This window comes from Ambystoma mexicanum, chromosome 1q (genome assembly GCF_040938575.1).
Source record: "Ambystoma mexicanum isolate Mex_15411 chromosome 1q, UKY_AmexF1_1, whole genome shotgun sequence".
Taxonomy (NCBI): domain Eukaryota; kingdom Metazoa; phylum Chordata; class Amphibia; order Caudata; family Ambystomatidae; genus Ambystoma; species Ambystoma mexicanum.
The window spans coordinates 5,159,101-5,231,189 of record NC_090922.1 but is presented as its reverse complement, the minus strand read 5'-3'; positions in this window follow the sequence as shown (position 1 = coordinate 5,231,189).

Here is a 72,089-nt window from a genome sequence, read left to right as displayed (position 1 = left end):
GGACGAATTCAGTAAAGGCCAACGTGAGTGCCCATCTCTGGAAGGCCTAAGGAGACAGGCCTGCTCCCAGCTTGAGGGTGAGCCTCCTGGGAAGCATAGGATTTATTGGGAAGGTGGACTCCTGTATAGTGAGCCCACAGAGTCTACAGAAGGAGACCATAGGAGGTTGGTGGTTCCCCTTGCTGTTAGGCCCTTCCTCCTGCAGTTGGCGCATGAAGTTCCCCTTGCTGGTCACCTTGGTATTAAGAGGACCAAGCAAAGGTTATCCATGCACTTCTACTGGCCCAAGATGGGGGTGCAAGTAGAAAGTCACTGCAGGAGTTGTGCCTCCTGCCAGTTGTCTGGTAAAGTTGGCGCGACAATCCAAGCTCCGTTGGTACCGCTCCCAGTTGTGGGGGTACCATTTGAAAGGGTAGGGATCGACATCGTTGGTCCCCTTGACCCGCAAACATCCTCGGGCAATAGGTTTATCCTGGTGCTGGTCGACCATGCAACCAGGTACCCTGAGGCCATCCCATTGAAAACTGTAACTGCCAAGTCAGTTGCAAAAGCTTTACTCGGCATATTTACTAGGGTTGGCTTCCCTAAAGAAGTTGTGTCAGATCGTGGCAGCAACTTTATGTCGAAGTATATGCAGGCTATGTGGAAAGAATGTGGGGTCACCTACAAGTTCTCTTCTGCATATCACCCCCAGACCAATGGTCTGGTGGAACGTTTCAACAGAACGTTAAAGAGCATGATTGGGGCTCTGGAGGAGCCTCAGAGAAGAAAATGGGATCTTCTTTTACCATGCCTACTGTTTGCCTACCGAGAGGTACCACAGGAAGGTGTTGGCTTCAGCCCCTTCGAACTTCTGTTCGGTCATCCCGTACGGGGACCCTTAGCCATCGTCAAAGAGGGATGGGAGATGCCCACTCCCCCTGTTACTACCAATGTAGTTGACTATGTGCTAGGGCTCAGAAAACGGATGGTACTTCTGATGGGCTTGGCTAGTGATAAATTGAAGGCAGGGCAAGCGCTGGTGAAACATTGGTACGACCAGAAAGCTTCCCTCATCAACTTTACACCTGGTCAGCAAGTCCTGATCATGAATCCAATAAGGCCTCGAGCTTTACAGGACAAATGGTCAGGCCCTTACATAGTGGTGGAGCCCCTGGGTGAGGTGAACTATTTAGTGGACCTTGGAAGGCCTGGACAGGCTCCAAAAGTGTTCCACGTGAATAGGCTGAAGGCTTTCGTCCCAAGAGTCGAAATCGCAGCACTGCTACTGGCTTCAGATGTTGACGAAGAGGAGTCAGAACCTCCCCCCGACCTGTTCCAGAGCGGTCCTTCAGATAGCTCCGTTGAGGGTGTCCGAGTGGCCCCTCACCTGACTTCTGATCAGCAGGCTGAGGTGAAAAGTTTGCTTAGGCAGTTTTCCCCCCTGTTTTCACAGTCCCCTGGTTTGACACCTTGGTGCAAACATAACATTGACACAGGAGACAGTGTACCTACCAAAAGTAGGGGATACAGGATGTCAGATAAAGTACGGTCTTATATTAAGACCGAGGTCAACAAGATGTTAGACCTTGGGGTGATTGAACCCTCTAGTAGTCCTTGGTCCAGTCCTGTGGTCTTGGTTCCAAAGGCAGGCACTTCTGAATTGAGGTTCTGTGTGGATTACAGGGCTCTGAATGCTGTCACCAAGACAGACGCACACCCCTTGCCTCGAACAGATGAGCTGGTGGATACTTTGGGTGCCTCCAAGTACCTCAGCACGTTTGACCTCACTGCTGGCTATTGGCAAATAGCTTTAGCAGAACATGCCAAGGAGAAGACAGCATTTTCTACTCCAGATGGCCTTTACCAATTCCGGGTAATGCCGTTTGGATTGAAGAATGCACCTGCCACTTTCCAGAGGCTTGTGAATCATGTGTTGAATGGGTTGGACGAATTCTGCCTTGCATATCTGGACGATATAGCAGTTTTCAGTGCCACCTGGGAAGACCATGTGAAACACCTCAGGATTGTGCTCCAGGCTCTTCAGAAAGCCCACTTGACCATAAAGGCTAGTAAATGCCAGATTGGACAAGGCTCAGTGGTTTACCTTGGACATGAAGTAGGTGGAGGGAGGATACAGCCTCTACCCAGTAAAGTACAAGCAGTACAAGACTGGCCTACCCCCACTACGCAAACCCAAGTGAGAGCCTTCTTAGGACTCACGGGTTATTATCGCAATTTTGTGGCAGACTATGGCACCATAGCTGCTCCTCTGACTGCCCTCACAACTCCGAAGAAACCCAAGAAGGTAACTTGGACCGACGAGTGTGAGAAGGCCTTCAATGGCTTAAAAGACTCCTGTGCCAGGCCCCTGTCCTCAGGGCCCCTGATTATCAAAGACCTTTTATCGTGCAGACGGACGCCTCTGACACTGGGATAGGAGCTGTACTATCACAAGTAGATGAGAAGGGTAAGGAACACCCTATCGGTTTTATTAGTCGCCAGCTTAAGGACAGAGAGCTCAGATGGTCCACGGTAGAGAAAGAATGTTTCTCTGTTGTGTGGGCCCTAAGGAAGCTGAGGCCCTACCTCTATGGGACCCACTTCACTGTGCAGACTGACCATAAGCCGTTAAAGTGGCTAATGAACATGAAGGGGGAGAATCCAAAGTTGCTTAGGTGGTCCATAAGTCTACAAGGCTTCGACTTCACTATTGAGCATAGGCCAGGTGTCCAACATAGCAATGCTGATGGGTTGTCCAGAATGTTTTACCGACCTGAACAAGAGACTCATCCAGGGGTGGATTAGTTCCCCCTGTCCATAGTCTGGGAGGGGCGAGTGTTAGGAAATATTTCGTAATTGTAGGGAATTTTCCTTCCATGTGGCAACCCCTAAACTTTTTGCTATTGTTTTTAACCTTGTTCTTGACTTTGCCAGAGAAGTACAGCCTTCTGCCGCACTTCTCTGGGCTTTCGCTCCTTTTCTTATGGGGAAACTGACATGCCCTTAAGACAGTCAGTGCCGGGGAACGCTGTTTCCCGTAGTTTCTTTTATCGTGTCGCAGCTTTAGTGCAACACGACACAAGAGGGCACTGTAAGCTAAGTTACAGCTCTCTTGGGTCTCTAGCCTTCTACAGGCCCTAGATACTCTTTTAGGATGGTATTTGATCGGTGCAAGTCATTCAGGGACTCGAATGGTGGCAGCGATCGTTTTGTTTATTTTGAGCTCCTTTTGGCGTTCTGAGCACGTTTTTCGCACTGAACCCAAAATGGTGGCCTGGCTCCCAAAATGGCCAGACCACGAGGCTCCTTTGTCTTGTCCACTGACCGTCTTGCTCCCTTCACCTTCCCCAGGTCGGGCGACCCGGGGCCTTCCTTATTTGGGCATGTACTTTCCCGCGAAACGTGGTTGCTTTCGCGGGCTTCTACATGTCGTTTGTGTGCCTCCAGGGTGTGGGCTGGGATGTCTGGTCCCAATACACATCCTGGGTGCCAGAGAGTCTGGGGTGGGGTGAATGCCTGGGACCACCGTGGTCCGTGATTGGTCCACGTATGGTATGTGTTTTGATGAGCGGATCTCCCATTGGCTCCCCTCCGTTTTGGCGCGAAGGGAACCGTGGATAAGAGGGGGCTAGAAACACCACTACCATGTCGATCTCCTGAGTTCTCACGAACGAAGGAATACAGGAGCCAAGTATCCTGCAACCAAGAGGCTGGACCGAGGAATCGCTGGTGACCCGCTGAAGGAATCCTCCTTTGCACTGCTGTCGTCCTGTGAAGCCCTTTCCTCCTTGGATCGAACCAGAAGGCCTGTGCTGGTGCTTCGACCTTTGGAATAGCAGGAACAGCTATTCCCGGCGACTTCATCATCTCCTGCCAAGTAAGCCTTCGGAAGTGTCTCTGGGCCATCCAGTTGACTGACCAGCTTACAAGGGAGTCCTGCTCTGTAACTGCCGCCAGGTTGTGTTGTATTTCGAGTCCTTGTCACTCTCCCACGCTTCGTACACTTGGCGTTCCCAAGTCTGAAGGGAGGAGTGTACATTTGGCTTGAATACACACGGCCGCTCCGTTGTCCTGCTGCGGCAACAAAACTGTGCTGGTTTCGTCGATTGGGACGTCTTTTTGCTCTACACGACTACGAGGCGTTCCCTGCTCTTCTGAACCTGCCAGCTGCTGAAACTAACGTGGAGAAGCCTGGGCCTGCTTGCTTCGGGGACCGGTGAGTAGCTTAGCTAGGATCTGGTCGCCCTCCTGCAGTATCCCATTGCTTTTCCCCTGCTGTGTAAAAACAGCACCCTTTTGGCCGTACTCGCGCTCTGCTTCTGCTCGCTGTGGAGGCTGCGCTTGAGTTTCGGAACCTGTTCTCCTTCTGCTGTGCACTAACCCGAACTGCCTGACTTCCTCCGAAGAGCTTCCCCTTTTGCCCGTTGGCACCGGCGTGGCAGGTACTTTGAGCACAAGGCTCCACTCTTCGCAGGGCTCGGACTTCCATCTAGTTAGGTGCCTCTAAAGGCGAACTGACTCTAAAGCGTTATCGCACTGCCTGTTTTCCTTCCCTGGCAGGTGGACTACATATGTCATGCTTTAAACGCTTGCGACTGTGTATTTGTATATATATTGTGTTGATTTGGTATGTGTTGGCTTAATACTGTGTTATTGTGATTTTCTCGCTACGGTCGTTGTTTTAAAGGCCTTAAAATAAATGTGTTTATATTTTTGATATAACAACTGTTTGGAGTAGTTTGTAAGCGCTCTTGCTTTGTGTGCTCATTGCGGGCTTTCAGTCACCCTCACCCCTCTTGAGACCTAGTCTTGACCGCCGCGATCGCTACCTTGATTGGTCTGGCTTGTCCAGAGGTTACCCTGTTCCAAGTAATTAGGTTGGCCTTCTGAACTTCTGCGCCACCAGGACAGAGTTCAGAAATCCGTCTTAACACTCAGGATTTTCTGATCTCAGACCTCCCCCTCTGTAACCCTCTCAACAATCCTCTCCCGTGGTGATCAAGTTCTCATCTCCAAAGAAGGCTAACTGCCAGCTATTCCTCCTCAGAGGAGTTCTCCCTTTCTGTCCCCGCTCCCTGCACAGTTTCGCGTTGCAAACCCTCGCTTTCCTGCTCTCTGGCTTAGACGCTTTTCCTTCTCAGAGGCCTTCTTCCTTTCTGCCCTTTTCGCGTTGCAAGTACTCGCTTCCCAGCTCTCTGGTTTATACGCGTGTTCCCTGCCTTCTCTCCTCTTCCCGCTGCCTTCAAATCAAAAAATGAGCTCCAAAAGATACACAGTGCTCAGAATGCTCTATAACACCCATTATTCAACATATAGCCGTAACCCGCTAGACGTATTGAAACGTGCTGTAAACTAGCAAAAACAGCTAGAAAATGTACTTTCCTCGCGTTTTTGTAAATGCTAATTCTGATGGGTTCCCATGTATGTACTGTCCGTGCGTTTGTTGTCGAATCCTGAAGTTTTTAACCACTGTTCTCCCATACAAGGGGGGGTCAACGTCTACTGCTGTTCACAGGCTGAATGTATACGGCTGAAATCTTCAAGGCATTATCAGCTTTCCTGACTGTTTTGGAACGTGTATTTGCCATCTGTTAATGCAGTCGCCCTGTGTTCATCGTCCCTTCTACTTCACAGGCTGCACTCCCCTGGTGATCACATTCTCCTCTCCAGAGCAGGCTGACTACCAGCTGCTCCTCCTCATAGGCGTTCATCCTTTCTGTCCCTGCTCCCTGCACCGTTCCGCGTTGCATGTACTCGCTTCCCAGCTCTCTGGTTTAGATGCGTGTTCCCTGCCTTCTCTCCTCTTCCTACAGCCTTCCAATGAGCTCCACAAGATAGTGTTCAGAATGCTTTATAACCCCATTATTCAACATATAGCTGTAACCCGCTAGACGTATTGAAACGTGCTAAAAACGAGCAGAAACAGCTCGAAAATGTACTTTTCTCGCGTTTTGGTAAATGCGAATTCTGGTGGATTCCCATTTTGTACTCTGTTCGTGCGTTTGTTCAGTCGAATCCTGGTCTTTTGAACCACTCTTCTCCCATACAAAGGAGGGTCAAAATGTGTTGTTCACAGGCTGAATTTATACTGCTGAAATGCTTGCTTCCCTGCTCTCTGGTTTAGATGCGTGTTCCCTGCCTTCTCTCCTCGTCCTACAGCCTTCCAATGAGCTCCACTAGATAGTGTTCAGAATGCTTTATAACCCCATTATTCAACATATAGCTGTAACCCGCTAGACGTATTGAAACGTGCTAAAAACTAGCAAAAATAGCTAGAAAATGTACTTCCCTCGCGTTTTTGTAAATGCGAATTCTGGTGGGTTCCCATGTTGTATGTACTGTGTCCGTGCGTTTGTGTCGAATCCTGACGTTTTTAACCACTGTTCTCCCATACTAGGGAGGGGGGGGGTCAACATCTGCTGTTCACAGGCTGAATGTATACGGCTGAAATCTTCAAGGCATTATCAGCTTTCCTGACTGTTTTGGAACGTGTATTTGCCATCTGTTAATGCAGTCGCCCTTTGTTCATCGTTCCTTCTAGTTTACAGGCTGCACTCCCCTAGTGATCACATTCTTCTCTCCTATGCAGGCTAATGAAGATTACCCCTGCTATCTGCGCAGGGAGTATTAATTCTATTAAAGACTAGGAGGCGAGCATTATGCTTCATCTTCCTTTATTCTACTCTTCAGCAGTTCAACAAACATATACAACCAAATCATGAAAAAGTGTCTTAAAACTAGCAACTTTTCTCTTGTCCCAAAACTACAAAATCCATGAGCCTCTGTAGTCCATGCTCACTCCACCAGTCACAATCCACTTCCTGTGCCTGGACTCCTCCTCTGCTTTTACTCGCTCTGAAAGTCTCTAACTGATCCTCGACAACTGTGCGAAGACTCTCTTGGACTTTTAACTTAATTGCTGAAACAACTCTGGACTCCTGATCCTCTCTGCTCTGTCCTCCCCTTCAGTTATTCTTCTGATCCTCTCCTATGAAAAGAGCAACAAAAGATTACGTTAGGGTGGTGCAAACGTCTCGTACTGATACATAATAAAGCATTGCCATCGTATACACAGTACCAGACCCGGGTGGGAATTTAATGCTCGCCTCCTAGTCTTTAATAGAATTAATACTCCCTGCGCAGATAGCAGGGGTAATCTTCATTCTATGACAAGACTGGAGGCGAGCATTATGCTTGTTCAAAGCTTACCCAACACCGTACTTGCTAAACTCTCCGCTGGCTTAAAGTAAAATTCTTTAAAAGTCCTATCACTTGACCAGTCTGCTGCCAGCATTATCTCATTCAAAGGCACTCCTGCTCTCACGGCGGAAGAAGCCATTGCTCCTCTCACCGAATGCGCTCCATATGTGCTCACATTCAGACCTGCTGCATGCATAACTTCCTTGACCCATCTTGCTATGGTAGCTGATGCAACTGCGTGATAGGGCTTCCTGCGCGCTATTAATAACTGAGTAGTACTTGCTGCTCTATACTCTGCAGTTCTATTCTCGTACTCCTTAATGCATCGTGCTACGCACCATTTCGAATTACTCGGGAAATACGGATAATGTACCGTAGACGTCCCTGTCTTGGTCCTTCTGACTATGGAGAATGTAACTCCCTCCGGACCGAAGGATCGTCTGTTAACATCTAGCGCTCTTACGTCCGATACTCTCTTGCAGGAGATCAAGCATAGCAACATAGCTAGCTTTCCAGATAATTGCTTAAGCGAGAGATATTTATTGGTCGGCCAACCCGCTAGAAGGCGCAGCACTGTAGTCACCTCCCATGTTGTGGTATACCTGGGCTCCGGCGGCGCTTTAAATCTAGCTCCTCTGATGAGCCTCACCACTGCCGGATGTTCCCCTGCCGGGACGCCCTCTATTGGCAGGTGACCCGCAGAAATCGCTGATCTGTACACTCCTATAGTACGAAAAGCTCTCCCGCTCTGTAATAAGTTCGCTAGAAAGTTCAGAATCTCCACTACAGGTGCAGAAACGGGATGAACACCTCTGTCCTTGCACCAGCTTGTCCATTTTGCCCAAGCTGCGTCATAGCTCCTCCTAGTGGATGGAGCCCAGGATTCCGCGATAAGCTGAGCAGCCTGCGCCGAAATTCCTGGCAAGGCCCACCGTTTCCGGATATCCTGCACGCGACTAGCGGGAGTGTCCCTCTCACTCTCAGAGGATGACACGACCCAGCTGGGTCCGTGAGTAGTCGCTCCTCGTCGGGGAGGACTCTGGGAATGTCCGACACTAGTTCCATTAGGGTGGGGAACCACACCTGAGACTTCCATAATGGTGCTACTAATACCAATTCTGCTTTCTCCCTCCGGCATTTCGCCAATACTCGGCTCAACATCACGAAGGGGGGAAAAGCGTAATGCGGACCTCCTATCCACTCTTGCAGAAACGCGTCTGTTCCTAGCGCTCCCGGATCCAGCCTCCAGCTGAAATAGCTGCTCCTCTGCGTATTGAGCCGGGAAGCAAATAGGTCTACTTGCAATGGTCCCCATCTCGTGTTCAGTCTCTGAAACACTGCTGGATCCAGCCTCCAATCGCTGGAATCCGTCAGGTACCGCGAGTTCCAATCTGCTACTACGTTCAGTGTCCCTGGCAGGTACTCTGCTGTCACCGACGTCCCTGATCGTAGGCAGAAATGCCACAGGTCCTTCGCTAACTCTGCCAGCATCTTGGATCTCGTACCACCCAAATGGTTGATGTAGCGCACTGCTGATATGTTGTCCATCTTCAGCAGGACACAAGATTTCACTCTCTCTTTCGTAAAGGCTTTGATCGCGAATGATCCTGCTAGGAGCTCTAGGCAGTTTATGTGTAGACGAAGCTCCTCTTCGCTCCACTTGCCTCCGGTCTGTAAAGACCCACATCTGGCTCCCCAGCCTTTCCGACTGGCATCCGACTCTATTATCAAATCCGGTTTGTCTCCGAATATGGCTCGCCCATTCCAGGCGTCCATATTCTTTAACCACCATTCTAGCTCTGTAATCGAGTCCTGATCCAGCGGCACTTGTTGATGGTATCTCAGACCTAGCTGCAGATGCTTTATTTTCAATCTCTGCAGTGCACGGTAGTGTAGTGGCCCCGGAAAAATGGCTTGGATAGATGCTGCTAGAAGCCCAACTATTCTCGCTAATGTCCTGAGAGATACTTGTCGCTTCTCTAAGCATACTCTGATCTCTCTCTTGATGTCTCTCATCTTCCGAGCTGGAAGTTCTAAGGTCGCCTTCTTGGTGTCTAGAATGAATCCCAGGAAGTCTAACCTTTGCGCTGGTACCGTATCTGATTTTTCTGTGTTCACTAGAAATCCTAGTGAGGTCAGAAGGTCCTGCACCCATCTCGTTTGGTATACTAACACCTCCCGATCTTCTGCAAGCAGCAGGAGATCGTCCAGGTAAATAATAAGCCTTACTCCTTTCTCCCTGATTGCTGCTGATACCGGCTTCATTAGCTTTGTGAATGCCCATGGTGCCGAAGCAAGACCGAATGGCATCGACTTGAATTGCCAGAATCGACTTCGCCAGCGAAAAGCTAGAAATGGTCTGTACTCCTCGCGAACAGGTACTGTGAGGTAAGCGTCCTTTAGATCTAGACGCGTCAACCAATCTCCTTCTCTTAGGGAGTCTCTGAGCTGATGGACGCCCTCCATCTTGAAGTGCCGATATATGATCCAGCCATTCAACTCTTTGAGATTTATCACCGGGCGTACCTTCTCCTTCCTGTGCACTAGGAACATATTGCTCACAAATTTCGGGGTTGTCTCGCATTTCTCTATCGCCTGCTTGGAGACTAGCTGCGCTATCTCGCTGTCTAGCCATGCTTGTTCCGCTTGCGCTAGCTTCTGACCCCGCGGTTCGTATCGCTGCACTGGGGTTTCTATGAAATCTAGTTGCAGACCGCTGACGGTCTGCAGTATCCAGGAATCGCTTGAAAGCTTGCGCCAATTCTCTAAATATCTGCGCGTCCTCCCCCCTACTGGGGGATACATAATCGCTCTCACCTGGCGTAAATCCTTGACCTCTTCCTGATCCTCTGGGCCTTCGGCCTCTTGGGAATCGCCCCCTGGACGGGAAAAAGGTGTCTTGGCTCTTGTTCTCCCAGTACTGTGCCCTGGTGTTCTGAGGTCTTCTCCCTCCTTGGTAACGACCGGCTGCGCGACCTCTGTAGTGGCCGGTCCCTCCAAAAACTCTGCTGGGGAATATCTTGCGAATAGATGCTTGGGCCTTCTCTAGCGATGCGAATGTTCCTACGAACCGGCCCATCTCCTTCCCAAAGGTCTCTCCGAACAGGAGGCCTTGTGCGCCTTCCCCTGCTTCATACGACGACAAATCGCTCAATTTCGAGTCTATCTTGAGCAATAGGCCCTTCCTTCTCTCTGACGCGATGGCACAATTCGCGTTTCCAAGCAGGCAGACGGCTCTCTGAGCCCACCCTGCGAGGGCTTCCGGATCGACCTCTTCTCCCGTGTCCTTCGCCCTCTCTGCGAGGTCCATAATTTTCGCGAGCGGACCTGCTAAATCTAGTAACTTCTCCTGACAGGATTTCCAGGATCTATCAATCCCCTTCCGGAAAGTACATGTTCTAGCTGTTTCTGCTCGTTTTTAGCACGTTTCAATACGTCTAGCGGGTTACAGCTATATGTTGAATAATGGGTGTTATAAAGCATTCTGAACACTGTATCTTGTGGAGCTCATTGGAAGGCTGTAGGAAGAGGAGAGAAGGCAGGGAACACGCATCTAAACCAGAGAGCTGGGAAGCGAGTACATGCAACGCGAAACGGTGCAGGGAGCAGGGACAGAAAGGATGAACGCCTATGAGGAGGAGCAGCTGGTAGTCAGCCTGCTCTGGAGAGGAGAATGTGATCACCAGGGGAGTGCAGCCTGTAAAGTAGAAGGGACTATGAACACAGGGCGACTGCATTAACAGATGGCAAATACACGTTCCAAAACAGTCAGGAAAGCTGATAATGCCTTGAAGATTTCAGCCGTATACATTCAGCCTATGAACAGCAGTAGACGTTGACCCCCCCCCCCCTTGTATGGGAGAACAGTGGTTAAAAACTTCAGCATTCGACAACAAACGCACGGACAGTATACATGGGAACCCATCAGAATTAGCATTTACAAAAACGCGAGGAAAGTACATTTTCTAGCTGTTTTTGCTAGTTTACAGCACGTATCAATACGTCTAGCGGGTTACGGCTATATGTTGAATAATGGGTGTTATAGAGCATTCTGAGCACTGTGTATCTTTTGGAGCTCATTTTTTGATTTGAAGGCAGCGGGAAGAGGAGAGAAGGCAGGGAACACGCGTCTAAACCAGAGAGCTGGGAAGCGAGTACTTGCAACGCGAAAAGGGCAGAAAGCAAGAAGGCCTCTGAGAAGGAAAAGCGTCTAAACAAGAGAGCAGGGAAGCGAGTGTTTGCAACGCGAAACGGTGCAGGGAGCAGGGACAGAAAGGGAGAACTCCTCTGAGGAGGAACAGCTGGCAGTTAGCCTTCTTTGAAGATGAGAACTTGATCACCACGGGAGAGGATTGTTGAGAGGGTTACAGAGGGGGAGGTCTGAGATCAGAAAATCCCGAGTATTCCCTGCAGTGTGTAGGGCCAGCGACATGAAGAGTTGCAGATCTCGTAAAAGTCCAGGTCAGGAAGCATACAGGTTCATGTTGAATTCTCCAAGTAGGCGGAGTTGAGTGGTAGGAGGCTAGGACGGAGAAGTCCATCCACTGAGAGAGGAAGGGGGTAGGCAAATAGCCACGGTGAGAGAATGGCCAGGAGAGAATGCATGCAGACAAGGCATTCGTGACAGGAGTCGGCCTGCAAAGGAAATCAATTTACTACAGGAATCAAGGATAAGCATTGAGATATCACATCTCATGCTATAGGAAGGGTCTCAGGATTGGAATGGGAAGGACTTAGATATCACATATCATGCTATAGGGAGGGTCTCAGTTTAGATATTAGAAGCATTGAGATATCACATCTCATGCTATCAGAAGTGTCTCAGGATTGGAATGGGAAGGAGCTGGATATCACATCTCATGCTAAAGGAAGGGTCTCAGGTTTGGAACGGGAAGGAGTTGGATATCACATCTCATGTTATAGGAAGGGTCTCAGGTTTGGTATAAACATTGAGATATCACATCTCAGGCTATAGGAAGGGTCTCAGGATTGGAATGGGAAGGAGTTGGATATCACATCTCATGCTATAGGAAGGGTCTCAGGATTGGAATGGGAAGGAGTTGGATATCACATTGGATATTCCCATCTCATGTTATAGGAAGGATCTCAGGTTTGGTATTAGAAGCATTGAGATATCACATCTCATGCTATAGGAAGGGTCTCAGGATTGGAATGGGAAGGACTTGGATATCACATCTCATGCTATAAGGAGGGTCTCAAGTTTGATATTAGAAGCATTGAGATATCACATTTCATGATATCGGAAGGGTCTCAAGATTGGAATGGGAAGGAGTTGGATATCACATCTCATGATAAAGGAAGGGTCTAAGGTTTGGAAGGGGAAGGATTTGGATATCACATCTCATGTTATAGGACGGGTCTCAGGTTTGGTATTAGAAGCATTGAGATATCAAGTCTCATGGTATAGGAAGGGTCTCAGAATTGGAATGGGAAGGAGTTGGATATCACATCTCAAGCTATAGGAAGGGTCTCAGGATTAGAATGGGAAGGAGTTTGATATCACATCTCATGCCATAGTATGGGTCTCAGGTTTGGTAGAAGCATTGGGATATCACATCTCATGCTATCGGAAGGTTATCAGGATTGGATTTGGAAGGAGTTGGATATCCCATCTCATGCTATAGGAAGGGTCTCAGGTTGGAATGGGAAGGAGTTGGATATCACATCTCATGTTATAGGACGGGTCTCAGGATTGGAATGGGAAGGACTTGGATATCACATCTCATGCTATAGGAAGGCTCTCAGGTTTGCAAGGGGAAAGAGTTGGATATCACATTTCATGTTAGAGGTAGGATCTCCGGTTTGGTATTAGAAGTATTGAGATATCACATCTCATGCTATCAGAAGGATCTCAGGTTTGGTAAAGAAGCATTGAGATATCATATCTTATGCTATCAGAAGAGTCTCAGGATTGGAATGGGAAGGAGTTGGATATCACATCTCATGGTAAAGGAAGGGTCTCAGGTTTGGAAGATAAGGATTTGGATATCACATCTCATGTTATAGGAAGGATCTCAGGTTTGGTATTAGAAGTATTGAGATATCACATCTCATGCTATCGGAAGAATCTCAGGTTTGGTATAGAAGCATTGAGATATATCATGCTATCAGAAGGGTCTCAGGATTGGAATGGGAAGGAGTTGGATATCACATCTCATGCTAAAGGGAGGGTCTCAGGTTTGGAAGGGGAAGGATTTGGATATCACATCTCATGTTATAGGATGGATCTCAGGTTTGGTATTAGAAGTATTGAGATATCACATCTCATGTTATCGGAAGGATCTCAGGTTTGGTATTAGAAGTATTGAGATATCACATCTCATGCTATAGGAAGGGTCTCAGGATTGGAATGGGAAGGAGTTGGATATCACATCTCATGCTAAAGGAAGGGTCTCAGGTTTGGTAGAAGCATTGAGGTATCACATCTCATGCTATAGGAAGGCTCTCAGGATTGGAATGGGAAGGACTTAGATATCACATATCATGCTATAGGGAGGGTCTCGGTTTTGATATTAGAAGCATTGAGATATCACATCTCATGCTATCGGAAGTGTCTCAGGATTGGAATGGGAAGGAGCTGGATATAACATCTCATGCTAAAGGAAGGGTCTCAGGTTTGGAACGGGAAGGAGTTGGATATCACATCTCATGTTATAGGAAGGGTCTCAGTTTTGGTATAAACATTGAGATATCACATCTCTGCTATCGGAAGTGTCTCAGGATTGGAATGGGAAGTAGTTGAATATCCCATCTCATGTTATAGGACGGGTCTCAGGTTTTTTATTAGAATCATTGAGATATCATATTGCATGATGTAGGAAGGGTCTAAGGATTGGAATGGGAAGGACTTAGATCTCACATCTCATGCTATAGATAGGCTCTCAGGTTTGGAAAGTGAAGGAGTTGAATATCACATTTCATGTTAGAGGAAGGATCTCAGGTTTGGTATTAGGGGCATTGAGATATCACATCTCAGGCTATAGGAAGGGTCTCAGGATTGGAATGGGAAGGAGTTGGATATCACATCTCATGCTATAGGAAGGGTCTCAGGTTTGGTAGAACCATTGAGATATCACATCTCATGCTATAGGAAGGGTCTCAGGATTGGAATGGAAGGAGTTGGATATCACATCTCATGTTATAGGAAGGATATCAGGTTTGGAATAAACATTGAGATATCACATCTCTGCTATCAAAAGGGTCTCAGGATTGGAATGGGAAGGAGTTGGATTCCCCATCTCATGTTATAGGAAGGGTCTCAGGTTTGGTATAAGCAGTGAGATATCACATCTCATGCTATAGGAAGTGTCTCAGGACATCTCATGTTATAGGAAGGATCTCAGGTTTGGTATAAGCATTGAGATATCACATCTCTGCTATCGGAAGGGTCTCAGGATTGGAATGGGAAGGAGTTGGATATTCCCATCTCATGTTATAGGAAGGGTCTCAGGTTTGGTATTAGAAGCATTGAGATATCACATCTCATGCTATAGGAAGGGTCTCAGGATTGGAATGGGAAGGACTTGGATATCACATCTCACGCTATAGGGAGGGTCTCAAGTTTGATATTAGAAGCTTTGAGATATCACATCTCATGATATCGGAAGGGTCTCAGGATTGGAATGGGAAGGAGTTGGATATCACATCTCATGCTAAAGGGAGGGTCTCAGGTTTGGAAGGGGAAGGATTTGGATATCACATCTCATGTTATAGGAAGGATCTCAGGTTTGGTATTAGAAGCATTGAGATATCACATCTCATGCTATCGGAAGGATCTCAGGTTTGGTATTAGAAGCATTGAGATATCACATCTCATGCTATCAGAAGAGTCTCAGGATTGGAATAGGAAGGAGTTGGATATCACATCTCATGCTAAAGGGAGGGTCTCAGGTTTGGAAGGGGAAGGATTTGGATATCACATCTCATGTTATCGGAAGGATCTCACGTTTGGTATTAGAAGTATTGAGATATCATATCTCATGCTATAGGAAGGGTCTCAGGATTGGAATGGGAAGGAGTTGGATATCACATCTCATGCTATAGGGAGGGTCTCAGGATTGGAATGGGAAGGACTTAGATATCACATATCATGCTATAGGGAGGGTCTCAGTTTTGATATTAGAAGCATTGAGATATCACATCTCATGCTATCGGAAGTGTCTCAGGATTGGAATGGGAAGGAGCTGGATATCACATCTCATGCTAAAGGAAGGGTCTCGGGTTTGGAACGGGAAGGATTTGGATATCACATCTCATGTTATAGGAAGGGTCTCAGGTTTGGTATAAGCATTGAGATATCACATCTCTGCTATCGGAAGTGTCTCAGGATTGGAATGGGAAGGAGTTGGATATCCCATCTCATGTTATAGGACGGGTCTCAGGTTTGTTATTAGAATCATTGAGATATCATATTGCATGCTGTAGGAAGGGTCTAAGGGTTGGAATGTGAAGGACTTGGATATCACATCTCATGCTATAGATAGGCTCTTAGGTTTGGAAAGGGAAGGAATTGGATATCACATTTCATGTTAGAGGAAGGATCTCAGGTTTGGTATTAGAAGCATTGAGATATCACATCTCATGCTATAGGAAGGGTCTCAGGATTGGAATGGGAAGCAGTTGGATATCACATCTCATGCTATAGGAAGGGTCTCAGGTTTGGTATAAGCATTGAGATATCACATCTCATGCTATAGGACGGGTCTCAGGATTGGAATGGAAGGAGTTGGATATCACATCTCATGTTATAAGGAAGGATCTCAGGTTTGGTATTAGAAGCATTGAGACATCACATCTCATGCTATAGGAAGGGTCTCAGGGTTGGAATGGGAAGGAGTTGGATATCACATCTCATCCAATAGGAAGGGTCTCAGGTTTGGAATGGGAAGGAATTGGATATCACATCTCATGTTATAGGAAGGATCTCAGGTTTGGTATTAGAAGCATTGAGATATCACATCTCATGCTATAGGAAGGGTCTCAGGATTGGAATGTGAAGGACTTGGATATCACATCTCATGCTAAAGGAAGGGTCTCATTTTTGGTAGAAGCATTGCGATATCACGTCTCTGCTATCGGAAGGGTCTCAGGATTGGATTGGGAAGGAGTTGGATATCCCTTCTCATGCTATAGGAAGAGTCTCAGGATTTGAATGGCAAGGAGTTGGATATCACATCTCATGCCATAGGAAGGGTCTCAGGTTTGTTATAAGCATTGAGATATCACATCTCTGCTATCGGAAGGGTCTCAGGATTGGATTGGGAAGGAGTTGGATATCCCTTCTCATGCTATAGGAAGTGTCTCAGGTTGGAATGGGAAGGAGTTGGATATCACATCTCATGTTATAGGAAGGGTCTCAGGATTGGAATGGGAAGGATTTGGATATCACATCCCTTGCTATAGGAAGGGTCTCAGGATTGGAATGGGTAGGAGTTGGATATTACTTTCTTGCTATTGGAAGGGTCTCATGTTTGGAATGGGAAGGAGTTGGATATCACATATGCTATAGTTAGTGTCTCAGGTTTGGAACGGGAAGGAGTTGGATATCACATCTCATGTTATAGGAAGGGTCTCAGGTTTGGTATAAGCATTGAGATATCACATCTCTGCTGTCGGAAGCGGCTCAGGATTGGAATGGGAAGGAGTTGGATATCCCATCTTATGTTATAGGAAGAGTCTCTGGTTTGGTATTAGAATCATTGAGATATCACATCGCATGCTGTAGGAAGGGTCTAAGGATTGGAATGGGATGGACTTGGATATCACATCTCATGCTATAGGTAGGCTCTCAGGTTTGGTATAAGCATTGAGATATCACATCTCATGCTATAGGAAGGGTCTCAGGATTGGAATGGGAAGGAATTGGATATCACATCATGCTATAGGAAGGGTCTCAGATTTGGTATAAGCATTGAGATATCACATCTCATGCTAAAGGAAGGGTCTCAGGATTGGAATGGGAAGGAGTTGTATATGACATCTCAGGCCATAGGAAGGTTCTCAGGTTTGGTATAAGCATTGAGATATCACATCTCTGCTATCGGAAGTGTCTCAGGATTGGAATGGGAAGGAGTTGGATATCCCATCTCATGTTATAGGACGGGTCTCAGGTTTGTTATTAGAATCATTGAGATATCATATTGCATGCTGTTGGAAGGGTCTAAGGGTTGGAATGGGAAGGACTTGGATATCACATCTCATGCTATAGATAGGCTCTTAGGTTTGGAAAGGGAAGGAGTTGGATATCACATTTCATGTTAGAGGAAGGATCTCAGGTTTGGTATTAGAAGCATTGAGATATCACATCTCATGCTATAGGAAGGGTCTCAGGATTGGAATGGGAAGCAATTGGATATCACATCTCATGCTATAGGAAGGGTCTCAGGTTTGGTATAAGCATTGAGATATCACATCTCATGCTATAGGACGGGTCTCAGGATTGGAATGGAAGGAGTTGGATATCACATCTCATGTTATAGGAAGGATCTCAGGTTTGGTATTAGAAGCATTGAGACATCACATCTCATGCTATAGGAAGGGTCTCAGGGTTGGAATGGGAAGGAGTTGGATATCACATCTCATCCAATAGGAAGGGCCTCAGGTTTGGAATGGGAAGGAATTGGATATCACATCACATGTTATAGGAAGGATCTCAGGTTTGGTATTAGAAGCATTGAGATATCACATCTCATGCTATAGGAAGGGTCTCAGGATTGGAATGTGAAGGATTTGGATATCACATCTCATGCTAAAGGAAGGGTCTCAGGTTTGGTAGAAGCATTGAGATATCACGCCTCTGCTATCGGAAGGGTCTCAGGATTGGATTGGGAAGGAGTTGGATATCACATCTCATGCCATAGGAAGGGTCTCAGGTTTGGTATAAGCATTGAGATATCACATCTCTGCTATCGGAAGGGTCTCAGGTTTGGATTGGGAAGGAGTTGGATATCCCTTCTCATGCTATAGGAAGTGTCTCAGGTTGGAATGGGAAGGAGTTGGATATCACATCTCATTCATGTTATAGGAAGGGTCTCAGGATTGGAATGGGAAGGATTTGGATATCACATCTCTTGCTATAGGAAGGGTCTCAGGATTGGAATGGGTAGGAGTTGGATATTACTTTCTTGCTATAGGAGGGGTCTCATGTTTGGAATGGGAAGGAGTTGGATATCACATATGATATAGTTAGTGTCTCAGGTTTGCAACGGGAAGGAGTTGGATATCACATCTCATGTTATAGGAAGGGTCTCAGGTTTGGTATAAGCATTGAGATATCACATCTCATGTTATAGGAAGGGTCTCAGGATTGGAATGGGAAGGATTTGGATATTACTTTCTTGCTATAGGAAGGGTCTCATGTTTGGAATGGGAAGGAGTTGGATATCACATATGCTATAGTTAGTGTCTCAGGTTTGGAACGGGAAGGAGTTGGATATCACATCTCATGTTATAGGAAGGGTCTCATGTTTGGTATAAGCATTGAGATATCACATCTCTGCTATCGGAAGCGGCTCAGGATTGGAATGGGAAGGAGTTGGATATCCCATCTCATGTTATAGTAAGAGTCTCTGGTTTGGTATTAGAATCATTGAGATATCACATCGCATGCTGTAGGAAGGGTCTAAGGATTGGAATGGGATGGACTTGGATATCACATCTCATGCTATAGGTAGGCTCTCAGGTGGTTTGGTATAAGCATTGAGATATCACATCTCATGCTATAGGAAGGGTCTCAGGATTGGAATGGGAAGGAATTGGATATCACATCTCATGCTATAGGAAGGGTCTCAGATTTGGTATAAGCATTGAGATATCACATCTCATGCTAAAGGAAGGGTCTCAGGATTGGAATGGGAAGGAGTTGTATATGACATCTCAGGCCATAGGAAGGTTCTCAGGTTTGGTATAAGCATTGAGATATCACATCTCTGCTATCGGAAGGGTCTCAGGATTGGAATGGGAAGGAGTTGGATATCCCATCTCATGTTATAGGAAGGGTCTCAGGTTTGGTATTAGAAGCATAGAGATATCACATCTCATGCTATAGGAAGGGTCTCAGGATTTGAATGGCAAGGAGTTGGATATCACATCTCATGCCATAGGAAGGGTCTCAGGTTTGGTATAAGCATTGAGATATCACATCTCTGCTATCGGAAGGGTCTCAGGATTGGATTGGGAAGGAGTTGGATATCCCTTCTCATGCTATAGGAAGTGTCTCAGGTTGGAATGGGAAGGAGTTGGATATCACATCTCATGTTATAGGAAGGGTCTCAGGATTGGAATGGGAAGGATTTGGATATCACATCTCTTGCTATAGGAAGGGTCTCAGGATTGGAATGGGTAGGAGTTGGATATTACTTTCTTGCTATAGGAAGGGTCTCATGTTTGGAATGGGAAGGAGTTGGATATCACATATGCTATAGTCAGTGTCTCAGGTTTGGAACGGGAAGGAGTTGGATATCACATCTCATGTTATAGGAAGGGTCTCAGGTTTGGTATAAGCATTGAGATATCATATCTCTGCTATCAGAAGCGGCTCAGGATTGGAATGGGAAGGAGTTGGATATCCCATCTTATGTTATAGGAAGAGTCTCTGGTTTGGTATTAGAATCATTGAGATATCACATCGCATGCTGTAGGAAGGGTCTAAGGATTGGAATGGGGTGGACTTGGATATCACATCTCATGCTATAGGTAGGCTCTCAGGTTTGGTATAAGCATTGAGATATCACATCTCATGCTATAGGAAGGGTCTCAGGATTGGAATGGGAAGGAATTGGATATCACATCTCATGCTATAGGAAGGGTCTCAGATTTGGTATAAGCATTGAGATATCACATCTCATGCTAAAGGAAGGGTCTCAGGATTGGAATGGGAAGGAGTTGTATATGACATCTCAGGCCATAGGAAGGTTCTCAGGTTTGGTATAAGCATTGAGATATCACATCTCTGCTATCGGAAGGGTCTCAGGATTGGAATGGGAAGGAGTTGGATATCCCATCTCATGTTATAGGAAGGGTCTCAGGTTTGGTATTAGAAGCATAGAGATATCACATCTCATGCTATAGGAAGGGTCTCAGGATTTGAATGGCAAGGAGTTGGATATCACATCTCATGCCATAGGAAGGGTCTCAGGTTTGGTATAAGCATTGAGATATCACATCTCTGCTATCGGAAGGGTCTCAGGATTGGATTGGGAAGGAGTTGGATATCCCTTCTCATGCTATAGGAAGTGTCTCAGGTTGGAATGGGAAGGAGTTGGATATCACATCTCATGTTATAGGAAGGGTCTCAGGATTGGAATGGGAAGGATTTGGATATCACATCTCTTGCTATAGGAAGGGTCTCAGGATTGGAATGGGTAGGAGTTGGATATTACTTTCTTGCTATAGGAAGGGTCTCATGTTTGGAATGGGAAGGAGTTGGATATCACATATGCTATAGTTAGTGTCTCAGGTTTGGAATGGGATGGACTTGGATATCACATCTCATGCTATAGGAAGGGTCTCAGATTTGGTATAAGCATTGAGATATCACATCTCATGCTAAAGGAAGGGTCTCATGATTGGAATGGGAAGGAGTTGTATATGACATCTCAGGCCATAGGAAGGTTCTCAGGTTTGGTATAAGCATTGAGATATCACATCTCTGCTATCGGAAGGGTCTCAGGATCGGAATGGGAAGGAGTTGGATATCCCATCTCATGTTATAGGAAGGGTCTCAGGTTTGGTATTAGAAGCATTGAGATATCACATCTCATGCTATAGGAAGGGTCCCAGGATTGGAATGTGAAGGATTTGGATATTACATCTCATGCTAAAGGAAGGGTCTCAGGTTTGGTAGAAGCATTGAGATATCACGTCTCTGCTATCGGAAGGGTCTCAGGATTGGATTGGGAAGGAGTTGGATATCCCTTCTCATGCTATAGGAAGGGTCTCAGGATTTGAATGGCAAGGAGTTGGATATCACATCTCATGCCATAGGAAGGGTCTCAGGTTTGGTATAAGCATTGAGATATCACATCTCTGCTATCGGAAGGGTCTCAGGATTGGATTGGGAAGGAGTTGGATATCCCTTCTCATGCTATAGGAAGTGTCTCAGGTTGGAATGGGAAGGAGTTGGATATCACATCTCATGTTATAGGAAGGGTCTCAGGATTGGAATGGGAAGGATTTGGATATCACATCTCTTGCTATAGGAAGGGTCTCAGGATTGGAATGGGTAGGAGTTGGATATTACTTTCTTGCTATAGGAAGGGTCTCATGTTTGGAATGGGAAGGATTTGGATATCACATATGCTATAGTTAGTGTCTCAGGTTTGGAACGGGAAGGAGTTGGATATCACATCTCATGTTATAGGAAGGGTCTCAGGTTTGGTATAAGCATTGAGATATCACATCTCTGCTATCGGAAGCGGCTCAGGATTGGAATGGGAAGGAGTTGGATATCCCATCTCATGTTATAGTAAGAGTCTCTGGTTTGGTATTAGAATCATTGAGATATCACATCGCATGCTGAAGGAAGGGTCTAAGGATTGGAATGGGATGGACTTGGATATCACATCTCATGCTATAGGAAGGGTCTCAGATTTGGTTTAAGCATTGAGATATCACATCTCATGCTAAAGGAAGGGTCTCAGGATTGTAGGCTCTCAGGTTTGGTATAAGCATTGAGATATCACATCTCATGCTATAGGAAGGGTCTCAGGATTGGAATGGGAAGGATTTGGATATCACATCTCATGCTATAGGAAGGGTCTCAGATTTGGTATAAGCATTGAGATATCACATCTCATGCTAAAGGAAGGGTCTCAGGATTGGAATGGGAAGGAGTTGTATATGACATCTCAGGCCATAGGAAGGGTCTCAGGTTTGGTATAAGCATTGAGATATCACATCTCTGCTATCGGAAGGGTCTCAGGATTGGAATGGGAAGGAGTTGGATATCCCATCTCATGTTATAGGAAGGGTCTCAGGTTTGGTATTAGAAGTATAGAGATATCACATCTCATGCTATAGGAAGGGTCTCAGGATTGGAATGGGAAGGACTTGGATGTCACATCTCATGCTATAGGGAGGGTCTCAAGTTTGATATTAGAAGCATTGAGATAACAAATCTCATGATATCGGAAGGGTCTCAGGATTGGAATGGGAAGGAGTTGGATACCACATCTCATGTTAAAGGAAGGGTCTAAGGTTTGGAAGGGGAAGGATTTGGATATCACATCTCATGTTATAGGACGAGTCTCAGGTTTGGTATTAGAAGCATTGAGTTATCAAGTCTCATGGTATAAGAAGGGTCTCAGAATTGGAATGGGAAGGAGTTGGATATCACACCTCAAGCTATAGGAAGGGTCTCAGGATTGGAATGGGAAGGAGTTTGATATCACATCTCATGCCATAGTATGGGTCTCAGGTTTGGTAGAAGCATTGGGACATCACATCTCATGCTATCGGAAGGGTATCAGTATTGGATTTGGAAGAAGTTGGATATCCCATCTCATGCTATAGGAAGGGTCTCAGGTTGGAATGGGAAGGAGTTGGATATCACATTTCATGTTATAGGAAGGGTCTCAGGATTGGAATGGGAAGGACTTGGATATCATATCTCATGCTATAGGACGGGTCTCAGGTTTGTTATTAGAATCATTGAGATATCATATTGCATGCTGTAGGAAGGGTCTAAGGTTTGGAAAGGGAAGGAGTTGGATATCACATTTCATGTTAGAGGAAGGATCTCAGGTTTGGTATTAGAAGCATTGAGATATCACATCTCATGCTATAGGAAGGGTCTCAGGATTGGAATGGGAAGTAGTTGGATATCACATCTCATGCTATAGGAAGGGTCTCAGGTTTGGTATAAGCATTGAGATATCACATCTCATGCTATAGGACGGGTCTCAGGATTGGAATGGAAGGAGTTGGATATCACATCTCATGTTATAGGAAGGATCTCAGGTTTGGTATTAGAAGCATTGAGACATCACATCTCATGCTATAGGAAGGGTCTCAGGGTTGGAATGGGAAGGAGTTGGATATCGCATCTCATCCAATAGGAAGGGTCTCAGGTTTGGAATGGGAAGGAATTGGATATCACATCTCATGTTATAGGAAGGATCTCAGGTTTGGTATTAGAAGCATTGAGATATCACATCTCATGCTATAGGAAGGGTCTCAGGATTGGAATGTGAAGGATTTGGATATCACATCTCATGCTAAAGGAAGGGTCTCAGGTTTGGTAGAAGCATTGAGATATCAGATCTCTGCTATCGGAAGGGTCTCAGGATTGGATTGGGAAGGAGTTGGATATCCCTTCTCATGCTATAGGAAGGGTCTCAGGATTTGAATGGGAAGGAGTTGGATATCACATCTCATGTTATAGGAAGGGTCTCAGGATTGGAATGGGAAGGATTTGGATATTACTTTCTTGCTATAGGAAGGGTCTCATGTTTGGAATGGGAAGTAGTTGGATATCACATATGCTATAGTTAGTGTCTCAGGTTTGGAACGGGAAGGAGTTGGATATCACATCTCATTTTATAGGAAGGGTCTCATGTTTGGTATAAGCATTGAGATATCACATCTCTGCTATCGGAAGCGGCTCAGGATTGGAATGGGAAGGAGTTGGATATCCCATCTCATGTTATAGTAAGAGTCTCTGGTTTGGTATTAGAATCATTGAGATATCACATCGCATGCTGTAGGAAGGGTCTAAGGATTGGAATGGGATGGACTTGGATATCACATCTCATGCTATAGGTAGGCTCTCAGGTTTGATATAAGCATTGAGATATCACATCTCATGCTATAGGAAGGGTCTCAGGATTGGAATGGGAAGGATTTGGATATCACATCTCATGCTATAGGAAGGGTCTCAGATTTGGTATAAGCATTGAGATATCACATCTCATGCTAAAGGAAGGGTCTCAGGATTGGAATGGGAAGGAGTTGTATATGACATCTCAGGCCATAGGAAGGGTCTCATGTTTGGTATAAGCATTGAGATATCACATCTCTGCTATCGGAAGGGTCTCAGGATTGGAATGGGAAGGAGTTGGATATCCCATCTCATGTTATAGGAAGGGTCTCAGGTTTGGTATTAGAAGCATAGAGATATCACATCTCATGCTATAGGAAGGGTCTCAGGATTGGAATGGGAAGGACTTGGATGTCACATCTCATGCTATAGGGAGGGTCTCAAGTTTGATATTAGAAGCATTGAGATAACAAATCTCATGATATCGGAAGGGTCTCAGGATTGGAATGGGAAGATGTTGGATACCACATCTCATGATAAAGGAAGGGTCTAAGGTTTGGAAGGGGAAGGATTTGGATATCACATCTCATGTTATAGGACGGGTCTCAGGTTTGGTATTAGAAGCATTGAGATATCAAGTCTCATGGTATAAGAAGGGTCTCAGAATTGGAATGGGAAGGAGTTGGATATCACACCTCAAGCTATAGGAAGGGTCTCAGGATTGGAATGGGAAGGAGTTTGATATCACATCTCATGCCATAGTATGGGTCTCAGGTTTGGTAGAAGCATTGGGATATCACATCTCATGCTATCGGAAGGGTATCAGTATTGGATTTGGAAGAAGTTGGATATCCCATCTCATGCTATAGGAAGGGTCTAAGGTTGGAATGGGAAGGAGTTGGATATCACATTTCATGTTATAGGAAGGGTCTCAGGATTGGAATGGGAAGGACTTGGATATCATATCTCATGCTATAGGACAGGTCTCAGGTTTGTTATTAGAATCATTGAGATATCATATTGCATGCTGTAGGAAGGGTCTAAGGATTGGAACAGGAAGGACTTGGATATCACATCTCATGCTATAGATAGGCTCTTAGGTTTGGAAAGGGAAGGAGTTGGATATCACATTTCATGTTAGAGGAAGGATCTCAGGTTTGGTATTAGAAGCATTGAGATATCACATCTCATGCTATAGGAAGGGTCTCAGGATTGGAATGGGAAGTAGTTGGATATCACATCTCATGCTATAGGAAGGGTCTCAGGTTTGGTATAAGCATTGAGATATCACATCTCATGCTATAGGACGGGTCTCAGGATTGGAATGGAAGGAGTTGGATATCACATCTCATGTTATAGGAAGGATCTCAGGTTTGGTATTAGAAGCATTGAGACATCACATCTCATGCTATAGGAAGGGTCTCAGGGTTGGAATGGGAAGGAGTTGGATATCACATCTCATCCAATAGGAAGGGTCTCAGGTTTGGAATGGGAAGGAATTGGATATCACATCTCATGTTATAGGAAGGATCTCAGGTTTGGTATTAGAAGCATTGAGATATCACATCTCATGCTATAGGAAGGGTCTCAGGATTGGAATGTGAAGGATTTGGATATCACATCTCATGCTAAAGGAAGGGTCTCAGGATTGGTAGAAGCATTGAGATATCACGTCTCTGCTATCGGAGGGGTCTCAGGATTGGATTGGGAAGGAGTTGGATATCCCTTCTCATGCTATAGGAAGGGTCTCAGGATTTGAATGGCAAGGAGTTGGATATCACATCTCATGCCATAGGAAGGGTCTCAGGTTTGGTATAAGCATTGAGATATCACATCTCTGCTATCGGAAGGGTCTCAGGATTGGAATGGGAAGGAGTTGGATATTCCCATCTCATGTTATAGGAAGGGTCTCATTTTGGTATTAGAAGCATTGAGATATCACATCTCATGCTATAGGAAGGGTCTCAGGATTGGAATGGGAAGGACTTGGATATCACATCTCATGCTATAGGGAGGGTCTCAAGTTTGATATTAGAAGCTTTGAGATATCACATCTCATGATATCGGAAGGGTCTCAGGATTGGAATGGGAAGGAGTTGGATATCACATCTCATGATAAAGGAAGGGTCTAAGGTTTGGAAGGGGAAGGATTTGGATATCACATCTCATGTTATATTACGGGTCTCAGGTTTGGTATTAGAAGCATTGAGATATCAAGTCTCAGAGTATAGGAAGGGTCTCAGAATTGGAATGGGAAGGAGTTGGATATCACATCTCAAGCTATAGGAAGGGTCTCAGGATTGGAATGGGAAGGACTTGGATATCACATCTCATGCTATAGGAAGGCTCTCAGGTTTGGAAGGGGAAAGAGTTGGATATCACATTTCATGTTAGAGGTAGGATCTCAGGTTTGGTATTAGAGGCATTGAGATATCACATCTCATGCTATCAGAAGGGTCTCAGGAATGGAATGGGAAGGAGTTGGATATCACATCTCATGCTAAAGGGAGGGTCTCAGGTATGGAAGGGGAAGGATTTGGATATCACATCTCATGTTATAGGAAGGATCTCAGGTTTGGTATTAGAACCATTGAGATATCACATCTCATGCTATCGGAAGGATCTCAGGTTTGGTATTAGAAGCATTGAGATATCACATCTCATGCTATCAGAAAGGTCTCAGGATTGGAATGGGAAGGAGTTGGATATCACATCTCATGCTAAAGGGAGGGTCTCAGGTTTGGAAGGGGAAGGATTTGGATATCACATCTCATGTTATCGGAAGGATCTCACGTTTGGTATTAGAAGTATTGAGATATCATATCTCATGCTATAGGAAGGGTCTCAGGATTGGAATGGGAAGGACTTAGATATCACATATCATGCTATAGGGAGGGTCTCAGTTTTGATATTAGAAGCATTGAGATATCACATCTCATGCTATCGGAAGTGTCTCAGGATTGGAATGGGAAGGAGCTGGATATCACATCTCATGCTAAAGGAAGGGTCTCAGGTTTGGAACGGGAAGGATTTGGATATCACATCTCATGTTATAGGAAGGGTCTCAGGTTTGGTATAAGCATTGAGATATCACATCTCTGCTATCGGAAGTGTCTCAGGATTGGAATGGGAAGGAGTTGGATATCCCATCTCATGTTATAGGACGGGTCTCAGGTTTGTTATTAGAATCATTGAGATATCATATTGCATGCTGTAGGAAGGGTCTAAGGGTTGGAATGGGAAGGACTTGGATATCACATCTCATGCTATAGATAGGCTCTTAGGTTTGGAAAGGGAAGGAGTTGGATATCACATTTCATGTTAGAGGAAGGATCTCAGGTTTGGTATTAGAAGCATTGAGATATCACATCTCATGCTATAGGAAGGGTCTCAGGATTGGAATGGGAAGGAGTTGGATATCACATCTCATGCTAAAGGGAGGGTCTCAGGTTTGGAAGGGGAAGGATTTGGATATCACATCTCATGTTATAGGAAGGATCTCAGGTTTGGTATTAGAACCATTGAGATATCACATCTCATGCTATCGGAAGGATCTCAGGTTTGGTATTAGAAGCATTGAGATATCACATCTCATGCTATCAGAAGGGTCTCAGGATTGGAATGGGAAGGAGTTGGATATCACATCTCATGCTAAAGGGAGGGTCTCAGGTTTGGAAGGGGAAGGATTTGGATATCACATCTCATGTTATCGGAAGGATCTCACGTTTGGTATTAGAAGTATTGAGATATCATATCTCATGCTATAGGAAGGGTCTCAGGATTGGAATGGGAAGGACTTAGATATCACATATCATGCTATAGGGAGGGTCTCAGTTTTGATATTAGAAGCATTGAGATATCACATCTCATGCTATCGGAAGTGTCTCAGGATTGGAATGGGAAGGAGCTGGATATCACATCTCATGCTAAAGGAAGGGTCTCAGGTTTGGAACGGGAAGGATTTGGATATCACATCTCATGTTATAGGAAGGGTCTCAGGTTTGGTATAAGCATTGAGATATCACATCTCTGCTATCGGAAGTGTCTCAGGATTGGAATGGGAAGGAGTTGGATATCCCATCTCATGTTATAGGACGGGTCTCAGGTTTGTTATTAGAATCATTGAGATATCATATTGCATGCTGTAGGAAGGGTCTAAGGGTTGGAATGGGAAGGACTTGGATATCACATCTCATGCTATAGATAGGCTCTTAGGTTTGGAAAGGGAAGGAGTTGGATATCACATTTCATGTTAGAGGAAGGATCTCAGGTTTGGTATTAGAAGCATTGAGACATCACATCTCATGCTATAGGAAGGGTCTCAGGATTGGAATGGGAAGTAGTTGGATATCACATCTCATGCTATAGGAAGTGTCTCAGGTTTGGTATAAGCATTGAGATATCACATCTCATGCTATAGGACGGGTCTCAGGATTGGAATGGAAGGAGTTGGATATCACATCTCATGTTATAGGAAGGATCTCAGGTTTGCTATTAGAAGCATTGAGACATCACATCTCATGCTATAGGAAGGGTCTCAGGGTTGGAATGGGAAGGAGTTGGATATCACATCTCATCCAATAGGAAGGGTCTCAGGTTTGGAATGGGAAGGAATTGGATATCACATCTCATGTTATAGGAAGGATCTCAGGTTTGGTATTAGAAGCATTGAGATATCACATCTCATGCTATAGGAAGGGTCTCAGGATTGGAATGTGAAGGATTTGGATATCACATCTCATGCTAAAGGAAGGGTCTCAGGTTTGGTAGAAGCATTGAGATATCATGTCTCTGCTATCGGAAGGGTCTCAGGATTGGATTGGGAAGGAGTTGGATATCCCTTCTCATGCTATAGGAAGGGTCTCAGGATTTGAATGGCAAGGAGTTGGATATCACATCTCATGCCATAGGAAGGGTCTCAGGTTTGGTATAAGCATTGAGATATCACATCTCTGCTATCGGAAGGGTCTCAGGATTGGATTGGGAAGGAGTTGGATATCCCTTCTCATGCTGTAGGAAGTGTCTCAGGTTGGAATGGGAAGGAGTTGGATATCACATCTCATGTTATAGGAAGGGTCTCAGGATTGGAATGGGAAGGATTTGGATATCACATCTCTTGCTATAGGAAGGGTCTCAGGATTGGAATGGGTAGGAGTTGGATATTACTTTCTTGCTATAGGAAGGGTCTCATGTTTGGAATGGGAATGAGTTGGATATCACATATGCTATAGTTAGTGTCTCAGGTTTGGAACGGGAAGGAGTTGGATATCACATCTCATGTTATAGGAAGGGTCTCAGGTTTGTTATAAGCATTGAGATATCACATCTCTGCTATCGGAAGCGGCTCAGGATTGGAATGGGAAGGAGTTGGATATCCCATCTCATGTTATAGTAAGAGTCTCTGGTTTGGTATTAGAATCATTGAGATATCACATCGCATGCTGTAGGAAGGGTCTAAGGATTGGAATGGGATGGACTTGGATATCACAACTCATGCTATAGGTAGGCTCTCAGGTTTGATATAAGCATTGAGATATCACATCTCATGCTATAGGAAGGGTCTCAGGATTGGAATGGGAAGGATTTGGATATCACATCTCATGCTATAGGAAGGGTCTCAGATTTGGTATAAGCATTGAGATATCACATCTCATGCTAAAGGAAGGGGCTCAGGATTGGAATGGGAAGGAGTTGTATATGACATCTCAGGCCATAGGAAGGGTCTCATGTTTGGTATAAGCATTGAGATATCACATCTCTGCTATCGGAAGGGTCTCAGGATTGGAATGGGAAGGAGTTGGATATCCCATCTCATGTTATAGGAAGGGTCTCAGGTTTGGTATTAGAAGCATAGAGATATCACATCTCATGCTATAGGAAGGGTCTCAGGATTGGAATGGGAAGGACTTGGATGTCACATCTCATGCTATAGGGAGGGTCTCAAGTTTGATATTAGAAGCATTGAGATAACAAATCTCATGATATCGGAAGGGTCTCAGGATTGGAATGGGAAGGAGTTGGATACCACATCTCATGATAAAGGAAGGGTCTAAGGTTTGGAAGGGGAAGGATTTGGATATCACATCTCATGTTATAGGACGGGTCTCAGGTTTGGTATTAGAAGCATTGAGATATCAAGTCTCATGGTATAAGAAGGGTCTCAGAATTGGAATGGGAAGGAGTTGGATATCACACCTCAAGCTATAGGAAGGGTCTCAGGATTGGAATGGGAAGGAGTTTGATATCACATCTCATGCCATAGTATGGGTCTCAGGTTTGGTAGAAGCATTGGGATATCACATATCATGCTATCGGAAGGGTATCAGTATTTATATTTGGAAGAAGTTGGATATCCCATCTCATGCTATAGGAAGGGTCTCAGGTTGGAATGGGAAGGAGTTGGATATCACATTTCATGTTATAGGAAGGGTCTCAGGATTGGAATGGGAAGGACTTGGATATCATATCTCATGCTATAGGACAGGTCTCAGGTTTGTTATTAGAATCATTGAGATATCATATTGCATGCTGTAGGAAGGGTCTAAGGATTGGAACGGGAAGGACTTGGATATCACATCTCATGCTATAGATAGGCTCTTAGGTTTGGAAAGGGAAGGAGTTGGATATCACATTTCATGTTAGAGGAAGGATCTCAGGTTTGGTATTAGAAGCATTGAGATATCACATCTCATGCTATAGGAAGGGTCTCAGGATTGGAATGGGAAGTAGTTGGATATCACATCTCATGCTATAGGAAGGGTCTCAGGTTTGGTATAAGCATTGAGATATCACATCTCATGCTATAGGACCGGTCTCAGGATTGGAATGGAAGGAGTTGGATATCACATCTCATGTTATAGGAAGGATCTCAGGTTTGGTATTAGAAGCATTGAGACATCACATCTCATGCTATAGGAAGGGTCTCAGGGTTGGAATGGGAAGGAGTTGGATATCACATCTCATCCAATAGGAAGGGTCTCAGGTTTGGAATGGGAAGGAATTGGATATCACATCTCATGTTATAGGAAGGATCTCAGGTTTGGTATTAGAAGCATTGAGATATCACATCTCATGCTATAGGAAGGGTCTCAGGATTGGAATGTGAAGGATTTGGATATCACATCTCATGCTAAAGGAAGGGTCTCAGGATTGGTAGAAGCATTGAGATATCAAGTCTCTGCTATCGGAGGGGTCTCAGGATTGGATTGGGAAGGAGTTGGATATCCCTTCTCATGCTATAGGAAGGGTCTCAGGATTTGAATGGCAAGGAGCTGGATATCACATCTCATGCCATAGGAAGGGTCTCAGGTTTGGTATAAGCATTGAGATATCACATCTCTGCTATCGGAAGGGTCTCAGGATTGGAATGGGAAGGAGTTGGATATTCCCATCTCATGTTATAGGAAGGGTCTCAGGTTTGGTATTAGAAGCATTGAGATATCACATCTCATGCTATAGGAAGGGTCTCAGGATTGGAATGGGAAGGACTTGGATATCACATCTCATGCTATAGGGAGGGTCTCAAGTTTGATATTAGAAGCTTTGAGATATCACATCTCATGATATCGGAAGGGTCTCAGGATTGGAATGGGAAGGAGTTGGATATCACATCTCATGATAAAGGAAGGGTCTAAGGTTTGGAAGGGGAAGGATTTGGATATCACATCTCATGTTATATTACGGGTCTCAGGTTTGGTATTAGAAGCATTGAGATATCAAGTCTCAGAGTATAGGAAGGGTCTCAGAATTGGAATGGGAAGGAGTTGGATATCACATCTCAAGCTATAGGAAGGGTCTCAGGATTGGAATGGGAAGGACTTGGATATCACATCTCATGCTATAGGAAGGCTCTCAGGTTTGGAAGGGGAAAGAGTTGGATATCACATTTCATGTTAGAGGTAGGATCTCAGGTTTGGTATTAGAGGCATTGAGATATCACATCTCATGCTATCAGAAGGGTCTCAGGAATGGAATGGGAAGGAGTTGGATATCACATCTCATGCTAAAGGGAGGGTCTCAGGTTTGGAAGGGGAAGGATTTGGATATCACATCTCATGTTATAGGAAGGATCTCAGGTTTGGTATTAGAACCATTGAGATATCGCATCTCATGCTATCGGAAGGATCTCAGGTTTGGTATTAGAAGCATTGAGATATCACATCTCATGCTATCAGAAGGGTCTCAGGATTGGAATGGGAAGGAGTTGGATATCACATCTCATGCTAAAGGGAGGGTCTCAGGTTTGGAAGGGGAAGGATTTGGATATCACATCTCATGTTATAGGAAGGATCTCAGGTTTGGTATTAGAACCATTGAGATATCGCATCTCATGTTATAGGAAGGGTCTCAGGTTTGGTATTAGAAGCATAGAGATATCACATCTCATGCTATAGGAAGGGTCTCAGGATTTGAATGGCAAGGAGTTGGATATCACATCTCATGCCATAGGAAGGGTCTCAGGTTTGGTATAAGCATTGAGATATCACATCTCTGCTATCGGAAGGGTCTCAGGATTGGATTGGGAAGGAGTTGGATATCCCTTCTCATGCTATAGGAAGTGTCTCAGGTTGGAATGGGAAGGAGTTGGATATCACATCTCATGTTATAGGAAGGGTCTCAGGATTGGAATGGGAAGGATTTGGATATCACATCTCTTGCTATAGGAAGGGTCTCAGGATTGGAATGGGTAGGAGTTGGATATTACTTTCTTGCTATAGGAAGGGTCTCATGTTTGGAATGGGAAGGAGTTGGATATCACATATGCTATAGTTAGTGTCTCAGGTTTGGAATGGGATGGACTTGGATATCACATCTCATGCTATAGGAAGGGTCTCAGATTTGGTATAAGCATTGAGATATCACATCTCATGCTAAAGGAAGGGTCTCATGATTGGAATGGGAAGGAGTTGTATATGACATCTCAGGCCATAGGAAGGTTCTCAGGTTTGGTATAAGCATTGAGATATCACATCTCTGCTATTGGAAGGGTCTCAGGATCGGAATGGGAAGGAGTTGGATATCCCATCTCATGTTATAGGAAGGGTCTCAGGTTTGGTATTAGAAGCATTGAGATATCACATCTCATGCTATAGGAAGGGTCTCAGGATTGGAATGTGAAGGATTTGGATATTACATCTCATGCTAAAGGAAGGGTCTCAGGTTTGGTAGAAGCATTGAGATATCACGTCTCTGCTATCGGAAGGGTCTCAGGATTGGATTGGGAAGGAGTTGGATATCCCTTCTCATGCTATAGGAAGGGTCTCAGGATTTGAATGGCAAGGAGTTGGATATCACATCTCATGCCATAGGAAGGGTCTCAGGTTTGGTATAAGCATTGAGATATCACATCTCTGCTATCGGAAGGGTCTCAGGATTGGATTGGGAAGGAGTTGGATATCCCTTCTCATGCTATAGGAAGTGTCTCAGGTTGGAATGGGAAGGAGTTGGATATCACATCTCATGTTATAGGAAGGGTCTCAGGATTGGAATGGGAAGGATTTGGATATCACATCTCTTGCTATAGGAAGGGTCTCAGGATTGGAATGGGTAGGAGTTGGATATTACTTTCTTGCTATAGGAAGGGTCTCATGTTTGGAATGGGAAGGATTTGGATATCACATATGCTATAGTTAGTGTCTCAGGTTTGGAACGGGAAGGAGTTGGATATCACATCTCATGTTATAGGAAGGGTCTCAGGTTTGGTATAAGCATTGAGATATCACATCTCTGCTATCGGAAGCGGCTCAGGATTGGAATGGGAAGGAGTTGGATATCCCATCTCATGTTATAGTAAGAGTCTCTGGTTTGGTATTAGAATCATTGAGATATCACATCGCATGCTGAAGGAAGGGTCTAAGGATTGGAATGGGATGGACTTGGATATCACATCTCATGCTACAGGAAGGGTCTCAGATTTGGTTTAAGCATTGAGATATCACATCTCATGCTAAAGGAAGGGTCTCAGGATTGTAGGCTCTCAGGTTTGGTATAAGCATTGAGATATCACATCTCATGCTATAGGAAGGGTCTCAGGATTGGAATGGGAAGGATTTGGATATCACATCTCATGCTATAGGAAGGGTCTCAGATTTGGTATAAGCATTGAGATATCACATCTCATGCTAAAGGAAGGGTCTCAGGATTGGAATGGGAAGGAGTTGTATATGACATCTCAGGCCATAGGAAGGGTCTCAGGTTTGGTATAAGCATTGAGATATCACATCTCTGCTATCGGAAGGGTCTCAGGATTGGAATGGGAAGGAGTTGGATATCCCATCTCATGTTATAGGAAGGGTCTCAGGTTTGGTATTAGAAGTATAGAGATATCACATCTCATGCTATAGGAAGGGTCTCAGGATTGGAATGGGAAGGACTTGGATGTCACATCTCATGCTATAGGGAGGGTCTCAAGTTTGATATTAGAAGCATTGAGATAACAAATCTCATGATATCGGAAGGGTCTCAGGATTGGAATGGGAAGGAGTTGGATACCACATCTCATGATAAAGGAAGGGTCTAAGGTTTGGAAGGGGAAGGATTTGGATATCACATCTCATGTTATAGGACGAGTCTCAGGTTTGGTATTAGAAGCATTGAGTTATCAAGTCTCATGGTATAAGAAGGGTCTCAGAATTGGAATGGGAAGGAGTTGGATATCACACCTCAAGCTATAGGAAGGGTCTCAGGATTGGAATGGGAAGGAGTTTGATATCACATCTCATGCCATAGTATGGGTCTCAGGTTTGGTAGAAGCATTGGGACATCACATCTCATGCTATCGGAAGGGTATCAGTATTGGATTTGGAAGAAGTTGGATATCCCATCTCATGCTATAGGAAGGGTCTCAGGTTGGAATGGGAAGGAGTTGGATATCACATTTCATGTTATAGGAAGGGTCTCAGGATTGGAATGGGAAGGACTTGGATATCATATCTCATGCTATAGGACGGGTCTCAGGTTTGTTATCAGAATCATTGAGATATCATATTGCATGCTGTAGGAAGGGTCTAAGGTTTGGAAAGGGAAGGAGTTGGATATCACATTTCATGTTAGAGGAAGGATCTCAGGTTTGGTATTAGAAGCATTGAGATATCACATCTCATGCTATAGGAAGGGTCTCAGGATTGGAATGGGAAGTAGTTGGATATCACATCTCATGCTATAGGAAGGGTCTCAGGTTTGGTATAAGCATTGAGATATCACATCTCATGCTATAGGACGGGTCTCAGGATTGGAATGGAAGGAGTTGGATATCACATCTCATGTTATAGGAAGGATCTCAGGTTTGGTATTAGAAGCATTGAGACATCACATCTCATGCTATAGGAAGGGTCTCAGGGTTGGAATGTGAAGGATTTGGATATCACATCTCATGCTAAAGGAAGGGTCTCAGGTTTGGTAGAAGCATTGAGATATCAGATCTCTGCTATCGGAAGGGTCTCAGGATTGGATTGGGAAGGAGTTGGATATCCCTTCTCATGCTATAGGAAGGGTCTCAGGATTTGAATGGGAAGGAGTTGGATATCACATCTCATGTTATAGGAAGGGTCTCAGGATTGGAATGGGAAGGATTTGGATATTACTTTCTTGCTATAGGAAGGGTCTCATGTTTGGAATGGGAAGTAGTTGGATATCACATATGCTATAGTTAGTGTCTCAGGTTTGGAACGGGAAGGAGTTGGATATCACATCTCATGTTATCGGAAGGGTCTCATGTTTGGTATAAGCATTGAGATATCACATCTCTGCTATCGGAAGCGGCTCAGGATTGGAATGGGAAGGAGTTGTATATGACATCTCAGGCCATAGGAAGGGTCTCATGTTTGGTATAAGCATTGAGATATCACATCTCTGCTATCGGAAGGGTCTCAGGATTGGAATGGGAAGGAGTTGGATATCCCATCTCATGTTATAGTAAGAGTCTCTGGTTTGGTATTAGAATCATTGAGATATCACATCGCATGCTGTAGGAAGGGTCTAAGGATTGGAATGGGATGGACTTGGATATCACATCTCATGCTATAGGTAGGCTCTCAGGTTTGATATAAGCATTGAGATATCACATCTCATGCTATAGGAAGGGTCTCAGGATTGGAATGGGAAGGATTTGGATATCACATCTCATGCTATAGGAAGGGTCTCAGATTTGGTATAAGCATTGAGATATCACATCTCATGCTAAAGGAAGGGTCTCAGGATTGGAATGGGAAGGAGTTGTATATGACATCTCAGGCCATAGGAAGGGTCTCATGTTTGGTATAAGCATTGAGATATCACATCTCTGCTATCGGAAGGGTCTCAGGATTGGAATGGGAAGGAGTTGGATATCCCATCTCATGTTATAGGAAGGGTCTCAGGTTTGGTATTAGAAGCATAGAGATATCACATCTCATGCTATAGGAAGGGTCTCAGGATTGGAATGGGAAGGACTTGGATGTCACATCTCATGCTATAGGGAGGGTCTCAAGTTTGATATTAGAAGCATTGAGATAACAAATCTCATGATATCGGAAGGGTCTCAGGATTGGAATGGGAAGGTGTTGGATACCACATCTCATGATAAAGGAAGGGTCTAAGGTTTGAAAGGGGAAGGATTTGGATATCACATCTCATGTTATAGGACGGGTCTCAGGTTTGGTATTAGAAGCATTGAGATATCAAGTCTCATGGTATAAGAAGGGTCTCAGAATTGGAATGGGAAGGAGTTGGATATCACACCTCAAGCTATAGGAAGGGTCTCAGGATTGGAATGGGAAGGAGTTTGATATCACATCTCATGCCATAGTATGGGTCTCAGGTTTGGTAGAAGCATTGGGATATCACATCTCATGCTATCGGAAGGGTATCAGTATTGGATTTGGAAGAAGTTGGATATCCCATCTCATGCTATAGGAAGGGTCTAAGGTTGGAATGGGAAGGAGTTGGATATCACATTTCATGTTATAGGAAGGGTCTCAGGATTGGAATGGGAAGGACTTGGATATCATATCTCATGCTATAGGACAGGTCTCAGGTTTGTTATTAGAATCATTGAGATATCATATTGCATGCTGTAGGAAGGGTCTAAGGATTGGAACGGGAAGGACTTGGATATCACATCTCATGCTATAGATAGGCTCTTAGGTTTGGAAAGGGAAGGAGTTGGATATCACATTTCATGTTAGAGGAAGGATCTCAGGTTTGGTATTAGAAGCATTGAGATATCACATCTCATGCTATAGGAAGGGTCTCAGGATTGGAATGGGAAGTAGTTGGATATCACATCTCATGCTATAGGAAGGGTCTCAGGTTTGGTATAAGCATTGAGATATCACATCTCATGCTATAGGACGGGTCTCAGGATTGGAATGGAAGGAGTTGGATATCACATCTCATGTTATAGGAAGGATCTCAGGTTTGGTATTAGAAGCATTGAGACATCACATCTCATGCTATAGGAAGGGTCTCAGGGTTGGAATGGGAAGGAGTTGGATATCACATCTCATCCAATAGGAAGGGTCTCAGGTTTGGAATGGGAAGGAATTGGATATCACATCTCATGTTATAGGAAGGATCTCAGGTTTGGTATTAGAAGCATTGAGATATCACATCTCATGCTATAGGAAGGGTCTCAGGATTGGAATGTGAAGGATTTGGATATCACATCTCATGCTAAAGGAAGGGTCTCAGGATTGGTAGAAGCATTGAGATATCACGTCTCTGCTATCGGAGGGGTCTCAGGATTGGATTGGGAAGGAGTTGGATATCCCTTCTCATGCTATAGGAAGGGTCTCAGGATTTGAATGGCAAGGAGTTGGATATCACATCTCATGCCATAGGAAGGGTCTCAGGTTTGGTATAAGCATTGAGATATCACATCTCTGCTATCGGAAGGGTCTCAGGATTGGAATGGGAAGGAGTTGGATATTCCCATCTCATGTTATAGGAAGGGTCTCATTTTGGTATTAGAAGCATTGAGATATCACATCTCATGCTATAGGAAGGGTCTCAGGATTGGAATGGGAAGGACTTGGATATCACATCTCATGCTATAGGGAGGGTCTCAAGTTTGATATTAGAAGCTTTGAGATATCACATCTCATGATATCGGAAGGGTCTCAGGATTGGAATGGGAAGGAGTTGGATATCACATCTCATGATAAAGGAAGGGTCTAAGGTTTGGAAGGGGAAGGATTTGGATATCACATCTCATGTTATATTACGGGTCTCAGGTTTGGTATTAGAAGCATTGAGATATCAAGTCTCAGAGTATAGGAAGGGTCTCAGAATTGGAATGGGAAGGAGTTGGATATCACATCTCAAGCTATAGGAAGGGTCTCAGGATTGGAATGGGAAGGACTTGGATATCACATCTCATGCTATAGGAAGGCTCTCAGGTTTGGAAGGGGAAAGAGTTGGATATCACATTTCATGTTAGAGGTAGGATCTCAGGTTTGGTATTAGAGGCATTGAGATATCACATCTCATGCTATCGGAAGGATCTCAGGTTTGGTATTAGAAGCATTGAGATATCACATCTCATGCTATCAGAAAGGTCTCAGGATTGGAATGGGAAGGAGTTGGATATCACATCTCATGCTAAAGGGAGGGTCTCAGGTTTGGAAGGGGAAGGATTTGGATATCACATCTCATGTTATCGGAAGGATCTCACGTTTGGTATTAGAAGTATTGAGATATCATATCTCATGCTATAGGAAGGGTCTCAGGATTGGAATGGGAAGGACTTAGATATCACATATCATGCTATAGGGAGGGTCTCAGTTTTGATATTAGAAGCATTGAGATATCACATCTCATGCTATCGGAAGTGTCTCAGGATTGGAATGGGAAGGAGCTGGATATCACATCTCATGCTAAAGGAAGGGTCTCAGGTTTGGAACGGGAAGGATTTGGATATCACATCTCATGTTATAGGAAGGGTCTCAGGTTTGGTATAAGCATTGAGATATCACATCTCTGCTATCGGAAGTGTCTCAGGATTGGAATGGGAAGGAGTTGGATATCCCATCTCATGTTATAGGACGGGTCTCAGGTTTGTTATTAGAATCATTGAGATATCATATTGCATGCTGTAGGAAGGGTCTAAGGGTTGGAATGGGAAGGACCTGGATATCACATCTCATGCTATAGATAGGCTCTTAGGTTTGGAAAGGGAAGGAGTTGGATATCACATTTCATGTTAGAGGAAGGATCTCAGGTTTGGTATTAGAAGCATTGAGATATCACATCTCATGCTATAGGAAGGGTCTCAGGATTGGAATGGGAAGGAGTTGGATAGCACATCTCATGCTAAAGGGAGGGTCTCAGGTTTGGAAGGGGAAGGATTTGGATATCACATCTCATGTTATAGGAAGGATCTCAGGTTTGGTATTAGAACCATTGAGATATCACATCTCATGCTATCGGAAGGATCTCAGGTTTGGTATTAGAAGCATTGAGATATCACATCTCATGCTATCAGAAGGGTCTCAGGATTGGAATGGGAAGGAGTTGGATATCACATCTCATGCTAAAGGGAGGGTCTCAGGTTTGGAAGGGGAAGGATTTGGATATCACATCTCATGTTATCGGAAGGATCTCACGTTTGGTATTAGAAGTATTGAGATATCATATCTCATGCTATAGGAAGGGTCTCAGGATTGGAATGGGAAGGACTTAGATATCACATATCATGCTATAGGGAGGGTCTCAGTTTTGATATTAGAAGCATTGAGATATCACATCTCATGCTATCGGAAGTGTCTCAGGATTGGAATGGGAAGGAGCTGGATATCACATCTCATGCTAAAGGAAGGGTCTCAGGTTTGGAACGGGAAGGATTTGGATATCACATCTCATGTTATAGGAAGGGTCTCAGGTTTGGTATAAGCATTGAGATATCACATCTCTGCTATCGGAAGTGTCTCAGGATTGGAATGGGAAGGAGTTGGATATCCCATCTCATGTTATAGGACGGGTCTCAGGTTTGTTATTAGAATCATTGAGATATCATATTGCATGCTGTAGGAAGGGTCTAAGGGTTGGAATGGGAAGGACTTGGATATCACATCTCATGCTATAGATAGGCTCTTAGGTTTGGAAAGGGAAGGAGTTGGATATCACATTTCATGTTAGAGGAAGGATCTCAGGTTTGGTATTAGAAGCATTGAGACATCACATCTCATGCTATAGGAAGGGTCTCAGGATTGGAATGGGAAGTAGTTGGATATCACATCTCATGCTATAGGAAGTGTCTCAGGTTTGGTATAAGCATTGAGATATCACATCTCATGCTATAGGACGGGTCTCAGGATTGGAATGGAAGGAGTTGGATATCACATCTCATGTTATAGGAAGGATCTCAGGTTTGCTATTAGAAGCATTGAGACATCACATCTCATGCTATAGGAAGGGTCTCAGGGTTGGAATGGGAAGGAGTTGGATATCACATCTCATCCAATAGGAAGGGTCTCAGGTTTGGAATGGGAAGGAATTGGATATCACATCTCATGTTATAGGAAGGATCTCAGGTTTGGTATTAGAAGCATTGAGATATCACATCTCATGCTATAGGAAGGGTCTCAGGATTGGAATGTGAAGGATTTGGATATCACATCTCATGCTAAAGGAAGGGTCTCAGGTTTGGTAGAAGCATTGAGATATCATGTCTCTGCTATCGGAAGGGTCTCAGGATTGGATTGGGAAGGAGTTGGATATCCCTTCTCATGCTATAGGAAGGGTCTCAGGATTTGAATGGCAAGGAGTTGGATATCACATCTCATGCCATAGGAAGGGTCTCAGGTTTGGTATAAGCATTGAGATATCACATCTCTGCTATCGGAAGGGTCTCAGGATTGGATTGGGAAGGAGTTGGATATCCCTTCTCATGCTGTAGGAAGTGTCTCAGGTTGGAATGGGAAGGAGTTGGATATCACATCTCATGTTATAGGAAGGGTCTCAGGATTGGAATGGGAAGGATTTGGATATCACATCTCTTGCTATAGGAAGGGTCTCAGGATTGGAATGGGTAGGAGTTGGATATTACTTTCTTGCTATAGGAAGGGTCTCATGTTTGGAATGGGAATGAGTTGGATATCACATATGCTATAGTTAGTGTCTCAGGTTTGGAACGGGAAGGAGTTGGATATCACATCTCATGTTATAGGAAGGGTCTCAGGTTTGTTATAAGCATTGAGATATCACATCTCTGCTATCGGAAGCGGCTCAGGATTGGAATGGGAAGGAGTTGGATATCCCATCTCATGTTATAGTAAGAGTCTCTGGTTTGGTATTAGAATCATTGAGATATCACATCGCATGCTGTAGGAAGGGTCTAAGGATTGGAATGGGATGGACTTGGATATCACATCTCATGCTATAGGTAGGCTCTCAGGTTTGATATAAGCATTGAGATATCACATCTCATGCTATAGGAAGGGTCTCAGGATTGGAATGGGAAGGATTTGGATATCACATCTCATGCTATAGGAAGGGTCTCAGATTTGGTATAAGCATTGAGATATCACATCTCATGCTAAAGGAAGGGTCTCAGGATTGGAATGGGAAGGAGTTGTATATGACATCTCAGGCCATAGGAAGGGTCTCATGTTTGGTATAAGCATTGAGATATCACATCTCTGCTATCGGAAGGGTCTCAGGATTGGAATGGGAAGGTGTTGGATATCCCATCTCATGTTATAGGAAGGGTCTCAGGTTTGGTATTAGAAGCATAGAGATATCACATCTCATGCTATAGGAAGGGTCTCAGGATTGGAATGGGAAGGACTTGGATGTCACATCTCATGTTATAGGAAGGGTCTCAGGATTGGAATGGGAAGGACTTGGATATCATATCTCATGCTATAGGACAGGTCTCAGGTTTGTTATTAGAATCATTGAGATATCATATTGCATGCTGTAGGAAGGGTCTAAGGATTGGAACGGGAAGGACTTGGATATCACATCTCATGCTATAGATAGGCTCTTAGGTTTGGAAAGGGAAGGAGTTGGATATCACATTTCATGTTAGAGGAAGGATCTCAGGTTTGGTATTAGAAGCATTGAGATATCACATCTCATGCTATAGGAAGGGTCTCAGGATTGGAATGGGAAGTAGTTGGATATCACATCTCATGCTATAGGAAGGGTCTCAGGTTTGGTATAAGCATTGAGATATCACATCTCATGCTATAGGACGGGTCTCAGGATTGGAATGGAAGGAGTTGGATATCACATCTCATGTTATAGGAAGGATCTCAGGTTTGGTATTAGAAGCATTGAGACATCACATCTCATGCTATAGGAAGGGTCTCAGGGTTGGAATGGGAAGGAGTTGGATATCACATCTCATCCAATAGGAAGGGTCTCAGGTTTGGAATGGGAAGGAATTGGATATCACATCTCATGTTATAGGAAGGATCTCAGGTTTGGTATTAGAAGCATTGAGATATCACATCTCATGCTATAGGAAGGGTCTCAGGATTGGAATGTGAAGGATTTGGATATCACATCTCATGCTAAAGGAAGGGTCTCAGGATTGGTAGAAGCATTGAGATATCACGTCTCTGCTATCGGAGGGGTCTCAGGATTGGATTGGGAAGGAGTTGGATATCCCTTCTCATGCTATAGGAAGGGTCTCAGGATTTGAATGGCAAGGAGTTGGATATCACATCTCATGCCATAGGAAGGGTCTCAGGTTTGGTATAAGCATTGAGATATCACATCTCTGCTATCGGAAGGGTCTCAGGATTGGAATGGGAAGGAGTTGGATATTCCCATCTCATGTTATAGGAAGGGTCTCATTTTGGTATTAGAAGTATTGAGATATCACATCTCATGCTATAGGAAGGGTCTCAGGATTGGAATGGGAAGGACTTGGATATCACATCTCATGCTATAGGGAGGGTCTCAAGTTTGATATTAGAAGCTTTGAGATATCACATCTCATGATATCGGAAGGGTCTCAGGATTGGAATGGGAAGGAGTTGGATATCACATCTCATGATAAAGGAAGGGTCTAAGGTTTGGAAGGGGAAGGATTTGGATATCACATCTCATGTTATATTACGGGTCTCAGGTTTGGTATTAGAAGCATTGAGATATCAAGTCTCAGAGTATAGGAAGGGTCTCAGAATTGGAATGGGAAGGAGTTGGATATCACATCTCAAGCTATAGGAAGGGTCTCAGGATTGGAATGGGAAGGACTTGGATATCACATCTCATGCTATAGGAAGGCTCTCAGGTTTGGAAGGGGAAAGAGTTGGATATCACATTTCATGTTAGAGGTAGGATCTCAGGTTTGGTATTAGAGGCATTGAGATATCACATCTCATGCTATCAGAAGGGTCTCAGGAATGGAATGGGAAGGAGTTGGATATCACATCTCATGCTAAAGGGAGGGTCTCAGGTTTGGAAGGGGAAGGATTTGGATATCACATCTCATGTTATAGGAAGGATCTCAGGTTTGGTATTAGAACCATTGAGATATCACATCTCATGCTATCGGAAGGATCTCAGGTTTGGTATTAGAAGCATTGAGATATCACATCTCATGCTATCAGAAGGGTCTCAGGATTGGAATGGGAAGGAGTTGGATATCACATCTCATGCTAAAGGGAGGGTCTCAGGTTTGGAAGGGGAAGGATTTGGATATCACATCTCATGTTATCGGAAGGATCTCACGTTTGGTATTAGAAGTATTGAGATATCATATCTCATGCTATAGGAAGGGTCTCAGGATTGGAATGGGAAGGACTTAGATATCACATATCATGCTATAGGGAGGGTCTCAGTTTTGATATTAGAAGCATTGAGATATCACATCTCATGCTATCGGAAGTGTCTCAGGATTGGAATGGGAAGGAGCTGGATATCACATCTCATGCTAAAGGAAGGGTCTCAGGTTTGGAACGGGAAGGATTTGGATATCACATCTCATGTTATAGGAAGGGTCTCAGGTTTGGTATAAGCATTGAGATATCACATCTCTGCTATCGGAAGTGTCTCAGGATTGGAATGGGAAGGAGTTGGATATCCCATCTCATGTTATAGGACGGGTCTCAGGTTTGTTATTAGAATCATTGAGATATCATATTGCATGCTGTAGGAAGGGTCTAAGGGTTGGAATGGGAAGGACTTGGATATCACATCTCATGCTATAGATAGGCTCTTAGGTTTGGAAAGGGAAGGAGTTGGATATCACATTTCATGTTAGAGGAAGGATCTCAGGTTTGGTATTAGAAGCATTGAGATATCACATCTCATGCTATAGGAAGGGTCTCAGGATTGGAATGGGAAGGAGTTGGATATCACATCTCATGCTAAAGGGAGGGTCTCAGGTTTGGAAGGGGAAGGATTTGGATATCACATCTCATGTTATAGGAAGGATCTCAGGTTTGGTATTAGAACCATTGAGATATCACATCTCATGCTATCGGAAGGATCTCAGGTTTGGTATTAGAAGCATTGAGATATCACATCTCATGCTATCAGAAGGGTCTCAGGATTGGAATGGGAAGGAGTTGGATATCACATCTCATGCTAAAGGGAGGGTCTCAGGTTTGGAAGGGGAAGGATTTGGATATCACATCTCATGTTATCGGAAGGATCTCACGTTTGGTATTAGAAGTATTGAGATATCATATCTCATGCTATAGGAAGGGTCTCAGGATTGGAATGGGAAGGACTTAGATATCACATATCATGCTATAGGGAGGGTCTCAGTTTTGATATTAGAAGCATTGAGATATCACATCTCATGCTATCGGAAGTGTCTCAGGATTGGAATGGGAAGGAGCTGGATATCACATCTCATGCTAAAGGAAGGGTCTCAGGTTTGGAATGGGAAGGAATTGGATATCACATCTCATGTTATAGGAAGGGTCTCAGGTTTGGTATAAGCATTGAGATATCACATCTCTGCTATCGGAAGTGTCTCAGGATTGGAATGGGAAGGAGTTGGATATCCCATCTCATGTTATAGGACGGGTCTCAGGTTTGTTATTAGAATCATTGAGATATCATATTGCATGCTGTAGGAAGGGTCTAAGGGTTGGAATGGGAAGGACTTGGATATCACATCTCATGCTATAGATAGGCTCTTAGGTTTGGAAAGGGAAGGAGTTGGATATCACATTTCATGTTAGAGGAAGGATCTCAGGTTTGGTATTAGAAGCATTGAGACATCACATCTCATGCTATAGGAAGGGTCTCAGGATTGGAATGGGAAGTAGTTGGATATCACATCTCATGCTATAGGAAGTGTCTCAGGTTTGGTATAAGCATTGAGATATCACACCTCATGCTATAGGACGGGTCTCAGGATTGGAATGGAAGGAGTTGGATATCACATCTCATGTTATAGGAAGGATCTCAGGTTTGCTATTAGAAGCATTGAGACATCACATCTCATGCTATAGGAAGGGTCTCAGGGTTGGAATGGGAAGGAGTTGGATATCACATCTCATCCAATAGGAAGGGTCTCAGGTTTGGAATGGGAAGGAATTGGATATCACATCTCATGTTATAGGAAGGATCTCAGGTTTGGTATTAGAAGCATTGAGATATCACATCTCATGCTATAGGAAGGGTCTCAGGATTGGAATGTGAAGGATTTGGATATCACATCTCATGCTAAAGGAAGGGTCTCAGGTTTGGTAGAAGCATTGAGATATCATGTCTCTGCTATCGGAAGGGTCTCAGGATTGGATTGGGAAGGAGTTGGATATCCCTTCTCATGCTATAGGAAGGGTCTCAGGATTTGAATGGCAAGGAGTTGGATATCACATCTCATGCCATAGGAAGGGTCTCAGGTTTGGTATAAGCATTGAGATATCACATCTCTGCTATCGGAAGGGTCTCAGGATTGGATTGGGAAGGAGTTGGATATCCCTTCTCATGCTGTAGGAAGTGTCTCAGGTTGGAATGGGAAGGAGTTGGATATCACATCTCATGTTATAGGAAGGGTCTCAGGATTGGAATGGGAAGGATTTGGATATCACATCTCTTGCTATAGGAAGGGTCTCAGGATTGGAATGGGTAGGAGTTGGATATTACTTTCTTGCTATAGGAAGGGTCTCATGTTTGGAATGGGAATGAGTTGGATATCACATATGCTATAGTTAGTGTCTCAGGTTTGGAACGGGAAGGAGTTGGATATCACATCTCATGCTATAGGTAGGCTCTCAGGTTTGGTATAAGCATTGAGATATCACATCTCTGCTATCGGAAGGGTCTCAGGATTGGAATGGGAAGGATTTGGATATCACATCTCATGCTATAGGAAGGGTCTCAGATTTGGTATAAGCATTGAGATATCACATCTCATGCTAAAGGAAGGGTCTCAGGTTTGGAACGGGAAGGAGTTGGATATCACATCTCATGTTATAGGAAGGGTCTCAGGTTTGTTATAAGCATTGAGATATCACATCTCTGCTATCGGAAGTGGCTCAGGATTGGAATGGGAAGGAGTTGGATATCCCATCTCATGTTATAGTAAGAGTCTCTGGTTTGGTATTAGAATCATTGAGATATCACATCGCATGCTGTAGGAAGGGTCTAAGGATTGGAATGGGATGGACTTGGATATCACATCTCATGCTATAGGTAGGCTCTCAGGTTTGATATAAGCATTGAGATATCACATCTCATGCTATAGGAAGGGTCTCAGGATTGGAATGGGAAGGATTTGGATATCACATCTCATGCTATAGGAAGGGTCTCAGATTTGGTATAAGCATTGAGATATCACATCTCATGCTAAAAGAAGGGTCTCAGGATTGGAATGGGAAGGAGTTGTATATGACATCTCAGGCCATAGGAAGGGTCTCATGTTTGGTATAAGCATTGAGATATCACATCTCTGCTATCGGAAGGGTCTCAGGATTGGAATGGGAAGGAGTTGGATATCCCATCTCATGTTATAGGAAGGGTCTCAGGTTTGGTATTAGAAGCATAGAGATATCACATCTCATGCTATAGGAAGGGTCTCAGGATTGGAATGGGAAGGACTTGGACGTCACATCTCATGCTATAGGGAGGGTCTCAAGTTTGATATTAGAAGCATTGAGATAACAAATCTCATGATATCGGAAGGGTCTCAGGATTGGAATGGGAAGGAGTTGGATACCACATCTCATGATAAAGGAAGGGTCTAAGGTTTGGAAGGGGAAGGATTTGGATATCACATCTCATGTTATAGGACGGGTCTCAGGTTTGGTATTAGAAGCATTGAGATATCAACTCTCATGGTATAAGAAGGGTCTCAGAATTGGAATGGGAAGGAGTTGGATATCACACCTCAAGCTATAGGAAGGGTCTCAGGATTGGAATGGGAAGGAGTTTGATATCACATCTCATGCCATAGTATGGGTCTCAGGTTTGGTAGAAGCATTGGGATATCACATCTCATGCTATCGGAAGGGTATCAGTATTTATATTTGGAAGAAGTTGGATATCCCATCTCATGCTATAGGAAGGGTCTCAGGTTGGAATGGGAAGGAGTTGGATATCACATTTCATGTTATAGGAAGGGTCTCAGGATTGGAATGGGAAGGACTTGGATATCATATCTCATGCTATAGGACAGGTCTCAGGTTTGTTATTAGAATCATTGAGATATCATATTGCATGCTGTAGGAAGGGTCTAAGGATTGGAACGGGAAGGACTTGGATATCACATCTCATGCTATAGATAGGCTCTTAGGTTTGGAAAGGGAAGGAGTTGGATATCACATTTCATGTTAGAGGAAGGATCTCAGGTTTGGTATTAGAAGCATTGAGATATCACATCTCATGCTATAGGAAGGGTCTCAGGATTGGAATGGGAAGTAGTTGGATATCACATCTCATGCTATAGGAAGGGTCTCAGGTTTGGTATAAGCATTGAGATATCACATCTCATGCTATAGGACGGGTCTCAGGATTGGAATGGAAGGAGTTGGATATCACATCTCATGTTATAGGAAGGATCTCAGGTTTGGTATTAGAAGCATTGAGACATCACATCTCATGCTATAGGAAGGGTCTCAGGGTTGGAATGGGAAGGAGTTGGATATCACATCTCATCCAATAGGAAGGGTCTCAGGTTTTGAATGGGAAGGAATTGGATATCACATCTCATGTTATAGGAAGGATCTCAGGTTTGGTATTAGAAGCATTGAGATATCACATCTCATGCTATAGGAAGGGTCTCAGGATTGGAATGTGAAGGATTTGGATATCACATCTCATGCTAAAGGAAGGGTCTCAGGATTGGTAGAAGCATTGAGATATCAAGTCTCTGCTATCGGAGGGGTCTCAGGATTGGATTGGGAAGGAGTTGGATATCCCTTCTCATGCTATAGGAAGGGTCTCAGGATTTGAATGGCAAGGAGTTGGATATCACATCTCATGCCATAGGAAGGGTCTCAGGTTTGGTATAAGCATTGAGATATCACATCTCTGCTATCGGAAGGGTCTCAGGATTGGAATGGGAAGGAGTTGGATATTCCCATCTCATGTTATAGGAAGGGTCTCAGGTTTGGTATTAGAAGCATTGAGATATCACATCTCATGCTATAGGAAGGGTCTCAGGATTGGAATGGGAAGGACTTGGATATCACATCTCATGCTATAGGGAGGGTCTCAAGTTTGATATTAGAAGCTTTGAGATATCACATCTCATGATATCGGAAGGGTCTCAGGATTGGAATGGGAAGGAGTTGGATATCACATCTCATGATAAAGGAAGGGTCTAAGGTTTGGAAGGGGAAGGATTTGGATATCACATCTCATGTTATATTACGGGTCTCAGGTTTGGTATTAGAAGCATTGAGATATCAAGTCTCAGAGTATAGGAAGGGTCTCAGAATTGGAATGGGAAGGAGTTGGATATCACATCTCAAGCTATAGGAAGGGTCTCAGGATTGGAATGGGAAGGACTTGGATATCACATCTCATGCTATAGGAAGGCTCTCAGGTTTGGAAGGGGAAAGAGTTGGATATCACATTTCATGTTAGAGGTAGGATCTCAGTTTTGGTATTAGAGGCATTGAGATATCACATCTCATGCTATCAGAAGGGTCTCAGGAATGGAATGGGAAGGAGTTGGATATCACATCTCATGCTAAAGGGAGGGTCTCAGGTTTGGAAGGGGAAGGATTTGGATATCACATCTCATGTTATAGGAAGGATCTCAGGTTTGGTATTAGAACCATTGAGATATCGCATCTCATGCTATCGGAAGGATCTCAGGTTTGGTATTAGAAGCATTGAGATATCACATCTCATGCTATCAGAAGGGTCTCAGGATTGGAATGGGAAGGAGTTGGATATCACATCTCATGCTAAAGGGAGGGTCTCAGGTTTGGAAGGGGAAGGATTTGGATATCACATCTCATGTTATAGGAAGGGTCTCAGGATTGGAATGGAAAGGAGTTGGATATCACATATCATGCTATAGGGAGGGTCTCAGTTTTGATATTAGAAGCATTGAGATATCACATCTCATGCTATCGGAAGTGTCTCAGGATTGGAATGGGAAGGAGCTGGATATCACATCTCATGCTAAAGGAAGGGTCTCAGGTTTGGAACGGGAAGGATTTGGATATCACATCTCATGTTATAGGAAGGGTCTCAGGTTTGGTATAAGCATTGAGATATCACATCTCTGCTATCGGAAGTGTCTCAGGATTGGAATGGGACGGAGTTGGATATCCCATCTCATGTTATAGGACGGGTCTCAGGTTTGTTATTAGAATCATTGAGATATCATATTGCATGCTGTAGGAAGGGTCTAAGGGTTGGAATGGGAAGGACTTGGATATCACATCTCATGCTATAGATAGGCTCTTAGGTTTGGAAAGGGAAGGAGTTGGATATCACATTTCATGTTAGAGGAAGGATCTCAGGTTTGGTATTAGAAGCATTGAGATATCACATCTCATGCTATAGGAAGGGTCTCAGGATTGGAATGGGAAGGAGTTGGATATCACATCTCATGCTAAAGGGAGGGTCTCAGGTTTGGAAGGGGAAGGATTTGGATATCACATCTCATGTTATAGGAAGGAGCTCAGGTTTGGTATTAGAACCATTGAGATATCACATCTCATGCTATCGGAAGGATCTCAGGTTTGGTATTAGAAGCATTGAGATATCACATCTCATGCTATCAGAAGGGTCTCAGGATTGGAATGGGAAGGAGTTGGATATCACATCTCATGCTAAAGGGAGGGTCTAAGGTTTGGAAGGGGAAGGATTTGGATATCACATCTCATGTTATCGGAAGGATCTCACGTTTGGTATTAGAAGTATTGAGATATCATATCTCATGCTATAGGAAGGGTCTCAGGATTGGAATGGGAAGGACTTAGATATCACATATCATGCTATAGAGAGGGTCTCAGTTTTGATATTAGAAGCATTGAGATATCACATCTCATGCTATCGGAAGTGTCTCAGGATTGGAATGGGAAGGAGCTGGATATCACATCTCATGCTAAAGGAAGGGTCTCAGGTTTGGAACGGGAAGGATTTGGATATCACATCTCATGTTATAGGAAGGGTCTCAGGTTTGGTATAAGCATTGAGATATCACATCTCTGCTATCGGAAGTGTCTCAGGATTGGAATGGGAAGGAGTTGGATATCCCATCTCATGTTATAGGACGGGTCTCAGGTTTGTTATTAGAATCATTGAGATATCATATTGCATGCTGTAGGAAGGGTCTAAGGGTTGGAATGGGAAGGACTTGGATATCACATCTCATGCTATAGATAGGCTCTTAGGTTTGGAAAGGGAAGGAGTTGGATATCACATTTCATGTTAGAGGAAGGATCTCAGGTTTGGTATTAGAAGCATTGAGATATCACATCTCATGCTATAGGAAGGGTCTCAGGATTGGAATGGGAAGTAGTTGGATATCACATCTCATGCTATAGGAAGTGTCTCAGGTTTGGTATAAGCATTGAGATATCACATCTCATGCTATAGGACGGGTCTCAGGATTGGAATGGAAGGAGTTGGATATCACATCTCATGTTATAGGAAGGATCTCAGGTTTGCTATTAGAAGCATTGAGACATCACATCTCATGCTATAGGAAGGGTCTCAGGGTTGGAATGGGAAGGAGTTGGATATCACATCTCATCCAATAGGAAGGGTCTCAGGTTTGGAATGGGAAGGAATTGGATATCACATCTCATGTTATAGGAAGGATCTCAGGTTTGGTATTAGAAGCATTGAGACATCACATCTCATGCTATAGGAAGGGTCTCAGGGTTGGAATGGGAAGGAGTTGGATATCACATCTCATCCAATAGGAAGGGTCTCAGGATTGGAATGGGAAGGATTTGGATATCACAACTCTTGCTATAGGAAGGGTCTCAGTATTGGAATGGGTAGGAGTTGGATATTACTTTCTTGCTATAGGAAGGGTCTCATGTTTGGAATGGGAATGAGTTGGATATCACATATGCTATAGTTAGTGTCTCAGGTTTGGAACGGGAAGGAGTTGGATATCACAACTCATGTTATAGGAAGGGTCTCAGGTTTGTTATAAGCATTGAGATATCACATCTCTGCTATCGGAAGCGGCTCAGGATTGGAATGGGAAGGAGTTGGATATCCCATCTCATGTTATAGTAAGAGTCTCTGGTTTGGTATTTGAATCATTGAGATATCACATCGCATGCTGTAGGAAGGGTCTAAGGATTGGAATGGGATGGACTTGGATATCACATCTCATGCTATAGGTAGGCTCTCAGGTTTGGTATAAGCATTGAGATATCACATCTCATGCTATAGGAAGGGTCTCAGATTTGGTATAAGCATTGAGATATCACATCTCATGCTAAAGGAAGGGTCTCAGGATTTGAATGGGAAGGAGTTGTATATGACATCTCAGGCCATAGGAAGGGTCTCAGGTTTGGTATAAGCATTGAGATATCACATCTCTGCTATCGGAAGGGTCTCGGGATTGGAATGGGAAGGAGTTGGATATCCCATCTCATGTTATAGGAAGGGTCTCAGGTTTGGTATTAGAAGCATAGAGATATCACATCTCATGCTATAGGAAGGGTCTCAGGATTGGAATGGGAAGGACTTGGATGTCACATCTCATGCTATAGGGAGGGTCTCAAGTTTGATATTAGAAGCATTGAGATAACAAATCTCATGATATCGGAAGGGTCTCAGGATTGGAATGGGAAGGAGTTGGATACCACATCTCATGATAAAGGAAGGGTCTAAGGTTTGGAAGGGGAAGGATTTGGATATCACATCTCATGTTATAGGACGGGTCTCAGGTTTGGTATTAGAAGCATTGAGATATCAAGTCTCATGGTATAAGAAGGGTCTCAGAATTGGAATGGGAAGGAGTTGGATATCACACCTCAAGCTATAGGAAGGGTCTCAGGATTGGAATGGGAAGGACTTGGATATCACATCTCATGCTATAGGAAGGCTCTCAGGTTTGGTATTAGAAGCATTGAGATATCACATCTCATGCTATAGGAAGGGTCTCAGGATTGGAATGGGAAGTAGTTGGATATCACATCTCATGCTATAGGAAGTGTCTCAGGTTTGGTATAAGCATTGAGATATCACATCTCATGCTATAGGACGGGTCTCAGGATTGGAATGGAAGGAGTTGGATATCACATCTCATGTTATAGGAAGGATCTCAGGTTTGCTATTAGAAGCATTGAGACATCACATCTCATGCTATAGGAAGGGTCTCAGGGTTGGAATGGGAAGGAGTTGGATATCACATCTCATCCAATAGGAAGGGTCTCAGGTTTGGAATGGGAAGGAATTGGATATCACATCTCATGTTATAGGAAGGATCTCAGGTTTGGTATTAGAAGCATTGAGATATCACATCTCATGCTATAGGAAGGGTCTCAGGATTGGAATGTGAAGGATTTGGATATCACATCTCATGCTAAAGGAAGGGTCTCAGGTTTGGTAGAAGCATTGAGATATCACGTCTCTGCTATCGGAAGGGTCTCAGGATTGGATTGGGAAGGAGTTGGATATCCCTTCTCATGCTATAGGAAGGGTCTCAGGATTTGAATGGCAAGGAGTTGGATATCACATCTCATGCCATAGGAAGGGTCTCAGGTTTGGTATAAGCATTGAGATATCACATCTCTGCTATCGGAAGGGTCTCAGGATTGGATTGGGAAGGAGTTGGATATCCCTTCTCATGCTATAGGAAGTGTCTCAGGTTGGAATGGGAAGGAGTTGGATATCACATCTCATGTTATAGGAAGGGTCTCAGGATTGGAATGGGAAGGATTTGGATATCACATCTCTTGCTATAGGAAGGGTCTCAGGATTGGAATGGGAAGGAGTTGGATATCACATATGCTATAGTTAGTGTCTCAGGTTTGGAACGGGAAGGAGTTGGATATCACATCTCATGTTATAGGAAGGGTCTCAGGTTTGTTATAAGCATTGAGATATCACATCTCTGCTATCGGAAGCGGCTCAGGATTGGAATGGGAAGGAGTTGGATATCCCATCTCATGTTATAGTAAGAGTCTCTGGTTTGGTATTAGAATCATTGAGATATCACATCGCATGCTGTAGGAAGGGTCTAAGGATTGGAATGGGATGGACTTGGATATCACATCTCATGCTATAGGTAGGCTCTCAGGTTTGATATAAGCATTGAGATATCACATCTCATGCTATAGGAAGGGTCTCAGGATTGGAATGGGAGGGATTTGGATATCCCATCTCATGCTATAGGAAGGCTCTCAGGTTTGGAAGGGGAAGGAGTTGGATATCACATTTTATGTTAGAGGACGGATCTCAGATTTGGTATTAGAGGCCTTGAGATATCACATCTCATGCTATAGGAAGGGTCTCAGGATTGGAATGGGAAGGAGTTGGATATCACATCTCAAGCTTTAGGAAGGGTCTCAGGTTTGGTATAAGCATTGAGATAGCACATCTCATTCTATAGGAAGGGTCTCAGGATTGGAATGGGAAGGAGTTGGATATCACATCTCATGTTATAGGAAAGATCTCAGGTTTGGTATTAGAAGCATTGAGACATCACATCTCATGTTATAGGAAGGGTCTCAGGATTGGAATGGGAAGAAGTTGGATATCACAGCTCATGCTATAGGAAGGGTCTCAGGTTTGGAAGGGGAAGGAGTTGGATATCCAATCTCATGTTATAGGACTGGTCTCAGGTTTGGTATTAGAAGCATTGAGATATCACATCGCATGCTGTAGGAAGGTTCTCAGGTTTGGTATTAGAAGCATTGAGACATCACATCTCATGCTATAGGAAGGGTCTCAGGATTGGAATGGGAAGGAGTTGGATATTACATCTCATGTTATAGGAAGGATCTCAGGTTTGGTATTAGAAGCATTGAGACATCACATCTCATGCTATAGGAAGGGTCTCAGGATTGGATTGGGAAGGAGTTGGATATCACATCTCATGCTATAGGAAGGGTCTCAGATTTGGTATAAGCATTGAGATATCACATCTCATGCTATAGGAAGGGTCTCAGGATTGGATTGGGAAGGAGTTGTATATGACATCTCAGGCCATAGGAAGGTTCTCAGGATTGGTATAAGCATTGAGATATCACATCTCTGCTATCGGAAGGGTCTCAGGATTGGAATGGGAAGGAGTTGGATATCCCATCTCATGTTAAAGGAAGGGTCTCAGGTTTGGTATTAGAAGCATTGAGATATCACATCTCATGCTATAGGAAGGGTCTCAGGATTGGAATGGGGAGGACTTGGATGTCACATCTCATGCTATAGTGAGGGTCTCAAGTTTGATATTAGAAGCGCATCTCATGTTATAGGAAGGATCTCAGGTTTGGTATTAGAAGCATTGCGATATCACATCTCATGCTATCGGAAGGATCTCAGGTTTGGTATTAGAAGTATTGAGATATCACATCTCATGCTATAGGAAGGGTCTCAGGATTGGAATGGGAAGGAGTTGGATATCACATCTCATGCTAAAGGAAGGGTCTCAGGTTTGGTAGAAGCATTGAGATATCACATCTCATGCTATAGGAAGGGTCTCAGGATTGGAATGGGAAGGACTTAGATATCACATATCATGCTATAAGGAGGGTCTCAGTTTTGATATTAGAAGCATTGAGATATCACATCTCATGCTATCGGAAGTGTCTCAGGATTGGAATGGGAAGGAGCTGGATATCACATCTCATGCTAAAGGAAGGGTCTCAGGTTTGGAACGGGAAGGAGTTGGATATCACATCTCATGTTATAGGAAGGGTCTCAGGTTTGGTATAAACATTGAGATATCACATCTCTGCTAAACCAGAGACTCTTACTATAACATGAGATGGGATATCCAACTCCTTCCCATTCCAATCCTGAGCCGCTTCCGATAGCAGAGATGTGATATCTCAATGCTTATACCAAACCTGAGACCCTTCCTATAACATGAGATGTGATATCCAACTCCTTCCCGTTCCAAACCTGAGACACTAACTATAGCATATGTGATATCCAACTCCTTCCCATTCCAAACATGAGACCCTTCCTATAGCAAGAAAGTAATATCCAACTCCTACCCATTCCAATCCTGAGACCCTTCCTATAGCAAGAGATGTGATATCCAAATCCTTCCCATTCCAATCCTGAGACCCTTCCTATAACATGATATGTGATATCCAACTCCTTCCCATTCCAACCTGAGACACTTCCTATAGCATGAGAAGGGATATCCAACTCCTTCCCAATCCAATCCTGAGACCCTTCCGATAGCAGAGATGTGATATCTCAATGCTTATACCAAACCTGAGACCCTTCCTATGGCATGAGATGTGATATCCAACTCCTTGCCATTCAAATCCTGAGACCCTTCCTATAGCATGAGAAGGGATATCCAACTCCTGCCCAATCCAATCCTGAGACCCTTCCGATAGCAGAGACGTGATATCTCAATGCTTCTACCAAACCTGAGACCCTTCCTTTAGCATGAGATGTGATATCCAAATCCTTCACATTCGAATCCTGAGACCCTTCCTATAGCATGAGATGTGATATCTCAATGCTTCTAATACCAAACCTGAGATCCGTCGTATAACATATGATGTTATATTCAATCCCTTCCCATTCCAAACCTGAGACCCTTCCTATTGGATGAGAGGTGATATCCAACTCCTTCCCATTCCAACCCTGAGACCCTTCCTATAGCATGAGATGTGATGTCTCAATGCTTCTAATACCAAACCTGAGATCCTTCCTATAACATGAGATGTGATATCCAACTCCTTCCATTCCAATCCTGAGACCCGTCCTATAGCATTAGATGTGATATCTCAATGCTTATACCAAACCTGAGACCCTTCCTATAGCATGAGATGTGATATCCAACTACTTCCCATTCCAATCCTGAGACCCTTCCTATAGCATGAGATGTGATATCTCAATGCTTCTAATACCAAACCTGAGATCCTTCCTCTAACATGAAATGTGATATCCAACTCCTTCCCTTTCCAAACCTAAGAGCATATCTATAGCATGAGATGTGATATCCAAGTCCTTCCCATTCCAACCCTTAGACCCTTCCTACAGCATGCAATATGATATCTCAATGATTCTAATAACAAACCTGAGACCCGTCCTATAACATGAGATGGGATATCCAACTCCTTCCCATTCCAATCCTGAGACACTTCCGATAGCAGAGATGTGATATCTCAATGCTTATACCAAACCTGAGACCCTTCCTATAACATGAGATGTGATATCCAAATCCTTCCCGTTCCAAACCTGAGACCCTTCCTTTAGCATGAGATGTGATATCCAGCTCCTTCCCATTCCAATCCTGAGACACTTCCGATAGCATGAGATGTGATATCTCAATGCTTCTAATATCAAAACTGAGACCCTCCCTATAGCATGATATGTGATATCTAAGTCCTTCCCATTCCAATCCTGGACACTCCCTATAGCATGAGATGTGATATCCAACTCTTTCCCATTCCAATCCTGAGACCCTTCCTATAGCATGAGATATGATATCTCAATACTTCTAATACCAAACGTGAGATCCTTCCGATAACATGAGATGTGATATCCAAATCCTTCCCCTTCCAAACCTGAGACCCTCCCTTTAGCATGAGATGTGATATCCAACTCCTTCCCATTCCAATCCTGAGACCCTTCTGATAGCATGAGATGTGATATCTCAATGCTTCTAATACCAAACCTGAGATCCTTCCGATAGCATGAGATGTGATATCTCAATGCTTCTAATATCAAACCTGAGATCCTTCCTATAACATGAGATGTGATATCCAAATCCTTCCCCTTCCAAACCTGAGACCCTCCCTTTAGAATGAGATGTGATATCCAACTCCTTCCCATTCCATTCCTGAGACCCTTCTGATAGCATGAGATGTGATATCTCAATGCCTCTAATACCAAACCTGAGCTCCTACCTCTAACATGAAATGTGATATCCAAATCTTTCCCCTTCCAAACCTGAGAGCCTTCCTATAGCATGAGATGTGATATCCAAGTCCTTCCCATTCCAATCCTGAGACCCTTCCTATAGCTTGAGATGTGATATCCAACTCCTTCCCATTCCAATTCTGAGACCCTTCCTATACTCTGAGACTTGATATCTCAATGCTTCTAATACCAAACCTGAGACCCGTAATATAACATGAGATGTGATATCCAAATCCTTCCCCTTCCAAACCTTAGACCCTTCCTTTATCATGAGATGTGATATCCAACTCCTTCCCATTCCAATCCTGAGACCCTTCCGATATCATGAGATGTGATATCTCAAAGCTTCTAATATCAAACTTGAGACCCTCCCTATAGCATGAGATGTGATATCCAAGTCCTTCCCATTCCAATCCTGAGACCCTTCCTATAGCATGAGATGTGATATCTGAATGCTTCTAATACCAAACCTGAGACCCTTCCTATAACATGAGATGGGAATATCCAACTCCTTCCCATTCCAATCCTGAGACCCTTCCGATAGCAGAGATGTGATATCTCAATGCTTATACCAAACCTGAGACCCTTCCTATGGCATGAGATGTGATATCCAACACCTTGCCATTCAAATCCTGAGACCCTTCCTATAGCATGAGAAGGGATATCCAACTCCTTCCCAATCCAATCCTGAGACCCTTCCGATAGCAGAGACGTGATATCTCAATGCTTCTACCAAACCTGAGACCCTTCCTTTAGCATGAGATGTGATATCCAAATCCTTCACATTCCAATCCTGAGACCCTTCCTATAGCATGAGATGTGATATCTCAATGCTTCTAATACCAAACCTGAGATCCTTCCTATAACATGAGATGTGATATCCAATTCCTTCCCATTCCAAACCTGAGACCCTTCCTATTGGATGAGATGTGATATCCAACTCCTTCCCATTCCAACCCTGAGACCCTTCCTATAGCATGAGATGTGATGTCTCAATGCTTCTAATACCAAACCTGAGATCCTTCCTATAACATGAGATGTGATATCCAACTCCTTCCATTCCAATCCTGAGACCCGTCCTATAGCATGAGATGTGATATCTCAATGCTTATACCAAACCTGAGACCCTTCCTATAGCATGAGATGTGATATCCAACTACTTCCCATTCCAATCCTGAGACCCTTCCTATAGCATGAGATGTGATATCTCAATGCTTCTAATACCAAACCTGAGATCCTTCCTCTAACATGAAATGTGATATCCAACTCCTTCCCTTTCCAAACCTAAGAGCATATCTATAGCATGAGATGTGATATCCAAGTCCTTCCCATTCCAACCCTTAGACCCTTCTTACAGCATGCAATATGATATCTCAATGATTCTAATAACAAACCTGAGACCCGTCCTATAACATGAGATGGGATATCCAACTCCTTCCCATTCCAATCCTGAGACACTTCCGATAGCAGAGATGTGATATCTCAATGCTTATACCAAACCTGAGACCCTTCCTATAACATGAGATGTGATATCCAAATCCTTCCCGTTCCAAACCTGAGACCCTTCCTTTAGCATGAGATGTGATATCCAGCTCCTTCCCATTCCAATCCTGAGACACTTCCGATAGCATGAGATGTGATATCTCAATGCTTCTAATATCAAAACTGAGACCCCCCTATAGCATGATATGTGATATCTAAGTCCTTCCCATTCCAATCCTGAGACACTCCCTATAGCATGAGATGTGATATCCAACTCTTTCCCATTCCAATCCTGAGACCCTTCCTATAGCATGAGATATGATATCTCAATACTTCTAATACCAAACGTGAGATCCTTCCGATAACATGAGATGTGATATACAAATCCTTCCCCTTCCAAACCTGAGACCCTCCCTTTAGCATGAGATGTGATATCCAACTCCTTCCCATTCCAATCCTGAAACCCTTCTGATAGCATGAGATGTGATATCTCAATGCTTCTAATACCAAACCTGAGATCCTTCCGATAGCATGAGATGTGATATCTCAATGCTTCTAATACCAAACCTGAGATCCTTCCTATAACATGAGATGTGATATCCAAATCCTTCCCCTTCCAAACCTGAGACCCTCCCTTTAGCATGAGATGTGATATCCAACTCCTTCCCATTCCATTCCTGAGACCCTTCTGATAGCATGAGATGTGATATCTCAATGCCTCTAATACCAAACCTGAGACCTCTAACATGAAATGTGATATCCAACTCTTTCCCCTTCCAAACCTGAGACCCGTCCTATAGCATGAGATATGATATCCAAGTCCTTCCCATTCCAATCCTGAGACCCTTCCTATAACATGAAATGTGATATCCAACTCCTTCCCATTCCAACCTGAGACCCTTCCTATAGCATGAGATGGGATATCCAACTTCTTCCAAATCCAATACTGATACCCTTCCGATAGCATGAGATGTGATATCCCAATGCTTCTACCAAACCTGAGACCCATACTATGGCATGAGATGTGATATCAAACTCCTTTCCATTCCAATCCTGAGACCCTTCCTATAGCTTGAGGTGTGATATCCAACTCCTTCCCATTCCAATTCTGAGACCCTTCTTATACCATGAGACTTGATATCTCAATGCTTCTAATACCAAACCTGAGACCCGTCCTATAACATGAGATGTGATATCCAAATCCTTCCCCTTCCAAACCTTAGACCCTTCCTTTATCATGAGATGTGGTATCCAACTCTTTCCCATTCCAATCCTGAGACCCTTCTGATAGCATGAGATGTGATATCTCAATGCTTCTAATACCAAACCTGAGATCCTTCCGATAGCATGAGATGTGATATCTCAATGCTTCTAATACCAAACCTGAGATCCTTCCTATAACATGAGATGTGATATCCAAATCCTTCCCCTTCCAAACCTGAGACCCTCCCTTTAGCATGAGATGTGATATCCAACTCCTTCCCATTCCATTCCTGAGACCCTTCTGATAGCATGAGATGTGATATCTCAATGCCTCTAACACCAAACCTGAGATCCTACCTCTAACATGAAATGTGATATCCAACTCTTTCCCCTTCCAAACCTGAGAGCCTTCCTATAGCATGAGATGTGATATCCAGGTCCTTCCCATTCCAATCCAGAGACCCTTCCTATAGCTTGAGATGTGATATCCAACTCCTTCCCATTCCAATTCTGAGACCCTTCCTATACTCTGAGACTTGATATCTCAATGCTTCTAATACCAAACCTGAGACCCGTAATATAACATGAGATGTGATATCCAAATCCTTCCCCTTCCAAACCTTAGACCCTTCCTTTATCATGAGATGTGATATCCAACTCCTTCCCATTCCAATCCTGAGACCCTTCCGATATCATGAGATGTGATATCTCAAAGCTTCTAATATCAAACTTGAGACCCTCCCTATAGCATGAGATGTGATATCCAAGTCCTTCCCATTCCAATCCTGAGACCCTTCCTATAGCATGAGATGTGATATCTCAATGCTTCTAATACCAAACCTGAGACCCTTCCTATAACATGAGATGGGAATATCCAACTCCTTCCCATTCCAATCCTGAGACCCTTCCGATAGCAGAGATGTGATATCTCAATGCTTATACCAAACCTGAGACCCTTCCTATGGCATGAGATGTGATATCCAACTCCTTGCCATTCAAATCCTGAGACCCTTCCTATAGCATGAGAAGGGATATCCAACTCCTTCCCAATCCAATCCTGAGACCCTTCCGATAGCAGAGACGTGATATCTCAATGCTTCTACCAAACCTGAGACCCTTCCTTTAGCATGAGATGTGATATCCAAATCCTTCACATTCCAATCCTGAGACCCTTCCTATAGCATGAGATGTGATATCCAACTACTTCCCATTCCAATCCTGAGACCCTTCCTATAGCATGAGATGTGATATCTCAATGCTTCTAATACCAAACCTGAGATCCTTCCTCTAACATGAAATGTGATATCCAACTCCTTCCCTTTCCAAACCTAAGAGCCTATCTATAGCATGAGATGTGATATCCAAGTCCTTCCCATTCCAATCCTTAGACCCTTCCTACAGCATGCAATATGATATCTCAATGATTCTAATAACAAACCTGAGACCCGTCCTATAGCATGAGATATGATATCCAAGTCCTTCCCATTCCAATCCTGAGACCCTTCCTATAACATGAAATGTGATATCCAACTCCTTCCCATTCCAACCTGAGACCCTTCCTATAGCATGAGATGGGATATCCAACTTCTTCCAAATCCAATACTGATACCCTTCCGATAGCATGAGATGTGATATCCCAATGCTTCTACCAAACCTGAGACCTATACTATGGCATGAGATGTGATATCAAACTCCTTTCCATTCCAATCCTGAGACCCTTCCTATAGCTTGAGGTGTGATATCCAACTCCTTCCCATTCCAATTCTGAGACCCTTCTTATACCATGAGACTTGATATCTCAATGCTTCTAATACCAAACCTGAGATCCTTCCTATAACATGAGATGTGATATCCAAATCCTTCCCCTTCCAAACCTGAGACCCTCCCTTTAGCATGAGATGTGATATCCAACTCCTTCCCATTCCATTCCTGAGACCCTTCTGATAGCATGAGATGTGATATCTCAATGCCTCTAACACCAAACCTGAGATCCTACCTCTAACATGAAATGTGATATCCAACTCTTTCCCCTTCCAAACCTGAGAGCCTTCCTATAGCATGAGATGTGATATCCAGGTCCTTCCCATTCCAATCCAGAGACCCTTCCTATAGCTTGAGATGTGATATCCAACTCCTTCCCATTCCAATTCTGAGACCCTTCCTATACTCTGAGACTTGATATCTCAATGCTTCTAATACCAAACCTGAGACCCGTAATATAACATGAGATTTGATATCCAAATCCTTCCCCTTCCAAACCTTAGACCCTTCCTTTATCATGAGATGTGATATCCAACTCCTTCCCATTCCAATCCTGAGACCCTTCCGATATCATGAGATGTGATATCTCAAAGCTTCTAATATCAAACTTGAGACCCTCCCTATAGCATGAGATGTGATATCCAAGTCCTTCCCATTCCAATCCTGAGACCCTTCCTATAGCATGAGATGTGATATCTCAATGCTTCTAATACCAAACCTGAGACCCTTCCTATAACATGAGATGGGAATATCCAACTCCTTCCCATTCCAATCCTGAGACCCTTCCGATAGCAGAGATGTGATATCTCAATGCTTATACCAAACCTGAGACCCTTCCTATGGCATGAGATGTGATATCCAACTCCTTGCCATTCAAATCCTGAGACCCTTCCTATAGCATGAGAAGGGATATCCAACTCCTTCCCAATCCAATCCTGAGACCCTTCCGATAGCAGAGACGTGATATCTCAATGCTTCTACCAAACCTGAGACCCTTCCTTTAGCATGAGATGTGATATCCAAATCCTTCACATTCCAATCCTGAGACCCTTCCTATAGCATGAGATGTGATATCCAACTACTTCCCATTCCAATCCTGAGACCCTTCCTATAGCATGAGATGTGATATCTCAATGCTTCTAATACCAAACCTGAGATCCTTCCTCTAACATGAAATGTGATATCCAACTCCTTCCCTTTCCAAACCTAAGAGCCTATCTATAGCATGAGATGTGATATCCAAGTCCTTCCCATTCCAATCCTTAGACCCTTCCTACAGCATGCAATATGATATCTCAATGATTCTAATAACAAACCTGAGACCCGTCCTATAGCATGAGATATGATATCCAAGTCCTTCCCATTCCAATCCTGAGACCCTTCCTATAACATGAAATGTGATATCCAACTCCTTCCCATTCCAACCTGAGACCCTTCCTATAGCATGAGATGGGATATCCAACTTCTTCCAAATCCAATACTGATACCCTTCCGATAGCATGAGATGTGATATCCCAATGCTTCTACCAAACCTGAGACCTATACTATGGCATGAGATGTGATATCAAACTCCTTTCCATTCCAATCCTGAGACCCTTCCTATAGCTTGAGGTGTGATATCCAACTCCTTCCCATTCCAATTCTGAGACCCTTCTTATACCATGAGACTTGATATCTCAATGCTTCTAATACCAAACCTGAGACCCGTCCTATAACATGAGATGTGATATCCAAATCCTTCCCCTTCCAAACCTTAGACCCTTCCTTTATCATGAGATGTGGTATCCAACTCCTTCCCATTCCAATCCTGAGACCCTTCTGATAGCATGAGATGTGATATCTCAATGCTTCTAATACCAAACCTGAGATCCTTCCGATAGCATGAGATGTGATATCTCAATGCTTCTAATACCAAACCTGAGATCCTTCCTATAACATGAGATGTGATATCCAAATCCTTCCCCTTCCAAACCTGAGACCCTCCCTTTAGCATGAGATGTGATATCCAACTCCTTCCCATTCCATTCCTGAGACCCTTCTGATAGCATGAGATGTGATATCTCAATGCCTCTAACACCAAACCTGAGATCCTACCTCTAACATGAAATGTGATATCCAACTCCTTCCCATTCCAATCCTGAGACCCTTCTGATAGCATGAGATGTGATATCTCAATGCTTCTAATACCAAACCTGAGATCCTTCCGATAGCATGAGATGTGATATCTCAATGCTTCTAATACCAAACCTGAGATCCTTCCTATAACATGAGATGTGATATCCAAATCCTTCCCCTTCCAAACCTGAGACCCTCCCTTTAGAATGAGATGTGATATCCAACTCCTTCCCATTCCATTCCTGAGACCCTTCTGATAGCATGAGATGTGATATCTCAATGCCTCTAATACCAAACCTGAGCTCCTACCTCTAACATGAAATGTGATATCCAAATCTTTCCCCTTCCAAACCTGAGAGCCTTCCTATAGCATGAGATGTGATATCCAAGTCCTTCCCATTCCAATCCTGAGACCCTTCCTATAGCTTGAGATGTGATATCCAACTCCTTCCCATTCCAATTCTGAGACCCTTCCTATACTCTGAGACTTGATATCTCAATGCTTCTAATACCAAACCTGAGACCCGTAATATAACATGAGATGTGATATCCAAATCCTTCCCCTTCCAAACCTTAGACCCTTCCTTTATCATGAGATGTGATATCCAACTCCTTCCCATTCCAATCCTGAGACCCTTCCGATATCATGAGATGTGATATCTCAAAGCTTCTAATATCAAACTTGAGACCCTCCCTATAGCATGAGATGTGATATCCAAGTCCTTCCCATTCCAATCCTGAGACCCTTCCTATAGCATGAGATGTGATATCTGAATGCTTCTAATACCAAACCTGAGACCCTTCCTATAACATGAGATGGGAATATCCAACTCCTTCCCATTCCAATCCTGAGACCCTTCCGATAGCAGAGATGTGATATCTCAATGCTTATACCAAACCTGAGACCCTTCCTATGGCATGAGATGTGATATCCAACACCTTGCCATTCAAATCCTGAGACCCTTCCTATAGCATGAGAAGGGATATCCAACTCCTTCCCAATCCAATCCTGAGACCCTTCCGATAGCAGAGACGTGATATCTCAATGCTTCTACCAAACCTGAGACCCTTCCTTTAGCATGAGATGTGATATCCAAATCCTTCACATTCCAATCCTGAGACCCTTCCTATAGCATGAGATGTGATATCTCAATGCTTCTAATACCAAACCTGAGATCCTTCCTATAACATGAGATGTGATATCCAATTCCTTCCCATTCCAAACCTGAGACCCTTCCTATTGGATGAGATGTGATATCCAACTCCTTCCCATTCCAACCCTGAGACCCTTCCTATAGCATGAGATGTGATGTCTCAATGCTTCTAATACCAAACCTGAGATCCTTCCTATAACATGAGATGTGATATCCAACTCCTTCCATTCCAATCCTGAGACCCGTCCTATAGCATGAGATGTGATATCTCAATGCTTATACCAAACCTGAGACCCTTCCTATAGCATGAGATTTGATATCCAACTACTTCCCATTCCAATCCTGAGACCCTTCCTATAGCATGAGATGTGATATCCAAGTCCTTCCCATTCCAACCCTGAGACCCTTCCTATAGCATGAGATGTGATGTCTCAATGCTTCTAATACCAAACCTGAGATCCTTCCTATAACATGAGATGTGATATCCAACTCCTTCCATTCCAATCCTGAGACCCGTCCTATAGCATTAGATGTGATATCTCAATGCTTATACCAAACCTGAGACCCTTCCTATAGCATGAGATGTGATATCCAACTACTTCCCATTCCAATCCTGAGACCCTTCCTATAGCATGAGATGTGATATCTCAATGCTTCTAATACCAAACCTGAGATCCTTCCTCTAACATGAAATGTGATATCCAACTCCTTCCCTTTCCAAACCTAAGAGCATATCTATAGCATGAGATGTGATATCCAAGTCCTTCCCATTCCAACCCTTAGACCCTTCTTACAGCATGCAATATGATATCTCAATGATTCTAATAACAAACCTGAGACCCGTCCTATAACATGAGATGGGATATCCAACTCCTTCCCATTCCAATCCTGAGACACTTCCGATAGCAGAGATGTGATATCTCAATGCTTATACCAAACCTGAGACCCTTCCTATAACATGAGATGTGATATCCAAATCCTTCCCGTTCCAAACCTGAGACCCTTCCTTTAGCATGAGATGTGATATCCAGCTCCTTCCCATTCCAATCCTGAGACACTTCCGATAGCATGAGATGTGATATCTCAATGCTTCTAATATCAAAACTGAGACCCCCCTATAGCATGATATGTGATATCTAAGTCCTTCCCATTCCAATCCTGAGACACTCCCTATAGCATGAGATGTGATATCCAACTCTTTCCCATTCCAATCCTGAGACCCTTCATATAGCATGAGATATGATATCTCAATACTTCTAATACCAAACGTGAGATCCTTCCGATAACATGAGATGTGATATCCAAATCCTTCCCCTTCCAAACCTGAGACCCTCCCTTTAGCATGAGATGTGATATCCAACTCCTTCCCATTCCAATCCTGAAACCCTTCTGATAGCATGAGATGTGATATCTCAATGCTTCTAATACCAAACCTGAGATCCTTCCTATAACATGAGATGTGATATCCAAATCCTTCCCCTTCCAAACCTGAGACCCTCCCTTTAGCATGAGATGTGATATCCAACTCCTTCCCATTCCATTCCTGAGACCCTTCTGATAGCATGAGATGTGATATCTCAATGCCTCTAATACCAAACCTGAGACCTCTAACATGAAATGTGATATCCAACTCTTTCCCCTTCCAAACCTGAGACCCGTCCTATAGCATGAGATATGATATCCAAGTCCTTCCCATTCCAATCCTGAGACCCTTCCTATAACATGAAATGTGATATCCAACTCCTTCCCATTCCAACCTGAGACCCTTCCTATAGCATGAGATGGGATATCCAACTTCTTCCAAATCCAATACTGATACCCTTCCGATAGCATGAGATGTGATATCCCAATGCTTCTACCAAACCTGAGACCCATACTATGGCATGAGATGTGATATCAAACTCCTTTCCATTCCAATCCTGAGACCCTTCCTATAGCTTGAGGTGTGATATCCAACTCCTTCCCATTCCAATTCTGAGACCCTTCTTATACCATGAGACTTGATATCTCAATGCTTCTAATACCAAACCTGAGACCCGTCCTATAACATGAGATGTGATATCCAAATCCTTCCCCTTCCAAACCTTAGACCCTTCCTTTATCATGAGATGTGGTATCCAACTCTTTCCCATTCCAATCCTGAGACCCTTCTGATAGCATGAGATGTGATATCTCAATGCTTCTAATACCAAACCTGAGATCCTTCCGATAGCATGAGATGTGATATCTCAATGCTTCTAATACCAAACCTGAGATCCTTCCTATAACATGAGATGTGATATCCAAATCCTTCCCCTTCCAAACCTGAGACCCTCCCTTTAGCATGAGATGTGATATCCAACTCCTTCCCATTCCATTCCTGAGACCCTTCTGATAGCATGAGATGTGATATCTCAATGCCTCTAACACCAAACCTGAGATCCTACCTCTAACATGAAATGTGATATCCAACTCTTTCCCCTTCCAAACCTGAGAGCCTTCCTATAGCATGAGATGTGATATCCAGGTCCTTCCCATTCCAATCCAGAGACCCTTCCTATAGCTTGAGATGTGATATCCAACTCCTTCCCATTCCAATTCTGAGACCCTTCCTATACTCTGAGACTTGATATCTCAATGCTTCTAATACCAAACCTGAGACCCGTAATATAACATGAGATGTGATATCCAAATCCTTCCCCTTCCAAACCTTAGACCCTTCCTTTATCATGAGATGTGATATCCAACTCCTTCCCATTCCAATCCTGAGACCCTTCCGATATCATGAGATGTGATATCTCAAAGCTTCTAATATCAAACTTGAGACCCTCCCTATAGCATGAGATGTGATATCCAAGTCCTTCCCATTCCAATCCTGAGACCCTTCCTATAGCATGAGATGTGATATCTCAATGCTTCTAATACCAAACCTGTGACCCTTCCTATAACATGAGATGGGAATATCCAACTCCTTCCCATTCCAATCCTGAGACCCTTCCGATAGCAGAGATGTGATATCTCAATGCTTATACCAAACCTGAGACCCTTCCTATGGCATGAGATGTGATATCCAACTCCTTGCCATTCAAATCCTGAGACCCTTCCTATAGCATGAGAAGGGATATCCAACTCCTTCCCAATCCAATCCTGAGACCCTTCCGATAGCAGAGACGTGATATCTCAATGCTTCTACCAAACCTGAGACCCTTCCTTTAGCATGAGATGTGATATCCAAATCCTTCACATTCCAATCCTGAGACCCTTCCTATAGCATGAGATGTGATATCCAACTACTTCCCATTCCAATCCTGAGACCCTTCCTATAGCATGAGATGTGATATCTCAATGCTTCTAATACCAAACCTGAGATCCTTCCTCTAACATGAAATGTGATATCCAACTCCTTCCCTTTCCAAACCTAAGAGCCTATCTATAGCATGAGATGTGATATCCAAGTCCTTCCCATTCCAATCCTTAGACCCTTCCTACAGCATGCAATATGATATCTCAATGATTCTAATAACAAACCTGAGACCCGTCCTATAGCATGAGATATGATATCCAAGTCCTTCCCATTCCAATCCTGAGACCCTTCCTATAACATGAAATGTGATATCCAACTCCTTCCCATTCCAACCTGAGACCCTTCCTATAGCATGAGATGGGATATCCAACTTCTTCCAAATCCAATACTGATACCCTTCCGATAGCATGAGATGTGATATCCCAATGCTTCTACCAAACCTGAGACCTATACTATGGCATGAGATGTGATATCAAACTCCTTTCCATTCCAATCCTGAGACCCTTCCTATAGCTTGAGGTGTGATATCCAACTCCTTCCCATTCCAATTCTGAGACCCTTCTTATACCATGAGACTTGATATCTCAATGCTTCTAATACCAAACCTGAGATCCTTCCTATAACATGAGATGTGATATCCAAATCCTTCCCCTTCCAAACCTGAGACCCTCCCTTTAGCATGAGATGTGATATCCAACTCCTTCCCATTCCATTCCTGAGACCCTTCTGATAGCATGAGATGTGATATCTCAATGCCTCTAACACCAAACCTGAGATCCTACCTCTAACATGAAATGTGATATCCAACTCTTTCCCCTTCCAAACCTGAGAGCCTTCCTATAGCATGAGATGTGATATCCAGGTCCTTCCCATTCCAATCCAGAGACCCTTCCTATAGCTTGAGATGTGATATCCAACTCCTTCCCATTCCAATTCTGAGACCCTTCCTATACTCTGAGACTTGATATCTCAATGCTTCTAATACCAAACCTGAGACCCGTAATATAACATGAGATGTGATATCCAAATCCTTCCCCTTCCAAACCTTAGACCCTTCCTTTATCATGAGATGTGATATCCAACTCCTTCCCATTCCAATTATGAGACCCTTCCGATATCATGAGATGTGATATCTCAAAGCTTCTAATATCAAACTTGAGACCCTCCCTATAGCATGAGATGTGATATCCAAGTCCTTCCCATTCCAATCCTGAGACCCTTCCTATAGCATGAGATGTGATATCTCAATGCTTCTAATACCAAACCTGAGACCCTTCCTATAACATGAGATGGGAATATCCAACTCCTTCCCATTCCAATCCTGAGACCCTTCCGATAGCAGAGATGTGATATCTCAATGCTTATACCAAACCTGAGACCCTTCCTATGGCATGAGATGTGATATCCAACTCCTTGCCATTCAAATCCTGAGACCCTTCCTATAGCATGAGAAGGGATATCCAACTCCTTCCCAATCCAATCCTGAGACCCTTCCGATAGCAGAGACGTGATATCTCAATGCTTCTACCAAACCTGAGACCCTTCCTTTAGCATGAGATGTGATATCCAAATCCTTCACATTCCAATCCTGAGACCCTTCCTATAGCATGAGATGTGATATCCAACTACTTCCCATTCCAATCCTGAGACCCTTCCTATAGCATGAGATGTGATATCTCAATGCTTCTAATACCAAACCTGAGATCCTTCCTCTAACATGAAATGTGATATCCAACTCCTTCCCTTTCCAAACCTAAGAGCCTATCTATAGCATGAGATGTGATATCCAAGTCCTTCCCATTCCAATCCTTAGACCCTTCCTACAGCATGCAATATGATATCTCAATGATTCTAATAACAAACCTGAGACCCGTCCTATAGCATGAGATATGATATCCAAGTCCTTCCCATTCCAATCCTGAGACCCTTCCTATAACATGAAATGTGATATCCAACTCCTTCCCATTCCAACCTGAGACCCTTCCTATAGCATGAGATGGGATATCCAACTTCTTCCAAATCCAATACTGATACCCTTCCGATAGCATGAGATGTGATATCCCAATGCTTCTACCAAACCTGAGACCTATACTATGGCATGAGATGTGATATCAAACTCCTTTCCATTCCAATCCTGAGACCCTTCCTATAGCTTGAGGTGTGATATCCAACTCCTTCCCATTCCAATTCTGAGACCCTTCTTATACCATGAGACTTGATATCTCAATGCTTCTAATACCAAACCTGAGACCCGTCCTATAACATGAGATGTGATATCCAAATCCTTCCCCTTCCAAACCTTAGACCCTTCCTTTATCATGAGATGTGGTATCCAACTCCTTCCCATTCCAATCCTGAGACCCTTCTGATAGCATGAGATGTGATATCTCAATGCTTCTAATACCAAACCTGAGATCCTTCCGATAGCATGAGATGTGATATCTCAATGCTTCTAATACCAAACCTGAGATCCTTCCTATAACATGAGATGTGATATCCAAATCCTTCCCCTTCCAAACCTGAGACCCTCCCTTTAGCATGAGATGTGATATCCAACTCCTTCCCATTCCATTCCTGAGACCCTTCTGATAGCATGAGATGTGATATCTCAATGCCTCTAACACCAAACCTGAGATCCTACCTCTAACATGAAATGTGATATCCAACTCTTTCCCCTTCCAAACCTGAGAGCCTTCCTATAGCATGAGATGTGATATCCAGGTCCTTCCCATTCCAATCCAGAGACCCTTCCTATAGCTTGAGATGTGATATCCAACTCCTTCCCATTCCAATTCTGAGACCCTTCCTATACTCTGAGACTTGATATCTCAATGCTTCTAATACCAAACCTGAGACCCGTAATATAACATGAGATGTGATATCCAAATCCTTCCCCTTCCAAACCTTAGACCCTTCCTTTATCATGAGATGTGATATCCAACTCCTTCCCATTCCAATCCTGAGACCCTTCCGATATCATGAGATGTGATATCTCAAAGCTTCTAATATCAAACTTGAGACCCTCCCTATAGCATGAGATGTGATATCCAAGTCCTTCCCATTCCAATCCTGAGACCCTTCCTATAGCATGAGATGTGATATCTCAATGCTTCTAATACCAAACCTGAGACCCTTCCTATAACATGAGATGGGAATATCCAACTCCTTCCCATTCCAATCCTGAGACCCTTCCGATAGCAGAGATGTGATATCTCAATGCTTATACCAAACCTGAGACCCTTCCTATGGCATGAGATGTGATATCCAACTCCTTGCCATTCAAATCCTGAGACCCTTCCTATAGCATGAGAAGGGATATCCAACTCCTTCCCAATCCAATCCTGAGACCCTTCCGATAGCAGAGACGTGATATCTCAATGCTTCTACCAAACCTGAGACCCTTCCTTTAGCATAAGATGTGATATCCAAATCCTTCACATTCCAATCCTGAGACCCTTTCTATAGCATGAGATGTGATATCTCAATGCTTCTAATACCAAACCTGAGATCCTTCCTATAACATGAGATGTGATATCCAATTCCTTCCCATTCCAAACCTGAGACCCTTCCTATTGGATGAGATGTGATATCCAACTCCTTCCCATTCCAACCCTGAGACCCTTCCTATAGCATGAGATGCGATGTCTCAATGCTTCTAATACCAAACCTGAGATCCTTCCTATAACATGAGATGTGATATCCAACTCCTTCC